The sequence below is a fragment of the Procambarus clarkii genome, chromosome 17 (genome assembly GCF_040958095.1).
Source record: "Procambarus clarkii isolate CNS0578487 chromosome 17, FALCON_Pclarkii_2.0, whole genome shotgun sequence".
In the NCBI taxonomy this organism is placed as follows: Eukaryota; Metazoa; Arthropoda; class Malacostraca; order Decapoda; family Cambaridae; genus Procambarus; species Procambarus clarkii.
The window spans coordinates 39,777,524-39,849,612 of NC_091166.1; the positions used below are offsets into that span (position 1 = coordinate 39,777,524).

Sequence of the window (72,089 nt, forward strand, 5' to 3'; positions counted from 1 at the left end):
CGCGAACCTCTATATCTTTCTAATCAGTTTTGCGTAAGGTACGGTATCAAACGCTATGCTGAAATCCAGTACTTCACCATCCTTTCCTCTACCAAAGACCTTGATAAAGTTAAGGGATATGATGTCACAATCTTTTCCACTATCAACTGATGGGAAAGAACAAATAATCTGATAAGGGAAGATATATCTAGGCCTAACGATGTTTGTGTTATGATGAATCATTCATATACATGTGTCTAAACTTCCCTCGAAGCAATCCCCAGTCTGAAGTTACCCGAGAGATTTTGTGATAAATAATTTCAGCGGTACGCATAGTTCTTCTGCCAGTTCCTTTGTGACTTTGCATTGGATTCCATCCACACCTTGGGCTTCTGAGTCCCTAAGATTTACGTGGGAATATTGTTGAATGAGGCAGTTAGTGAGATAGCGAAGAGAGCCAAGGAAAAAAAAAACTTTATCGATGTTGTATGTCAAAAACTTTGAAACAAATAAAGACAAGATGATCCAAGTGGATGAAGAAAAAGTTAAGAGAACGGTAGGTGGACAGCAGTAACACACTTAAGCATAACGCAATAATAAACTCAAATTCGTCCTTCAATTATGGTAGAGGAAAGTCTATTTGGAAGGAGTCAATTTACGTGAGATTAAGAGCAGGATACAAATATTTCTGGCAATACGGAAAAAAGATAGGAGGGTAAATTATGTAGCATTCCGCACGCCCACACTTTAGATCACTATGTATTAGAGTGTCAACTTCTTGATAACTATAGAAATAAAGACATCAGTAGTGTACCACATCAAATTGTTTGGATGTGTGATAATGAAATGATAGAGATGATTATTAGGAGGTACAAGCACTTTACCACAGGAGTGTAGCACTAAAATACAAGTTCAATTTCAAGTAAGTTTATTGAGATAATAAAATACATCTCAAAAGTATAGAGTAACCTAGGCTATTTCTACCCTCGTCTACTTAAGGTCCCTTAAGGGCTCACAAATTCACACTATATACAAATATTAATCATATTTTACATTTCACATTCCAGTAGTAATCACAGGGTATACCTTGAAATTGAAATTTAATAAGTTTATTGAGGTAAAATACACACAAAGGGATGAGGTAGCTCAAGCTATTCTCACCCCGTTCAGTACATCGTGTTAATACATACATATAAACACATCACAAACAATAAACATATTACCAAACATTCTGAGAGATAAACATCTACATTTCCTCCTTTACACAAGTAATATGGTATCAGACGTACACATATACTTTTATGACCTAGGTATACTCCCACCTTGAGATTTATTGAATATGCTGCACCCGTCATTTGTTGTTTTGGTAAAGGTAGACTAAAGTTGGAGAAGGTACAAAATGAAGCCATGAGAATAATCTTGGGATTGATTGATGAAGATTAAGACACCCAAGAGGTGCTTAGATCATGCCAGGGACTGAGATAATGAGGATGAAATTGAACTTACAGATTATTGGGGATAGAATTTCAGAGATAAATGTAAATCAGAGATAAATGTAAAATTGTCATCCACTTCCGTGGATATAAACATTCCATTCACATAGGCTCACGAGGCTAACCATAGCCCGTGCTTCTTGCCCCGCTCCTGTGCCAGGTAAGTTACCGGCTCACCGTAGCCCGTGCTACTTGGAACTTTTTGTTCCAAGTGCTATATAGTCGTAATGGCTTGGTGCTTTCCCCTGACAAGTTCCCCAGAGTGTAGTTCCCCCAGAGGCCGAGTAGCAGCGGCGTACTCTATAATGCAAACGGAATCGATTTCACCAGACGATCCCCAGGTCCTGATATGTTAGTGTTGTAGTGTGAGTTGTGGCGCGGCAAGTGACCATATTTACCTCATACGGTACATCTGGTTAATATCCAGGTGTTATCGCTGTGACGATTGTAAGGAGTGTCATGTAGGTGTGTGTGTATGTGTGAGTGTGTGTGTGTGTGTGTGTGTGTGTGTGTGTGTGTGTGTGTGTGTGTGTGTGTGTGTGTGTGTGTGTGTGTGTGTGTGTGTGTGTGTGTATGTGTATGTGTGTGTGTGTGTGTGTATGTGTATGTGTATGTGTATGTGTGTGTGTGTGTGTATGTGTGTGGGTGTGTGTTAGAGAGAAATATATATACTAGACATAATAGAGGAAAACAAAAAAATTGGTTAGAAAGGCGGGGTCCAAGTCTGCAGATACAAATAGTAAATACACAGGAGTGTGAGCCAATCCATTACTCCTGTCAACATACTCACTGGTAATGAGCAACACATTAAACTACCGTGGCAAAAAAACAAAGGAGGAGCGTGTGTGTAGTGACGTGTAGGGAATAAATATCAGTTATGACGTCACACCTTGGTGACACCCCCCCCCCAATCCCCGGTGTGTAGTACCACCTAGTGTACTCTTCTATGTTTGTAAGGCGGTTGAATTCCATCTCTTGGGCTCCATCTCGGGTTTTAACCTGTTTATAGTTGAACTCCTGTATATTGTTTCCTTTCATTTCTTCTTCCTTGAATGGTGATTCTAAATTGAGCTCTCGAGTGAGTTTCCAAATTTTTGAGTGACCACCTGTGTTGGAGCCCCATCGTCATTACACCACCACCATCACTATACTACACCACCATCACTATACTACACCACCACTATATAACCACCACTATGTAAGGACGTACTTGAAGGACATAAATCAAAGAGTTACAGTCAGAGAAGAGGCTTCAAGGTGGAGGAATGTAACAAGTGGGGTCCCACAAGGCTCTGTCCTGGGACCACTGCTGTTTCTAATGTATGAGAACGACCTGCCCGAGGGAATGAGCTCAAACATGTTTGCTGGTGATGCAAAGCTGACGAGGAATTAGAATCAGAGAAGTACTGCAGGAAGTTACACTAGGACCTTGACAAACACTGGGAGTGGTCAAACCAATAGTTGCTGGAATTCAGTCCCAACAAGTGTAAGGTAATGAAGCTGGGAAAGAGGGAGAAGTCATCTACACCATACGGGGAAGATAGCTACAGAGCTCAGAAAGAAAGATTTGGGAGTGGATATAATTTTTAGTCAACTGTTGTGGTTTGCGGGGGATAGGTCTCCTACCTGTCCCCCGACAAATTGAATAAATATTATTATTATAGCACTAACACTAGAGGCACACATAAACAGGATAACATCGGCAGTATATTAAACGCTGGCAAATATAAGGACATCGTTTTGAAACCTAAATTCACACCTTAGGAAGCATACAATAACAATTTAAAAAATAAAAATATTTAAGGCAAGGTGCTAACCATCAGTGCTTAAGGGTTAAGCTACGAGGATAGCCTAGTGGACCTAAATTTCACAACACAAAAGGATAGAAGAAACATAGAAGATATAATCACTATGTATAAGGTTCTGATGGAGACAAGGATCACAAGGTACTGATGAGGATAAGTATAAGGTGGACAAGGTTAGCCTCTTCAAACTGAGAGACAGTAGGACAAAAAAGACAGGCGGAAGTTGGAAGCACAAATGAGCCGAAAGAATGTAAGAAAATACTCGTACCCAGTAAGGGTAGTCAAGACGTGGAATGCACGAAGGAAGAAGTTGTGGAAGCCATCTCCATCCACAACCTTAAGGACAGATTCGATACAGAATTTGAACGTCATAATAGTTGAACGGTAATGCAACAGGTACAGCAGGGCTAGTAGGCGGAAAATTAAATCCTTAGCCTGACCCGTTCCAAGTGCTATATAGTCATAATAACTTGGCCCTTTCCCCTCATAATTCCCTTCCCTTCCACCCCCCCGCCTCGTAGACACTGATAGGTAAGCACTGTAAGGTAAGTGCTACACCACTTAAAATAACACCTTTTAACCCTCATCTTCAACATCTTACAAACTGAAAAGTGTATTAGATAAGAATATATCATTTAACAAAACATAAAAATGTACTGTATGATTATACCGCATTGTTGTTATAAATATAATCCTATTGGTCAGTTGGAGACCTCACAGCTGATCAGCCACGCCAGAGATCAATAAACAAGAGTAACTTTTATAATTATAAAGAAACTAACACAGGAACGCAGAAATTCCCGTCATTAGCCCCGCCCATTTCTTGACCGCGGTTTGTGATTGGTTAATAAATGGACTTGACCGTGTTTTCTGATTGGTTAGTGCACAGTCGAGATCTGCTATTGGCTGGGGGGTAGAGAGCCTAGCGAGGGGAGGTCGGCGGAGCGACACACACTCACAAGTCAATGGTGTGCTCAACCATCAACAAGTGCACACCAGCAACTAGTTCCTGAATTTTGACCGTAGTTTTAAAATAGGAGACGCGTTTCTTGGTGGATATTTCGTGGTTGGTGAAGCTTACAAGGAAAACCCTCCACCAGCAAGATGGTCAGCGGAGGCGTAAGTAAAACGGGTTGAGGCATCGTAGTGTTATGATACACATCACTAGGCAACCGCACTCGAGGCGGAAACCTGTACTAATAATAAGGAGAAATGTTCTAATTGCTCATAAATATATATATATATATGTGTGTTTATGAACAATTGAAAGTATGGTATCATTTCAGTCGTAACAGGAGTCAAAAAATTTATCAGCGAGTTTCAAAAGTCGACGATCTTCCGGTTGCAATAATATTTAGGTCAGTTGAAGACGCCCAGCTTGAAGAATTACTCCAGTAAATGGCTAGGCTCAGATGGGAGTGGGGGGGGTGAGTGCCCATCCAATGTTATGTATGGGTCTGGCCAAGAACTGGTTGGGTGACCGGATGAACAGCTAACAGTACTTTGAATATTGTCATTCACTGTTGAACACACCTGGTGGTGTTGTCGGTGTATATCCACCGAGAAGCGAGGTACACCACTCAGTGTACATATCCAGGAGAGGACGGTAAACTCAGTAAACGCCTCCAAGCCCGGTTCAGTCTGCAGGCTATGATAGGTAGTTTTTAAGCATTTTAAGCAGCAATAAGCCAGCTATACTCTTCTATAACTCTCCCAAGTAACCCGTTCCATCTTAAAATATGATTAACGTCACCTTTGTCGAAGACAAGTGTTGCTTTGAATGTCTTTGATTTGGGCGTGCTGGCCCGAAGGCACTCTTTACACAGCAACATAATTACGAAGCACCGGGGCTGTTGACCCAGATTAGGTGGGTATAGTTTAAATTCACCCCCTCTATTGGCCTCTACTAGGTGGGTCCTGTTTATATCCACTCCTTCCCTCTCACTGCTGGCTCCCCTCCTCCTAATAGAGCGTCGCATTGGACGTATTCTCTACCTAAGGCCGAAAATGGTAACGGCTCGCGAAATTCACATATTGTCCCGTTTTCTGTTTTGGGTCCTCTGGTAGGTTAGGATAAGGGCACTTTATGACGCTTTCTTGACGTTGGGAAGCCTTAGGAGGACGGGCTGGACACTAGGTGGGTCCTGTATCAGGACCCACCTAGTTTGGGTACACAGGACCCAAACCTGTTAAAATTTGTCTCGGTGACTATCTAATATTTGTGCTATAATTTAAATTCCAGCTTTAAATAAATCCCTGGTCCCGCTCCTAGAACACTGACTTCAAGATCAGTCATCTCGAACACCGTCTTCAGTTAAGCAATGAGGAAGCAATAGATTAATGATCAATAGTTTAACTAGAGGTCAATATATTAATGAGATCAAATGATTATTCCATCAATTGATTAATGAGAGATCAGTTGATTCGTGAGGGATCAATAGATTAACACCGACGTCGACGAGAATGGCCTTGTGACCAACGACAAAGACAAAAGTACTCGCTATGCGTTCTTCATTCCGGTCAGCAAGTTCAATGACAATGTAAACACCAGACGACAACTGGCCCACAAACACAACAAGATAATCAGCCAGAACAAATACCCGCACCCCGTGTATGTCCACGCCAGCACCGTGTATGTCCACGCCAGCACCGTGTATGTCCACGCCAGCACCGTGTATGTCCACGCCAGCACCGTGTATGTCCACGCCAGCACCGTGTATGTCCACGGCAGCACCGTGTATGTCCACGGCAGCACCGTGTATGTCCACGCCAGCACCGTGTATGTCCACGCCAGCACCGTGTATGTCCACGCCAGCACCGTGTATGTCCACGCCAGCACCGTGTATGTCCACGCCAGCACCGTGTATGTCCACGCCAGCACCGTGTATGTCCACGCCAGCACCGTGTATGTCCACGCCAGCACCGTGTATGTCCACGCCAGCACCGTGTATGTCCACGCCAGCACCGTGTATTTCCACGCTAACGCTATGAACTCCTACACTGACCTCACCATACCGAAGAAAGAATACCGCGACTCAGAATTCCACCGCAAATTCCCAGACTGACAATGGCAATTCCTGGAAAAGGACGACGATCCTGATGGTCCCAAACTACCGATGAACGACCCCATCCATCCAGAGATCTCCAGTATCAGCTATTGGTACTGGTAATGGTCCCAAAGAGGTTCCACTTACGGACCATTCATGCCCGTGCCACCTTTAGGGTGGTTTAATCAATCACTCAGTAGATTAATGAATGGTCAATAGATTAATGAGGGATCTATAGATTAATAAGTAATCGATAGATTAATAAGTGATGGATAGATTAATAACGAGGATCATTATATAATGAGGGATCAAAACATTTATGAGGAATGATGGCTCAATAAATTAATGAGATCAATAGAATAATTAGGGATAAATAGATGAATGAGGGACCAATAGGGGTCAATAGAATAATAGCAGATCAATAGATTAATGAAATCAATAAATTAATTATAGATTAATGACCTGCTGATTAATGAGAAATCAAATAGATTAAACAGAGGTCAATACATTAATGATGGATTAATAGATTACTCTATCAATGCAGTGTTTTACTTGGTTAACTTATGTGGTAATAAAGGTATTATAGAGGCTAAAGTGCATGTCGATCATAATTGATCCAGCGAGGTCGCATAGTAACTACCAAATGATGCAAGCCTACAAGTGACTACAAGCCACGTGAACGAGCAACTAAAGTCGATTAGGTACATTTCTACTGGCATAATAAGCATTCAACATGTATCATTTCCATACTCTACTCAGATGATGAGTTTAATGTTCCAGAGTGTAAACTCTGTGATAAACCTTTAATGCATTCACTAGAACACTATATTGATGAATGTGAAACCGTAAAGGACTTTAGACCTCCTGGCCTATTGTACCACCAACTGTGTAACTATTTTATTGACTCAGGTGTTCTGGACGACATCCTAACAATTTACCCAAAATTTGCTTGTCCATTTTAAAGAATGAAGAACAATTTCTACTTATATTCTAAGCTGTATCACTTATGAACCCATCCCTGCCCTTGTGTGGCAGTGCACAATAGAAAGTTGTTTTCACATATCCACACATTAAAACATTGATTGTAACCGTGATATATATGTGCTTCAGCCTACAGTTTAGGCCTATTGTCTTATGTATGACCCTCTGTCCTGCGTGACAGTGAATACTAGCATTAACCTCAATTTAATAAGACTATCAAAATCCTCAGATTAGGCAATATTGTAATTAATTTTGTCAATAAAGATGTTAATAATAATAACAGAGAATAAAGCTTGGGATTCTAGTTACAACCGACCGGCTGGAGCATTGTTTACATCGTGCTGTCTTGACTACGGGCCCCTATGCATACCGCTGAGGGCTGACCCAAATATTTTCACTGTGTTTTTATGTTCACAATTTATGTCAGACTCTCGGTACTAATTTGTTCATTTTCTACGGATAATCTTATATATTATAAAATGAATGGATAATGAATACTCATAGGAAAAATATTATATTACATTTATTACATTGATTGGATATTATTAAGGCGTTACAGCGAGATGTACATTAACTCCACAAATGGTCGGAAAACGAGCAAATACTTGTTAATATAAAAAAAATATAAGACCCTGCATGTGGGGCATAACAATCCACGTCACAACTACCAAATCAACAACATTACCTTGCAGCACATTGATGAAGAAAAAGGACATTGGAGTCAGAATCCACCATTCACTGAAAGTTGACAAGTAGCAAAAAAAAAAAAAAAAAAAAAAAACTAACCAAACCCTCGGAATATTCAAATGACCTGGGAAAAGAAGATTGTTATTCAACTGTATAAATCTGTGGCGCGCCCCCAGTTGGATTATTGTGTCTCAGCATGGAGACCTCACCTTCAGAAAGACATAGCTGCTTTATTGAAAGTTCAACACCGGGCAACAAAAATTATTTCAAAAGTAAGTAGACTGTCATACCGGGTATGGTTGAGGGCCACAGAGCTAACAACATTGCAATCCAGGCATGACAGTGTTGATATGGAAATTTTTAAAATACTGAACGATTTGAAGGATATTGTTACAGACCTTCAAAAGGTCATATGTAACATAAACACGGAGCAATGGTTCGAAACCCAACAAGCCACAATATAGGACAGAAAACAGGAAATGCCTTTTCATCCATAGGGTTATACACCCGTGGAACCGCCTACCCACAGAACCCGCAAATCTCAATACTGCTGATTTTCAAAACCCAGCTCGATAAAATCATCAAGACAAATGGGGGAACCTTTGACAAGCCTCCGGCTTCCTGTCTTCGTCGTGGTCACTAGAGAGTTTGTGACCCCCTCAGGTAAATTCAGGTAAATAACTATGCACCCAAACATTCCATAAGTGGGCTATATGGTGATGGTATTATTGTTTGTACAGCGAGAATGCATCAGCATCCACGTGGGTCAGGCCGGGACCCAGATGGGCAACGCCTGCTGGGAGCTGTACTGCCTGGAACACGGCATCCAGACCGACGGCACTATGTTAGCGGACGAGTCTGTTGGGTACGAGGCCGACGACTCCTACAACACCTTCTTCAGCGAGACGAGGACGGGCAAGCACGTCCCGAGGGCCGTCTTCATAGATCTGGAACCCACCGTTATTGGTGAGTAGAACACCATAGTTTGGATCTAATGTTCCGTTTCTTAATTGTAATTTCTTTGTGATAGTGAGAATGGTGAAGTCTTAATGGTCATTGAGATACAGCTCCTGTCTCACACCTTACTGCACCAACTCACGTGTTTACCTAACCTACATATATTATGCAGCCCGGCAACTTATACATCTACGACCCTATTTGTAACCATAATTTTCTAAATATTTTCTGAAAATAAAGTTATATATATGTACACGCCTAGTAAGAGCCCTCCAGTTAAAAAAAAAAGAAAATAAGGAATTTTAATCTCTGAGGGTATGAGCTTGTATGAGCTGAGGGTATACCTTGGGTATAAGCTGTGACCTTGGGTATGTTCTGTGACCTCGGGTATGAGCTGTGACCTCGGGTATATGGGTACAGATTATGAAACGTGACCATATATAGTATTGTTTAGTTTGTGGTACACAAACTAGAGCTGCACTTTCTCAGTAGAGTTATCCGTAGTGATGAAGGTAATCTGTCGTCTCATAAATTATTACTGTTATTCTTTATTTACCTATCAGTACTTACCTATCGGCGTCTACGGGGGCGCTCTTTATACCCCGTCTACTAGCCTTGTACCTGGGAGAGAGGGAAGGGCTGGGAGAGAGGAGGGGCTGGGAGAGAGGGAGGGGCTGGGAGAGAGGGAGGGGCTGGGAGAGAGGGAGGGGCTGGGAGAGAAGGAGGGGCTGGGAGAGAAGGAGGGGCTGGGAGAGAAGGAGGGGCTGGGAGAGAAGGAGGGGCTGGGAGAGAGGGAGGGGCTGGGAGAGAGGGAGGGGCTGGGAGAGAGGGAGGGGCTGGGAGAGAAGGAGGGGCTGGGAGAGAAGGAGGGGCTGGGAGAGGAGAGAAGGAGGGGCTGGGAGAGAAGGAGGGGCTGGGAGAGAAGGAGGGGCTGGGAGAGAAGGAGGGGCTGGGAGAGAAGGAGGGGCTGGGAGAGAAGGAGGGGCTGGGAGAGAAGGAGGGGCTGGGAGAGAGGGAGGGGCTGGGAGGGAGGGCTGGGACGAGGGCTGGGGAAGCAATAGATGGCCATGATCGAGGAGAAAATCACTGCTCATGTATGTAGTGAAGAGGTGAATTTTATGGTTATTGATTGGCTCAAGTTCACTCCTGTTCAGACTTCCTCGTGGGGCGCGAGCCCGTGCGTGTATTTTACCTTTTGTATTTGCTATTTGGGACTGTCGGGTCGAGCTATTAGCTCTTGGTCCCTGTCTTTCTAACCGTCGTTTGTCTAATGTACTGACTCCCAACCTATTTTTCTTCTATCTTATATGCTAGATATTTATTACATGAAGAAATTGTTGCGCATATTTTCTTTCACCTAATACCCCTTTTCACCTAGCAGTAAATTGTACCCAGAAGTTAGTCAACTGTTGTGGAATTGCATCCTAGGGAGGGTTAGTAGTTCGACTTGGGGGGGGGGGGGGGGAAACCAGTGTATATATATTCACCAGGGTCACTGGTGTAGTGAATGTACCCTGGTGAATGAAGCAATAGGTCACAGAGGGAGGACAAATAAAACATTGATAACATATATATATAATATATACATAATATATATAAATATATATATATATATATATATATATATAAATATATATATATATATATATATATATATATATATATATATATATATATATATATATATATATATATATATATATATATATATATATATAAGCCTATACTTGCATAAACCACAAGTGAAGAATAACAATCTTTGGACAACACCCACCAGTGGGACTCGAACCCAGAAAGCACAACTACCTTCCAGTAGCTGGCATAACTAGTATGCTTTAACCCACTACGCCATCAGACCTTACAAAAGAAGCAGATAGTTCGAGATATATATCTCAAACATCTCCACCTCCCGAAGGCACCAGATGAGTGAGGGGTCAGTCTGCATTTTTCGTCAAGCCACTGTCAATGTGAGAGAATATATATATATATATATATATATATATATATATATATATATATATATATATATATATATATATATATATATATATATATATATATGTACAGGTTCCTGAGCCCAGTAGGCTCAGGAACCTGTACACCTGTTGATTGACGGTTGAGAGGCGGGACCAAAGAGCCAGAGCTCAACCCCCGCAAGCACAATTAGGTGAGTACATAGCGCTGGGTTCTTCTCTTGCTACCTTGGCCTAATATATATATATATATATATATATATATATATATATATATATATATATATCAGGCTGCCTGTCCCCGACAAAATAAATTAAAAAATTATTTTATATAAATCATATAAATTATTACATCAGGATTTCTCTGAAAACTGTCAACACACAAAAATATACACTTATAGCGTAGCGTCTGGAGACAGTATGAAATAAATGGGTCACTGGTGTAGTGAATGTACCCTGGTGAATGAAGCAATAGGTCACAGAGGAAGGACAAATAAAACATTGATAAACAAGAGCTGCTGTTCGACCGACCGCAGGTCTCCTTCGGGCCGTGTGTCCGAGCATGTTTCTGTTTGCCATGTGTGAGGCGTTAATATTACATGGCCACAAAAAGTATCAATGTGGATTCTAAAGACGGGATAGTGGATTGTTAAAGATGAGGCGACAAGACAGGTTATAAAACTTACTGGAGTGAAGAGGTGATTGATTCTAGCATAGTGTGGTGATCAGGCAGTCGAATCATAGCCTAGCTTCAGAATTCTTAGCTAGGCTATTTTGGGTACACCTTCTCTTGAGTACCCATACATGTATGGTACCACACAATACCCACACAAGGTGCACACGCACTAGGGGACACAGGTAGAAACTGAGTGCCCAAATGAGCCACAGAGATATTAGAAAGAACTTTTTTAGTGTCAGAGTAGTTGACAAATGGAATGCATTAGGAAGTGATGTGGTAGAGGCTGACTCTATACACAATTTCAAGTGTAGATATGATAGAGTCCAGTAGGCTCAGGAACCTGTACACCTGTTGATTGACGGTTGAGAGGCGGGACCAAAGAGCCAGAGCTCAACCCCCGCAAGCACAATTAGGTGAGTACATAGCGCTGGGTTCTTCTCTTGCTACCTGGGCCTAATCAAGAAACCCCAAGTATAATTTAAGAGCCCATAGACTATCCTACTAGTCACCAGAGTTTATTCCAGAAAATTTATGCCTAGTCCATAACCTCAGCCTATATCTCCAAAGAATACCTGATCACCCAGACTGTGATTCATGCGCTCGCCGCCTCCAACAGCCTGGTTGACCAGATGACCGGGCGACGGGGCTGTTGATCCCCGGAAGCTCCACAAGGTAGGTGGGTAGATCTCCTTTACTTCAGAAATCCACTAACATTTTATCCAGGTGACCATAGCTATGTTGACTGAGAAAACCTACTCTAAGCAACTCAGAAACTCTGTCCTAATCAAGGTAACGTCGATTAAACCTTTCTCTAATCCTGGTGACCTTGAATCAACTCAGGAAACCCCTTAATATCTTTCAAAACTAACCCGAAATCCTCGTAAATCACTTTGAGTAGCTAAAAGATGGATTCTGAGAACATTCATGACCAAGCTTTTCTTGGAAGCAGGCGAGTCAGGCTAGTTACTCTTGCAGCAGGTAGCAGGATCCGGTAGCAGTTCCTAGTAGCTGTGGCGGGGAGACTAGCAAGGGCGTGGAATGTTAGTCAGTGCTCTGGTCGATAACTGAATGCCAAGCTTTTCTATTACTGGACCGTGCGGAAGATAACTTTATATAACATTAGACAGGTGGATAATCTAATGTTGATGGCATTTTGATTGGGTATTTTCTATGAAAGGAATTGGTTGACGTTTTTGGGAGGTATCTTGGAATGATTTCACGGGAATTTAGGACGGTGTCTGGCATTATTCCTAGAATTACCGAATCAATACTGGAATTATTCAGGGATAGAATCTGGAATTCTGGAGAGTGCCTGGAATTCAGGAGTGGTGCTGGGAAATCTGAGATGGGTTCTATGACTTCGGATTATTTTTAGAAACATCTGACAATTAGAAGGCGGTCATCATACATTTAAGGAATTATAATTATAATTGAAAAATTTGAATTATTTCCAGGATTTTGTGATAACATCTGGGATACGGGACAGTGCTTGGAATATCTGTAGACTAGGCAAAGTTGGAGTATTTGCTAGCTCATATAAATACAAAATAAAACAAGAGCCAAATTCTAATGTTTATCTGTTATTTAAACCACACACGCACACACAGGGCGCCGGTGGCTGTGTGGATAGCACGTTGGACACGTAATCCTGTGGCCCGGGTTCGATTCCTGGCACCGGCGAGAAACAAAAATGGGCAGAGTTTCTTTCACTCTGATGCCCGTGTTACCTAGCAGTAAATAGGTACCTGGAAGTTAGCCCAGCTGTTACGGGCTGCTTCCTTGGGGGGGGGGGGTGAAAAAAGTTAGTAGTTAGTAACAGTTGATTGATTGACAGTTGAGAGGCGGGACCAAAGAGGCAGAGCTCAACCCCCGCAAGCACAACTAGGTGAGTACACCAGACGAGGGGTCATAGATGGATATTAGAAACACATATGAATTATGTAGAAAACAGAAAGAATTTTTCATTGTTGGAGCTGTCATTAACGAAATAAGTTAGACTTAGTAGTCGTTAAAGCTAAATCGATTCAAAATGTTATTTATTTATTTTATATACAAGCGTTCTTGTAAAGCCACAAACACGCACAGCGTTTCGGGCAGGTCCTCAATCTTAATTTTCCCTGGAATACGACCCGCCAAATTGTTTAAATACCCATTCACTTTTGGGTGAACAGAGGCGTACAGTTAAGGACTGGCGCCTAGTCAATCCTTCCCGGCCGTGAATACAAACCCAGGCCAAATCGCTCGCGAAGCGCGAGGAGTGTCTTACCACTGCACCACGCTGATAAAAACGTGAGAAATGAATCATTGCAATAATGTAAGAACGTTCGTAGGGCGGGGCTATGAGCCTAGCACGACCCTGCAAGCACATCTAGGTGAGTACACGCACAGGCCTGAGTGGACAGCGCTCGGGGTCGTAGTCCTAAGGGCCCGGGTTCAATTCCCGGTCGTGGCAAAAACAAATGGGCAGTTTCTTTCATCTGATGCACTGTTCACTTAGTAGTAAACAGTTATGTAAGAATTAGACAGCTGTTGTGAGCTGCATCCTGGAGATGGGCAGTATAATTGGCCTAGTAATTAGATACATAAACATGTCACCGCACATATGATACACACACACACACACACACACACACACGTCACCGCACACATGATACACACGCTAGAATAGAGGAGAGAGAGACAAGGAGACATCATACTGACATGAAAAATGGCTAAAAAAAATAGAAATATTCACAGTATATATAAATTGAAGAGGGCAAGTGTGGAAGCTATCTAGACATTCACTGATGAGAGGGGGGATTTAAGGGAGTTGATGATGAATTTATGGAGCTAAGGATGATTTAAAGGAGTTACGTGTAGAGTGATTTAAGGGTTAAAGGACTTGTGGGTAGAGGGTGACAATATATGGGTGGGTGTATTAAGCAAGTCCTTGATCCTATGTTCCCCGGAATACGACCCGCCAGATTGTGGGCGTTAATTGTGGGTATATAGAGATCAATATAAGGGAGCTGAGGTTGACTAAAACAAATTTAGGATAATTTAAGGGAGGTAATATGGTGTTAAGGGGAGAAGAGTGCAACAAGGTTGAATAATTAAGGAAAGTGGATAGTAGTTCACCAAGGGAACATTGATTACTGAGCTGGTTGGCAAGGGGGGGGGGGCGTGTGTGTGTGTATTCACCTAGTTGTTTTCACTTAGTTGTGCTTGCGGGGGTTGAGCTCTGCTCTTTCGGCCCGCCTCTCAACTGTCTATCAATCAACTGTTACTATCTACTGTGTTTTTTACACACACACAGGAAGCAGCCCAAAAAGTTGTCTAACTCCCATGTGCCTATATACTGCTAGGCAACAGGGGCATCAGAGTGGAAGAAACTCTGCCCATTGTTTCTCGCCGGCGCCGGGAATCGAACCCGGACCACAGGATTACGTGTCCAGTGTGCTGAAAACTCAGCCATCGGCCCGTGTGTGTGTGTGTGTACTCACCTAGTTGTGCTTGCGGGGGTTGAGCTCTGGCTCTTTGGTCCCGCCTCTCAACCTTCAATCAACTGATGTACAGGTTCCTGAGCCTACTGGGCTCTATCATATCTACATTTGAAACTGTGTATAGAGTCAGCCTCCACCACATCACTGCGTGTGTGTGTGCACACGTGTGACGTGTACAGACACGTGTGCACACGTTCAAGCGGCGGACGGCCGCCCCTTTAGCCTAAGGGGAGTTTGACTATGGCGACCTATTTTCAGTTTGCGCTGAATAATGTCGATTTTTTACATATAATTAAGTTTATTAAATTTGGATACACAATGTAATGTTAGTATTTATAATAATGTACCTACATTTTGTTATATTTTTATGCATACAATTTATAAGATGCTTTGATGTTATTTTGTTAAAATGTATAGCCTGTGCAATTGGTGTTGCCCTTTGGTGGTCAATATTTTTGTCGACACGCTAAGGATGTACTCACTTAGTGTATGTTTATATAGTTGTTGGTTTAGTGGCTCCTTCTGTGCACTATGTGCTCCGGGGTCCCCTTGAAGGGTAAATCACAAAGCCGTATGGTTAAATGAACGTCGCTCGTCGGCGGAAACGAATGTGCCATACGGTGATAAACACTAATGGGCGGATGATTGGGGAGCTCCAGGAGTCCCTCTTCATGCAAACTGCACCTACTATAAAAAAGGGAGTCCCTCGGAGGCTGGCACCGGGCCCCAACCCACACAGTGGGTTGGGGAAAGAGAGCGAAAATATGGCCCCTCCTAAACTCTTACCCATATGGGTTAAAATGCAAATATTCTAGTTCCCCCTGGCAGAGCAGAAGCCAATCACCTACCACACCCTGAGGGTATACCAGGAGCCCACCAAGACCTGCCAACTCCTGGCACCTCTGGCCGGTGCTGGACACCATCTACCCGCTCGAAAAACTAGCCAGAAAACGTTCAAAATCTATCGCCTTTCCCATGACCCAAGGCAATTTGTGCACCATGCACGCAACAATTCGGACCATCGAGTAAGAATGCCAGACGGCAATATCAAAACCCTTTGGGTAAAATCGTGTAACAGAACATGAGCTAGCAGCCCTCGGGCAGAGCAGGTGTCTAGACATCTTCGTCTTGTCAAGGTTGAACCAGGAGTCCAAGTATGTGTTTATTTGTTGCTAAGGTGATGGGTGTGTTTGCCTATTTGTTTCTCTCACCCTGCATTCATCTCTCCCTGCTTTCACCTCACACCTCGTATCCAATTTCACACAATGCATGAAAAATAACCAAAAAATACACCATCACCCAAGAATTTGGATTGAAATGGGAAAACATGATGTTCTTCAATATACTATGGAACCATTAAAAAGACCTGGAAAAACTTGGAAACACTCCAGGCATAAAAACTGAAAAATAGATTTAACAATAACCAGACTAGGGCTGAGACACCACACCAGCAGCACACAACTTTAAATACATGACAGAAATAAATGGACTCCTACTGCCATGTTTGAGACAATTGAGCATTATCTCCTTCACTGTTTCAGACATGATAGTGCCAGAATTAATTTAAAATAAATACTTATCTCCCTCAAAGGGCTTTTTAATATTTAGTATATAATTCACAGTGTCGGGGGACAGGAAACTAAAGTGTATTCATACACATTAGGCTTTTATCAAAATCCCCCACCTCCCCTCCCTGGGTCAAATTACTGACCCTGCCTAGGATGCAACCCCCACAAGTAGGGGGGGTTGCATCCTAGGTACTCAGGAGTTAGCTGACTAACTCCTGAGTACCTACTTGCTGCTAGGTGAACAGAGGGATTAGACGAGAGAAAATGTACAAAACCATTTCTGTCCCGCCCAGGATTTGAACCCTGAATTCTCGATTGTGCTTCGAGAATGAACCTGACTGTACTACTGGATGTATTAAGGAGGAGGTGAACATATGACAAATAGCCAAACATTGGCTAAATATCTCTAGTCAAACAAAAAAATTATGCCACACTGCCATTCATAAAATATTCATAAAATTCATAAAACAACTGGGGCAATCATAGGTAGAAAATACATAGAAAGCATAACCCTAACAATAAAGAACAACAATGATCAGCTGATTCCATAAACAACATCCAGCCGTCAGTGCAAAGTGCTTCAGGTACAACTCTAAAACCTGTCTGCTTTTTTTGTCACCCTTCCATCAACTGGCAACAAAAAAAACTACATCATATCATCTTGACACAGCCCTCACTTTGCTTTGGATTGAGCACACCTGTCTGGCTGCACATCTCCATCTTCAGTTGGTGGATTCGCATTACTGCTAGTGATGTCCAAACCAGGAGGATATTGTGGAACATCTACGTCTACACTGTCCATTGTTACAAAGTGCTCTCTCTAGGTTGCATATTCCTTGTCTCACAATTAAAGCAGGCATTGGGAAGATTAGGATGTTTGTTATGACATCCTTTGGCAAAACTTTCCCTTTATTGGACACATCTGTTGACTGAAGAGGCTGTAGGAATCCCATCCCTCTTTGCAATTTCCTAGTATTGGGCAGCCGGGGTGCTTCCGATCACTCGATTGTTATCACCCCTAAATCGACAGCAACAACACCAATAACAAACTACAACTACTTTCAATCCTTGCCAATTAAATTTTGACATGGCACTGTGATGCATCTTACAACATTACCACTCGTGCAGCCATCGGGATGAGAGAACCTTCATGCAAACTGCATATACTGTACCATCAAGAAGAAAAAGTCTTCTCACCCTGATGTCATCTCATCCAGCCTTTCCCCCTCGCCAACCCTTTTTCCTCGCTCTGCCATCCTTTCACCCTACACCCTCTCGCTCTGTCTTTTTTTCCCTGCCCTGCCTTCCCCATAATCTACCTTTCTCTCACCTTGCCTTCTCTGTCAGAATATTAGATGTTAAATAATCCATCCACTGTCCAGCTGAAATACTGTACTGTGCTTTCTCTTGTATATTGAATAGTATTATATGTGACTTTAATTACCAATGTGATTATTTAATGTTGTCTACAGATGAGATTAAGACAGGCACCTACAAGGCACTATTCTCACCAAACACACTCCACACTGGTAAAGAAGATGCTGCTAACAACTATGCCCGTGGCCACTACACTGTTGGTAAATATTGTATATACTGTATTTGATTACGTTTATGCAAACTGAGCTCTAGCTTCTAGATCAACCAAAATGTGAAGTTCAGTATCTAGTGCTTCATTTAATTTTAACACTTGAATGCTATTAAAATTTAAAGAAAAATATCTGGATAAGAATCTTTGAGAGAACAAGGGACAAAATATATTGATTACTAGATTAAATGCCTCTAAATATCACATGTTATCTAGCACTAAAAATGTAATGGCTCGGTATTAGGTAATTAAAATAATTATACATTATAAAATTTCTGTAGGTAAGGAGCAGCTGGATGTTGTTCGGGAAAGTATTAGAAAACAAGCCGACATGTGCTCAGGGCTTCAGGGCTTTCTTGTCTTCCATTCTTTTGGCGGAGGCACTGGCTCGGGCTTTGGCTCCCTCCTGATGGAATACTTGTCCCTTGAATATGGGAAAAAGTCAAAACTCTGCTTTTCCATCTACCCTGCACCACAGGTATTCCAAACTATACTTGCCTCACAAGTATTATGTTGTCAAATTGTATACCTTGCCTCTTGTGTACACCTTCAGTATCTAAAATTTTACTGCATCAGTGAGTGGCTATTTATAAATGCATGTTAAGATTACAGGCTCTTAAAGCCACTTTCCTCAATTATGCAGTTCTAATGTAATGATATATTGTTAATGGTCGATAATATAGGACATAATGTGGGTATCGATAAAATAATATAGATTTTATATTGATGTTTAATGATGTTAAAAAATTATATTGAGCCAACCAAATAGTGTACAAGTATTACTTCTGCATTGTCACAAATCTGGGTGGTCTCTATCAACCACTGACTTCTTTACTGTATTCTTCCAGGTTTTCAAGCCTGTCTTCTCTGCTTTTGTTTACCATTTTGCACTTACTCATAATAAGATACTTGTTTAGCTTTCACTATCAATTGTGATTATTTTTCTGATGGATAACAGGTGAAGATGTTCATTAGAGTAAACATACATTAATAGTCAGTACTCCCATGTAAGCAAATAGACATTCCTTACATGTTATTGAAAAGACAAATATTGGTTTAAGTATTAATAGGATAATTGTCTGCTGAAAATCTACCATTACTAAAAGACACCAGCTCTCTATTATAAACATGAATAGAAGTACAGTTCTGAAATACAGAAGTGGCTCTTCAAATTTTACAGGTCTCAACTGCAGTGGTTGAACCGTACAATTCCATCTTGTTCACCCACACAACGCTGGAACATGCTGACGTGACATTCATGGTTGATAATGAAGCCATCTATGACCTTTGTCAGAAAGAGCTGCACATCACCCGACCCACTTACACTAACCTTAACCGCATGATTGGCCAAGTCGTCTCCAGGTAGGGCAAAGAAATTCTTGCTGTAGCAAATTAGTGTTCTTGGTATGTTAACTTAATTCCTAAGTGTGACTTCCAGATAGTTTTCCCATATACAGTAACACCCAGTTTATCACCAGATATGATAACTAGCTGAACTCTTAAATGGCAATGTGAAAATCTCGAGTACCGCAACTTTATGAATAGTATGGTGTACAAGGTTGTTTTTAGTATAGCAACTAGATATGATGTTTCTAGTTTTTTGCACATCATACAAAATTATCACATTTAAAAATTGTGCCTTTTTTCCATTAAAATGAGAATGCAGTCACATGATTGAAAGATTTGGTAGCAGTATTTTAATAATTTGGCATTATGGCATATTGAATTAGACAATCATATTTTTGTCTTGTTTTGGGTTAAAGTTACAGAAATACCCATGTAAGCTTATACAAAGCTTATACAGGACTGTACATGGATATTTGAAAACTTTGAAAATAATGAGACAACTATGATATTAGTATTAACACATGCAAAAATACTGTACATGTTTGACAGAGTACTAATACAGTGCTGTATAATTAAAAGCTGAGAATTTTGAGTGTTTCATGTATCGCTTAGGAAATAAAGCACTTGTAGCCTTGTTCTTACCAGTCAATGTTTATATGACTTAATGAAGTACATTTTTATTTTTCAGCATTACCGCTTCACTGAGGTTTGATGGCGCATTAAATGTTGATTTGACCGAATTCCAAACAAACTTAGTGCCATACCCTAGGATACATTTTCCACTGGTATGTCTCAATCTTGCCACTATCTTGTGCATGAAAAGACTTCAGTAGGTGAGACAATGAATGTGGTAGTTAATGACACTGAAATTTTGCATACATTTAGAAAGAGTAGAACATAAGGGTTATTTGTCCCATACTACCTTGCATGGCAAGTCAGGCTTACAAGAGACTTCTATAAGAAGTTAAAGTACTGTTCTTATGAGAGCTAAAATACATATCAATGGAAATTTAAAATACAGCTTTGAATAGTGATTCCATGCTTACAACATTTATTATAAATCTGTAATATAATACAAATTTGTATTGTTGCAAGCAAATGTACAAGTAGACCTGTATAAGTCTAATAGGAGGCAAGGTCTAGTAGCTTAATCATTTAACACACAACTACATGAGAGCAGTTAGGTTAGCAGTTAGATAGCACAAGGCACAAGTAGATGAGTACATTTTTGAATTTCCCAATTTTATTTATAACTAAACCTATAATATTTAAATTTTTGTATTTTCTTTTGTTAATTACATTTAATTAGATATTTTGTATAATGTTTTAATTATTGATTTAACTTAATGTAAGCATCTTTATTTTTACAATCCTTGTTTTTTTATATGCTATACATGTCCAATTAATCATTACTAAAAGTACTGTCATATACTGTTCTTTATTTGATGAATGTTATATATGTCACTTCTTAAAGACTCAAATTGCTGTCATTGAAACTGAAATTACCTGTCATTTCTCCAGGCTACATATGCACCAGTAGTATCAGCTGAAAATGCCTTCCATGAAAATTTTGATGTTCGATCCATAACTGCCAAGTGCTTTGATACATCCCATCAAATGGTAAGAAGTTAACCCAGTGATTTTTCATGTTTACTTACAGTTCCTCTATTGGCCTCATGCTTGTAGTCTGACCTGATGTATAGTAATTAATTCTTGGCAACTGCACATTCTAGGGTACACTTCTATTGTAGGATCATTGGCAAATGTACCTTATTGGATGATTTATTCAAAACTTTTCTAGACTTCGTTTAAAAAAGTACCGTATTTTCTGGTGGATAAGACGCATGTTTTTGGTCCATCAACATCTGAATGTACGTTGTATTTATTTGTGCAACGTCATGTTTTCCCTACAAAACCACCTGAAGATCATTTTATGTAAATATATTTATGATGAAAGATACTAAAATTGCTTTTCTACAAAATATCCTAGTAAATTAGATAGTAAATTTATATTGTATGTACATGTCACTGGTATGGGTTAGAGACCAATGCCAGCAGAGCTTGCTCCAGGCAGGGTCTCCCATGCTGGAGTTCTTAAGAGGGTACTGACCAAATAGTACCTAGTTAATGGTACTTGCTAAAATTGTCAATAATATAGATGCACATTGGAACACATCTATTGTAGAGCTTAGTTCACCTCCCATGCTTAATTGTCATCAAGTGACTAGAGGAACACTGTCTTTGAGATCACGGGATCAGCATCCACCCCTGTTTATGGTTCCTAGAGACACCAAAATGGAAGGCATTACTGACTTAGAGGTCAGTTCAAAGTCATGTGCTTGGGTCAGGTCCCTACCCGTGGTTCATAGAACATTCTGGATCATACCTACAACAGCTAGTTTGTTACAGCACTATACAAACATTATCTTTGAGGGACACATTTAGGGTGTATTGCGGTGAAAGTAAGCCACTCTATGAACTTGAAATTCAGTTCAGCACACCCAATTATTAGCAGGGTAATTTTTCTTTTCATTACTTGTTTGCCTATTAGAGTTAAATCTCTTTCCTGATACATAAACTACATATTTTTGATCATTTGTATTCACTGGCAAAATTACCCGTGCACTGTTTGGATATAAGATACTGTATCCAGTACTGAAGATTTCTTTTATTACAGGTAAAGTGTGACCCCAAAAAAGGAAAATACATGGCATGTTGTCTCTTGTTCCGTGGTGATGTTGTTCCCAAGGACGTAAGTGCAGCCATTGCAGAGACACGCACTAAGAAGAGCATCACTTTTGTTGACTGGTGCCCAACTGGCTTTAAGGTACATCATCAAAATGCATTATATTATATTATATATTATATTATATTTAATTATAATATATTAATATATACTAATATTTTAAATATATTTAAATATAATTAAATATAATATATTTAAATATTAAATATAATTAAATATAATATATTTAATTATATTTAATTATATTATATTAATATATATTATATATTAATGTATATTATAATTAAATATATTATATTTAATTATATTATCATTATATATAATATAATTAAATATAATACATTAATATATATTTATATTATATTCAAATAATATAATTAAATATATTATATTTATAATATATTTATATATATTTATAATATTTATAATATTTATATATTAAATATAATATAATTAATTATATTTAATATAATTAAATATAATTAATTATATTATATTTAATGTATAAATATATTATAAATTTAATATATTTAATTATATTATTTAATTACAGTGGCATCTCGACATACGATTGCCCCTACTTACGATAATTTCGAGTTACGATGTAAATTTCATCGAAAAATGCGACTCAACATCCGATGGTGTCTTCGACTTCCTATATTTGTTGGTACACGTTCGGGTCGACCGAGCGCGTGGTCCCCGGTCACGCGGCCGACCTGCCTCAGTTTACTACAGCTGCCCGCTTAGTGACGATCGCGCCTATAAGAAATTCCGCTTTTGTGGTGATTTTTGCAATTTGAACATTAAAGTAATTATTATATGTCACGCCATGAGTCCCAGGAAAGTCAGTGGTAAGGCTCAACATATGAAAACCCGTGTAAGGATGACCATAGTGCAGAAACAAGAGTACAGAATGTGTCTTCCTCAACAATTAAGAAAATGTGTGCAGCATAGGAAGAATTACAAACCTTTGCTGAAACGACTTGCCCAAATCAAGCTGCAGTAGGTCGTTGCCTTAACCTATTCAATGACACTGTGATGCATCATTACAGACAAATGTTAAAACGAAGGGAAAAACAAATGTCTCTTGACAATTTTTGTAGTGAGACAAACAAGCACTGAACCACACCCAGGTCCTAGTGGTATTCAGGCAAAACGTAGGAGAAAGAGCACCCCAGAGAAAACATCACTGCCTGATGTGATAATGGAAGGGGACTCCCAAACAGTAACAACTCTCCTCCTCCCCCCCTCATCACCATCTTCCATATGCCATCAAGAGCCCTCCATAAAGGTAAGAGAAACTTTGGTACTGTATTGTAGTTAGAAAAAAACATTGTATTCAGTATAAAATGTATTTGTATGTTAGTTAATATTTTGGAGGGTGGGGAACAGATTAATTCAATTCCCTTTATTTCTTATGGGAAAAATCACTTCGACTTACGATATTTCGACTTACGATCCGTCTCTGGGAACGGATTAGCATCGTAAGTCGAGGCCTCATTGTATATTATATTTGAATATACAGTAATATAAATATATATTAATATACAGTAATATATTATATTTAATTATATTATATTTAATTATAATATATATTAATATAATATAATTAATATATATTATATTTATATTAATATATATTAATTATATTATAATTAAATATAAAAATTAAATTAAATGTGTATATATAAATAAATAAAAAAAAAGTGTTCAGAGACCTCGTCCAGCATTTTGGAGGTTGGGTGTATGCCCAAGATACAGCACGCATTTTCCCTCTGGATCACGACACTGAGGTGCTGGAACAGGAAACTGGCCGCTCTTGTGTCTTTAGTTTTCCTAATGAGGTCTTAACCCACCTCCACCATATTGAAGCTAGCTGGAAAAACTGGGAGAGTACTGGACTGGGTATAGGAGTACCTTACTGGAAATAAAAGGGTCATAATATATACTATATACAAAAAGGAATACCTTTAATCAATTGTATAGACACAGCAGTTGCACCATAATACCTGCAGTAGTACCATAATGAAAAATTTATATTATCAGAACATAAATAATGTGATTTTATGTACTTCAGGTGGGAATCAACTACCAGCCACCAACTGTAGTGCCTGGTGCTGACTTGGCCAAAGTTGACAGAGCTGTTTGTGCCCTTTCAAACACAACTGCAATCAAAGATGCATGGGAACGCCTAGACCATAAGTTTGACTTAATGTACTCTAAGAGAGCCTTTGTACATTGGTATGTTGGAGAAGGCATGGAAGAGGGTAAGTCTTGAGAGCACCCGCTATACAATTGTCTTGCTGTAAGGAGTTTGCCCAGAGTCTAATTACTGTATAAGAGAAGTATTTCACTCTTAAAAAATTATAAAGTAAGCTCTTTAGAGTAAAAGTTGATCTTTTAAATGGAGAATATGTGATAGCAAAACTGAAGAGTAAGGTAAATGTAAATGTCGAGACCATACGTAGTTAAGCTTGGCATCTAGTGTAGCCATTAGAGGTAAACGGCTATGGAGTGAAACTGTTACACACAAAATGTAGTTTGTCGAGATCGTCATTATGACTACAAGTAAGTGCTGCAATGGAAAGTAGGTGGTTAAACTTAAGTAAATTAGCAAGGTTGAAGAGGAGTACAGTATATACTGTAATAAGTTTGATGGCAAAGTGTAAGGTTGGTGGCATGCCATAATTTAAACAGTCATTTGGAATGTGAATGGACTCTAGTTAAATATAAATGAATTGGAAACTTAAAACCATAATGAAGTTTATACTGTACGTATATATTTCGTTACGTCAATTAAGGTACTGTACTGTACTGCAGTTATACCCAGCTCATAGACTGCTCAATACAACATAAAAAACAAAATTCCACATTTAAGTTAGTGATTATGGATAAACAGGATTAAAGTAGAAAACCCAAAATTAAAACAAATGTTAATTTAATTAAACAAATGCAAAACTTTAACACCTGCAATACATATGTCTTGCACATGTAAAATAGTAATGACAAGAAATAAAACATGAACTCACCTAACTCATTGAATCGGACAAAAAAATAATAAAGTAAATATCCAACTAAGTTACATTACCAACCCACAAATATTATGAAACTGCCAGAGCAGTTCATTAGAACCAGTGGAGTTTCACCCTGTAGTGTGTGGAGACTAAACCTTACCTGACCCCTGACCCACCTACCAACACCAACAAACTGAAAATCCAGCACATTCAAAACAAAGCGCTCTGCTTTACTGTGAATCTTTCTCTGGCTGACAGAGTAAGAACCAACCAGATTCACAATCCTGAAAATGATGCCAATGAACATCAGACTCGGTTACTTGCTAAGAAAACAACCGTACCGTATGAAGCATCTCTTCATCTTGGATTGTGAGAAGCCCCAAGAAACTGTCAACAGCCAGCAATTACGAGCTCCAAGAGCCTCCACATAGTACCAGAAGAATCACACTCCAGCATAAAGTGATCAGGTACATCCACGACTAGGACTTCCAGAGACAACACAGATCCTGAGCGACCTGCCAGAAGACCCCCGGACCTAATACTGTATACATACAAAAAACTAATACAACAAATCAAAACAAAAAATCTTTTCTTGCAAGCAACGCAGAAAGCCTAGTGTTGTTAAGAATCGCCTCATTCAGCCACTGATGCGGACTCGAGGCAACCCATTGTGCTGACACCCCAACACCACACTCACATACTCGCATAATTGCATATTTGCATATCACTGGTGTGTTTCTCATTCTCCTTCACCACTGGATCCTTTCTCATATTTTTTATATATACAGCATATATATATATATATATTATATATATATATATATATATATATATATATATATTATATATATATAATATATATATATTATATATAATATATATAATATATATATTATTTATTTATTTATTCATAATTAATTAGTTTGAGTGTCATTTCCATTCACAAATGGAAATGGCATCCTTTCTGACAGTCTATATATTACTGGTTTGGGTGTCATTCCTATTCACCACTACATAATTCTACTGTGATAATGATTCTTGTCATCTTTCTCTACATGTCTTTCATTATTCATCATCAAATTCCAGTCATGCAATGGTCCTGTTTCTGTGCACTTTTTTGTGTGGTTTTTCTTCTTTGTTGTTTTTCACTTGATTAGTGTATATCCCATTAACGTCTTTGTACTTGCATATTTTCTGGGAGAGCTCCTTGTGATTCCCTGAAGCCATCTTGTTGAGATGGCTCCCAACTACTGTAAGAAGTCACATCTGCTCTGAACTTCCATTAGGCCTACCAAGGACCAGAGCCAGAATCTTCATGCCACAGATTCTGCCTCAATGGAAGCTTTGTGGGTTGATCCTTCTTCCTTACTTTCCATTAAGGCTCGTGTTTCTCAGGTCGTCCAGAGTGTCATAAAGCTCAGCCAACCTGCAGCCTTCCCTAATGCTTGTGATGTTCGTAATTCTTCTTCTCTCGTAGCAGTCTTTGCTAACGTGTCCTGAGCAATTTTGGTTGCGGGGGTTTTGGTGGTCTAACAGGGTCTTGGCAGCCCCGTATTTAGTCATTGTTCCCAGGGCCTCATCATGCCTGTGTTGTCTTTGGATATCTCTCTTGACCTTATCTTTTCTTCGTCTCCATTACCTGCAGTCTCTCCTTCCTGGTAGATCCCCTGTCTTTCTTCTCCATGGGTAGTTAGCTTCAGGGAGCCACAAGGGGCTTCCTTAGAAAACCAGCATTGAATATAATGACACTCTTATTTCTGGATGAGCCCCAGTGGCTCCCTGATTTTCCCTCTCCCTTCCAGGTTTGTCATTTGGTGTTTGTGCTTTTCATGTCTGCTCCTGAACTGGCTTAGAAGGCTGGGGGAGACTTGGAGCTCTAAGTCCCCCGTTATTGGCAGTGGGTTAATGATGAGCTTGTGCTCTGGGTTCCCCCTTATTCGCAGGGGTTAGGGCTAACGAGCTCGCATTATTTTCAAGAGATTCAGTTTTTTGTTTACATTGCTTGGGGAATTTGCTTGGCATTTCCAAGGCTTCGGTTCTTTTGAACCAAGTAGTGATCAGTATTGTTTGCCGACTTTCTGAATGCTTTCCGGGTAGGGTGGCAGTGTGTCACCTGCTTTCAGTACTGTACCTCTGTGAGAGGTAGTCAGGTTCTGGCTCTGGTCCTTGGTAGGCAAGACAGAACTTTGCCACTAATGTGACCTTGTAGTTGGAAGTCATTTCAGCAAGGGAACCAGGGCTCACCCAGAAAGAAGCATTTCATTACATTTAATGCTGGACTTGTATCTTGTATTTATATATACAGTATATATATATATATTTTTATCATTATCTATGCAAGTTATAGTTGATGCTTCTATTTTTCATGGTGTTTCACTTTGCATATTTTCATTAATTGTATAATTTTAAAATTAATTCTGTTCACCACTGATGGAATGCTTCACCTATTCTCTCTTCCTGTTGTTCCTTGTCCTTCATTTTCTTGGTGCCACTGTATGCTTCCCATTTCCCTCTAGGAGAATTTGCAGAAGCCAGGGAGGACACTGCTGCCTTAGAAATGGACTACCATGAGGTGGAAGAAGCCTCAGGAGATGATATTTGATGAGGTCCATATATAGATATATGCAGATAAGCTGTAGTTATTATTTATCTCCTGCGTCCCTTCAAACTCAGTAGAGGCATGATTCAAATGCGATTCAGGCTTGTAGCTTATTCCTCCCTACCCGCATTGTAGACTTCTTGTTCCTTTAAATGTATGCAGCTGAACATCCACAAGTCCACCTGTAATGTATCCTCACATACGGCTGTTTATCACATTGTTGTTAATGCAGTGATCAGGAAGGATTATTTGTCCAATATCCACAAAAGTTTAGAGAATAAGAAGTCGCCAAGTATGAGCCATTGTAAAAATATAACGGGCCACCTGGGAAATAGCAAATTTTTCCTCAAACTGTGGTGAAATAGGTACAAACATGGCTATACCTATTAATCACATCTGCAGTCCTGTAGCTTTGATATAGATTTCAATGTTTTAAATATATTGATAACTTATTAATCAAACAGTATAATGATGTACAAGCTTTGGAGGTACAGTAGTTAATTATTGTAAGTACTGTACTCTATTTTCGGTATTTGCACTTTGTGAGATCTTGAGCATGGAGCATGTCTTTTCTCATCACTTAATGTTCTCCATTGTTTTTCACAGAGGCATTTTGACCATAATACAGTACAGTATATCAAATTATCTTCACATGATCATTCATATTTTCTTACAGGCAACCATGCCATTTATCCAGATTAAAAAAGTTTTCCATTTGTGACCTATCGAATAAAGTTGACTGGGTAAGTGAGAGAGTGGAGATGCAGTTGTGAGTGAGAATGCAGCCAGATACGAAAGAAGTGAGAGACTTAGTTTGCCTGCTGGCCACTCGGTGCAACATGTGTGCCTCTCATACACTCAATCTGTATATGTGCATTGGCACACCGACCCAGTATTTTTGTGTGGGCAAGGGCAGTCCAGCATTTATTTCCCTTGTTTCCCAACTGTCTCTCGTGGTCACCTGACCCTCGATAGTATCCTTGGTGAATCAGATACCTTTGATGTTGTTCGCCTTGTGCGCTTTTGTTCTTGTATTGGCATCCTCAGTGATATTTAGCGCCTTTTGAATATCCCACACTTTTGACGGTGCTACATAGCCTCCCCGGCTTGGTGCCTTCTTTTGATAACTACTTTCTTATTTCCCTTGTATACCTGGATTTGTGTGTCTTACAGTATGTAATCTAATTTCAATGAGCTTTTTCATTCTGTTTGTCTTGTACATATTGTGATACTAAAACCAGAATTCGAGAATAGGCTGTCACATAAAAATCTTTTTCTAGCCTTAATGCTTATGAGTGGCACTTTTGTTGTTTGTTGGGAATTGATTCTAAAAATGAAATGACAATGAAAATTTTCTTACTGAGAAGGACTCCTTGGTTGCTACTTAAGGCAGTATCCTTATCCTTCTGGTTTCACCGCTAGAATTCATGCTCAATCAAGGCAGATTGTTGACATTTCACACTGACTTGCCATGATATTTTCTAATTTTCTTGCTGGGTGACTCATGCTAGGGAGACACTGTAGAAAGTTCAGTTCAGTTTGATGTCTGGAAGGTTCATGCACATATATTCTAAGCTTTTCAAAGTGTTACTTGATATTGCATTAACCACCAAGCAGCTTTGGTTCATAGCATAATCTGCTAGCACACTTAATGAGGAAATAGCTGAACAGATCGTGGAAAAAACAACAAACATCTGCGTCCATAGACACTGTTCTTGAGAATCTTGAATGATGTGGTATAAACTTAGAGAACAAATGGACTTCTGTATATCACTAACACTGAACTAAGAGAAGAAAGCTAGGGCAATTTAGGATGAAAATATATCATGTGTAACTGAAAATTTGTCTGACAACCAATTATCACGATACAGTGAGGGAGACTAAGAGATTGTCTGGCTCTAGGAACACTGAGGTGTGTGTGATGCTGCCACCTGGTGGTGGTCAGCAAGGGTGGCCAGTTTAAACAAGTAGTTAGTGAGCCTTCATTTGGCAGTCACTTATGATTCTAAATGTGAGGATTTGATACGGCTTTGAAGTCTTATAAATGTGACCCTGATGTACATTCTGGGCTGGATTGTGCTTTTCTCTAATGGCCCCAAAGTACCTTTAATGACCCTCAAAGAATTTTTAAGAAAATCCCTTTGGCACTGGTATTATTTTCCATATCAGCAGTTCAGCGCAACATTTTCTTTGCAGTAATGTTTTATTTGATTTATGTTTATATAGATTGGTTTAGATTTTATTTATTTGATTATCTGACTTGTGCATTTATTAATTAAATTGGTTAAGGTTAAGTTAGGTTTAGTTTTCTATTTCGCTATGAATGTGTGTGTAATAAAAGGCAGATGGCACTATATGTAGGCAAGCATGACCCTCATAACTGAAATGTGTAGGTCTGTATATTAAGTACAGTATGTTATTTTTGCCTTGAAGTTATTTTTTTGTCCACAGGAGAGTTTGCAGAAGCCCGAGAGGACTTGCAGGCACTCGAGCAGGATTACCAGGAAGTTGAAGAGGTCTCGCCAGACGATGATGCTCTTGAAGAATACTAGATCTGAGCATACCTGAGGCAGGCCATTTTGAGGTGTTTTGGTCACCATTCTAAAGCATTAAGTGACATTTATAAAAATCTAGCAAGGAAATTGGATGTTGGTATTAAAAACAAAAACTTTCTGAACAACCTTAATGAAGGAAATATAGATTTTGTTCTTCAAGCACCTATTAGGTGGACAGTTTTATGTATAAACAGGAAACCAGCTTTGAATGTAATGAAAGGCTTCTTTCTGGTAGCGCCCAAGTGGCTCCCTAAAGCTATCTCGCAAAGATGGCTCTCCACTACTGGGTCACATCAGTTGCAGGAAGCCACTTGGCCTATTGGAAACAAAAGCAAGAACATAGCCCCCTCACAGAGGTGTGGAGAGCAAAGAACTTTTTTTCTTTTTTTTTTGTATCCCCACCCCAATCAAGAAAGCATCTAGAAAGTCGGAGGAGCTTTACAGATAACTGCAAGGTTCATTGAAAATGCAGTATTGAAACAGTCAATTGACTTGGCAAACTCTCCTGGGGAAACAAATGAGTCACTCAAAACTAGTACTGATAGCCCCCACCAGGTGGCCCGGAGCCCTGACCCACACTCGCCCGATCATCTAGTTTGGAGCTGATGGACAACGAATTAACAAACCTGGTAGCAAGGGAGGGAGTCAGGGAGCCACTGGGGCTCTTCCAGAAAAAGGCATTTAATTTTAATCAAAGTTGGTTTTCTGGAAGGAGCCCATTAATGGCTCTCTCAAACTAACTTACCACAGCTTTACGTGGTGAAGCATGAGACTTACCAGGGAGGAAGAGAAATAGTTGGTACTACTCAAAAGAGATTACATGCCAGACATCCAGTCCAGAATCACAAAAGACCAACAAAGAACATCATCATGGGCCAAACAATGGGCTGTCAAGATCCTGTTAGAAATCTAACCCCGAGCCCAAAAACCAGCCCACGACATGGAGAAAATCTCGGCCAGTGTCGCATACTTAGACACCAAGGGCCCAATGGTAGACCATAGGATGACCAGCTATAATGACACTGTGGACAACCAAAGGAAAACAAGCCTCAGAACAGGGACCAAGGAAAAAAGGGTCAACCAACAAGGCATCCACTGAGGAAGAACTGGTGACAGGTTGGCAGTGGTGAAGCACTGTTACCTGGTACATCAAAGGATACATTTGGAAATATGATCAGGAAAGGAAGCCATCAAAACTCAAGAAAACAAAAATGCACTATAGATCCACCAAGTCCCATGTAGGGACCGGGCACAATTGGGCCACCCACTGAAAAGATAAGGACAGCAGGAGATACCCAAGGCCATGCATGGTACTTTAGCATCCTAATATCCACCAGACAAGGGTTAAGCAAATGCGTCACTGATTATCACACACATTCTATAACTGTACAAACCTGAGGAGGAAGCAAGAGAGAGCCTGGTCTCATGCTTATCTGCTTGTAGCCCCTCTCGCTGGTCGGCTGTCTCTCTGCAATTTTCCCTGATCTCTGCCATAGGGAAGAGATCAGGATGTTTGTAGGAGGTACTAAAGTCACTACAGAATAAAGATCGAGTGTAGAGGAGGGCCCAACTCCTGACCCAACAGCACTAGACCAGTAGAGAGGAGAGAAACCCACAGCACCGACGGTCAAGTGAGATGACCAAAGGCCTACAAACCATGGGACTAGGAGCAGGCAAAAATGGGTCTAGTGCCTCCTCCCCAACCCTCACAGGGCCAACAAAGGGTAAAAATGAAAGGCTTGCGCAAGGAAGAAGTGCAATGGCCCAAGAATCTGACTCGGCTAAGGACCTACCCTGACCAACAATAGCAAGGCTTTAACCATACCAGAATGCCTCTGAAAAAAATACAGGATCAGAGCTCCAAAAACACAACATTCATCAAGAATATGATAGACAATAACATCCCAGATAACTTGTGCGACAACACCCGCAGGAAAGTGGGAAAAGCAAAAATGGGAGGCTCATCAAGCCTTCCAGGGTTAGTGGTTGGGGTTGGTCCATTGGGTAAACAGTGCGTGTGTGAGTAGTGCATGTGCGAGTTTGTGGCTGTGTGGAGAATAAAACACTGAGAATCCAGAAGCCAAGGAGCCTCTGGGCTCCATTCTCTGGTTCCATTCTGACTTCTCCCTCTGGTTCATTCAGAAGGTTTCTTCAATTCTACTCTTTGGAACTGGATCCTTTGTGTGGCTTCGCTTCTGGATTCTTGGTATTTTGTTCTCCACGTGGTTTATGTGCAGTATGTGTTCAACATTCTCATGGATAGGTTATCTCTCTTCTGTCCCATTTCCATTGAGGGGACCATCACTTTCATGTCCTTCTATTGGGTTTGCAAAACATTCGGTCATCCCAAGGTGGACCTTTTTGCATTGGCAAGGAACTGGCATTGCCCCTCCTACAAGGTTCTATTCCCCTAATTGCAAAGCTCTCATGGTGGATGCCTTTTAGCTGAATTGGATTGGAAGAGCTCCTAAGCTCTTCTTTCAGTTCAGGGGTGCATCATACCTATGGGTTTCCAAAACTTGCTTTTGAATCAATAAATTTATGGAACCACTTACCCACTGAAGCTGCCGAGTCAAAGATGGTGCTACAATTCAAAATCCACCTGACAAAGCTCATCAGGAAGAATGAGAGGGAACCTTCACAATCCTTGGGCTGATTCTCTCTACTATGGTCACTTAGAGACAGTGGTTAAAATATGAATTTTAAGAATGATATGTGACAGCATATTGTATGTAGTTACCATGGTCTTGCAATGAGAATATAAATGTGTGAAAAGAAGATTTGAATCGGCTTGAATTTGTATGAAGGAAAAGGATAAAGTTTGGCTTATATTAAATACACAAAGGAAAAAAGTGAGGATAAATAAAAGCATCATACAGCTAGAAGGTGCTTATGCCATACTGTAATGGCAAATACAATTTATTGAAAGGAAATTGTAGTATCAAGGAAAGCATTATTGATCACAGAATGGTGTTAGTTTAAAACTGGTAGACTTGTGCATATTGCATTCACAAATACTGTTGTCTGCATGCTGGAAAACTGTTAACAATGGTCAATTATACAAAAGGAAATTGCATAGTAAAAATTTAAAACTAAAAGTAAAGAAATTTTTGAAGAATGATCATTTTGGTGTCATGTAAGACTGTATTTTGGATGACCATTTGCTTGTCCTTCACTGTAACTAGTCATTTACATGAAAGAATCACTAATAGACCACCTTGCACTTTGCCTATTATTGTAACTATTTAACAACTGTTGCCAGCTTGGGAGCATAAGCTTGGTGCATGACACCAGGTTGCTATGTAATGAAAGATATTATTCTTAAATTATAAGGTCATTTTTATTTTTTCACTTTTTTGGTCATTTCCCTTACTATATCTGGTCTTACTTGTTAATATTATATCACTTCTGCTGTATTGTGCAACATGTACTTCTATATAGTTTCTAGTTACCTGAGCAGCTTTTGCAGCATTTACACTGTAAATGGACAAATGTATTGTTGGATAATATGTTGTCCCTAGATTGGACTGGCATTTGTCGTGTCTATATGTTTGCCTTTGTCTGTTTGTCTGTTGCCTCTCCATTATTAGCCTTGTATAATTAGACCTTTATATATTTAGGAACATTTGATAAAAGTAATAATCAAATCAAATTAGGTGATTGTTGATAGACTTACTCATTATTTCCTTGGCTATTCCAGCCAGAAAAATATCTCATATTTCAGGTGAATTTTGGGTATTACAGTATTTTAATCCTTGTTCTGTTTTTTAGCATTTATAATGGTTAACAGTATAAACTTAATGGTTTTTATTTTTTGTCAATTTGATTATTTCCAAAATATCCCTTAATATCTCTTGATACTTTTTGTTTCACAACTCTGATGAACTTTGCCATATTTCAGGCGAGTTTGCAGAGGCTCGGGAAGACTTGGCAGCACTGGAAATGGACTACCAGGAGGTGGAGCAGAACCCACCAGATGAGGATGGCGACGACTACCAATAGCTCTTCACTCCTGTACATTCTGAGAATAACTCCAACTAGTTCTTCACTCTACATGATAGTCATCTACAACTAGTTCCTCATGCCTCTATATCTTGGGAACAGTTATACCTAGCTCCTTACGTCTTTACATTCTTAGTGATGATCCACTCGATGATTGCTTTCTGCTAGCTTTAATGTTTTTTATATTTTTAATACTTATTGTACACAGTTTTTAATTTAACTATTTTAGATTGTATCACATGTTTTTATGACATATTTAGTATATATCATGTCAGGGTAACTTTTTGTACTTTACTCTAGTTAGGCTCAGGGCTCCAGCTGCACCACATTTCAATGTTGATGGAATGTGTTTAAATAAGTACAGTAGATATATTTTGATAGGTCAGTTTTGTTTGATAAACAGGTAGAATTTGGTTGATAGATATACAGTAATGTGATTGGCAATCAGATTGGAGCTGGCAGACAAACATATACAAGGGGTTTATTAATAGACAGGATTTGATAGGCAAAATGATGCTTAACTTAAATAATAGGCAGTATTGCATTTGAAACCAATATTAAAGGGAACAAAATAGGTAAAGTATACAGTACATTGAAAATGTTCAGTGATTAGAAAGTTAATAAAAGTAAAATTTATATTAAATAAGTATATTACTTAAAACTAGTGGATGCATTATATGTATAATTAACATGCTGGTGGATACAAATGTTAAAATGTTGACTATTTCTATACAGTATAACACTAGTGCTGTATGGTACTAGGGAAAGGTCATCATAATGAACAATTATATTAGTTTAGATAGTATAAGATGAATTACTAGCACAAGGTTATAAGGTATTATTATGTTTTATTTTTATTTATATTTACTTACTTATACAAGAGTTCTTACATTCGTGTAAAGCCACTAGCATAACGTTTCAGGAAGGTGTTGTTACTATGTACATACTATTTAATATTGTAGCTTGCATAATGAGGAGAATAAGAGTAGAGTGGGGTTCCACTGTGAGGCAGTTGGAAGCTTCTTTGTTACTTTTGTTAATACTAGTACTGTATATATACATTTTGTAGTTTTTTATCTCATTAGGAAAGGAGTTCCATACTTTTAGGTTCCTTTATTTGCTTGGCATTTTTGCAAATATAGAGTGGGATTTAGGGCATGTCAATAAGTTAGAGTACAGAACAGTACTTGTTCGATGTTCATGAATTAAGTTAAATCCCCCTAGAGAGAGTGAGTTTAAAGTCTGACTTAACATTGGAGTTGATCAGAATACTGTATTACTAATTAAAAACTTTTACTGTAGTTAAATGTGGATTACAGTTCTCTTACATCATTAAATTACTTTCATTTATATACAATAATATTGTAATCCAGGTTAATTTTTATGGTAAACAATTGTGTTAAGTTTATTGGCACATTCATTATAGAAATGTGTGTCCACTTTATATAGTGTGCAAGTTACTCGGTATGTGTTATATTTGTTGTGCTCGCCAAGAAGTTTAATTTAAAAAAAAATAAAGTGCCTTGCTTATCAACTAGAAGCACTGGTCTAAATGAACCTAAGTGGTGTCTTTTCTCATCACCTAAGAAATCAATGTAAAATTAGAAGCTTGTTATTCACTGTAGTATAAATGCAAGTATAAATAAGCTTAAGAAGCATTTCAAGAGAATTCTGTTAGTTTCAGAGCACATTTTAATGGAGATAGATTTTTCTTCCAAAATGTTGAAGAGCGATTTATAATATTCAGTACAGTATATCCCTTCAGGAATACATGATGTAAAATGGGAAAGAAAATTTTTTACTCTTAACAAAATTAAATATAATAGTGACAAATATGTCTATTAAATTCATGTATGGTAGTCTTCCAGCACAGGCAAGAACAATCTACAGTACGGAGAAAGCAAAGTTCCAGGCTAGGTTTTAGTTCCCTGGAGGTAGGCTGCTTGGTCAAGGGATCTTTTATGAAGACTTGTCCCCAGAATACTGAGTGTAACAGATAAAACCAAACTGTCACTTTGGTTTGGCTAAAATATTTACAAAAGAGCATATTTTAGAAAGATAAATATTTCTTTCCTTTGCTGCTTGTACATTTATGCTAGACTTCTCAAGAAAATAAGATAAATTAAATAGCCTTTTACTTAAATGGCTAATGCTTTATCCTGAGATGATAACCACATTTACTAGATGTATTTTATTCCAACATTGCTCATGTCCTCCATTGCAGAGGAGCAGCCCACATGTGTTAACTCCTGAGCTGCCTGTAACCATACCATATATTTGATAATTATATAACTGGGAATTCACATGCAGTACAATACAGCACCTCAAATGGTGTTAAAATGAATTGAATTACTATACAGACAGGCAGGCTGCAATCTGTGTGTGTAATGTTTTTTCACTATTCTCAGAATATACGTAATGCCTAACAGGATATTATTACTAAATACTGTAGCCACAAATGCAGTACAATATATGATACACAGTATGTGTACAGTAAATGCAGTACAGTACGGCATTTACATACATGTACATACATGATGTGTGATAGATGCCATGAATGTAGTTTAGAAATTGCGTAAAACATGAGCTACATAGTCAGAGCATGGTATTGCAGTATTGTGCACCAATACAATGTCTTGGCTACACAAATTTTGTTTGCCATTTCACATATGGGAGAACCCACCTTAACTAAGCTCAAAACTAAATTGTGCAGGTTGAAATTCATGTTACTTAAACTCGGGCAGAGTACAGTACATGTATAAGGCATATAAAGGTGGCTACCTATACAGATACTAAGAGTTATATAGTATCTATATACAGTAAATTATGGATTATTATATAGGTCATCTAAACACTTCTGTATTGTGGAATTAACCCAGCAGATTTAAATTTGTAACTAAAGCCTTAAGGGCTGAGGATTTCTTTTTACTATTTGAACAAGAACACCTTCAGCAACCACTCATTCCTTTTGTTTTATAAGCATAACAATGAGAATTTCTTGTTCACACATACACTTGTACCTTGCATTGTATAGCACATTATTGTGATATTTGTATTTGTTGAAGGTGACTTGTTATACCTATCCTCAGTGTCTGTGATATTGTCTAGTCATGAATTGCTCAATAAAGTTACAAAATGTATATTTATATATAAACTATCCTTATAATTTTTTACATATCCATATACTTATAAACTGTAATGAGGTTATCTTTTAATATTGAGCAGGTGTTGTGTAGTCTTCATACTATACTGTTTAACATCCCTTAGGTGTATAGTGATGAGAAGCTTTTGTATAAAAAGGATGGACATCCCTCCACATTTTCATCACTGTCAGGGCCAACCATTAAGCTAATTTTCCAGGTCGGTGGATAAGACAAAGAGAAAGAGTTAAGTACCACAATATTTGCATGATTTAATCTCATTGGACATGTACCTGTGGGGTAAGCTAAAGTATATAGTGTACAGTAGGAACCAGCTATACTTCAGAAGAGCTTTGACTTCATGGAAAGGAAAGTGGTTATTCAGCTGTTCAAATCCCAGATACAATCCCCATTTGGACTACTGTATCTGGGCATGGAGAATTCACCCCAAAAAATCATCCCAGGACTAAACTGATTCTCATACCTGGAGAGGTAGGGGGCCTCTTTCTTCTAATATAATTAGAAGCCAGACCACTTGTTTAAAAAATTCATTGCAGCTTATACAAGTAGTAAGCTCATTAAGCCACAGTGTAGGATAAAACAAGTGATGCTTTATCACCCATAGGCTAATAAATCCATAGAATTGCCTGCTCACAAAAAGCTGTAAATGCAAAGACTACTCCATAGTCCACATAGTGAGGACTGACGATTTAAATGCGAGCACAGCACACAGTACTGAACAGTATATCCTGTTACGACCAAAGATTACATTCACTCCAAAAAAATCTTACCACTTACGGGCTATTCATGCCCGTGCCACCTTTTGGATGCCTTAATCTTCATCAATCAATCAAATTGAATAATCTTCAGTCTAATTTCAAAAGTGGTTCAGTACAGACACTTGAGATATACCGCACATCTTCAATATTCACCAGTAAGAACATAACACTCGAAGTGTTCAGATTCAACCGACTCCAAGACGCTTCAGCTTCGAGCAGACAGAGCAGAGCAGACAGCCAGACTCAGGCTGCATCGAGTTTCCACGCTCTCGTCCCACACCCAGCTCCTTGACTCCACCCGCATTCAGAGGGGCACGCTCTACGACTCACCCCACATGCGAGCTCTCTACCTCCGGCCTCACTCAGCTCTTTGCCCTGCTACAGGCTTCGTCTCAACTCCTAAGACACTTCAATACATTGCTAACAAACTGACTGCTGTAACCAAGACTACTAAATAAATATAAAAAAACACTAAACTCTGTGTATCTAATCAACCAAACATATTACACATAAACATACATTACAATTTGTTGTATTGGGTTGATCTTGAATGAATTTGTCTTAATTACATGATGTTTTCCAATATGGAAATTTAAGGAAATTTTGTTTTTGTATACAAATCCTGGTACTTTGCAAGATTTTACATATTTCTAGCTATTATGGCCTAATAAACTTATAATCTTATGTATAACAAAGTTTTACTTGGAAATAAGCTAATGGTATAACTAGATAAGCCTGAAACTGGTGATGAGTGAAATGAGGATAATAGTTAAACTTATAGGTAGCCCTTCACATTAACACTGTAATCTTTCATATTAAACGGCATTAGCACACTGCTGTGTACCTAAACGTATCTAAGAGAAAATGCCTGTCTGTCCTAGGTTGGAGGTCAGATGCTTGGGGTTAGTGTCACCCAACTTTGCAGGGGAAATGATCTGGCATACAGGATGGATATAGCCTGGCTGGGCTCAGTTCTGTTATCTCTATTAAGAAGAGGGAAGGCAAAATAGTAACCCCCCCCCCCCCAACACACACACACACACAAAACCAGTGAAAGATGGCTGGGGAAATCTCTTGATTTTTCACTTTAAAGTGATGAAGGTGAGTTCAGTATTAGATGGAAAGGGGGTAGAAATAGCCTAAGTTACTCTGTCCTGGGATGTATTTTCTATCTCAATAAACATACCTGAGCTTGAATGAAACTGTTTCTGTTCAAGGTTAGAGCCCAGATGGGAAAGAGAGGAAAAGGAGATGGGGAGGAAGAGGGAGAAAAAGTGGGGTGGGATGGGGGTGGGGTGGGAAGAGAAGAGAGGGGAGGGAATGGTTTGGAAAAAGGGGCAGGGGAGGGAGAGAGAAGAGGGTGGAATAGGGGTGAGAGAGAGGCTATCCCATCCACCACTGGGTACCCCTTTTAGTAAGTAATTAAAAAAAAGTAGAACACGACCCTTTTTCTTGCTAACCGCTTGTTTAACTGCCGGTCGATGGTTACCTACAAGATTCGCGCCATTTCTGACGGCCTGGCCCATATATAAGTGACTCACGGTCACTCACCAGCGTCCTGTGCCAGGACGGGGGAGACATCTCCCGTCATGCAGGGTGCAGTCGCACCTCCACAGATCTCCAGTATCAGCTCTTGATACTGGTAATGACTAAATAGGGCCACCACTTACGGGCTATTCATGCCCGTGCCACCTTTTGGGTGGCTTAATCTTTATCAATCAATCAATCCTGTGCCAGGTAAGTCCACTACGGGCTCACCATAGCCCGTGCTACTTGGCCCGCTCCTGTGCCGGGTAAGTTACGGGCTCACCATAGCCCGTGCTACTTGGAACTTGTCCCGAGTAGCTGAATCTATAACAACACAACGTCCAGTGATCAGAGCACACTTCTGCTCTCAGCTGCAATATCTACTCTTGGTCTCCCAGGTGTTGGTAGACTCGTACAGCTTTTGTATAATGTATTAATTGCACCTTTGGCTCTCGCATAGTAGAGGACATAGGCAGTCTTATTTACTTTATTTTACTTTTTTTCATTAATGTGTGATTGTCACAACACCAGCCAGAATAGCCACTACTCTTATTACAGATTCTCGCCACAGGAGCAAAATTATATAATCAATTAAATAAATTATAAAAATGTTACCAATAAATTATATCATTTGATTTAACGAAAACGCATTTAGTTACTAAAATAAATAATTTATGAATATAAACGTTCATTTACAGATGATAATTATATTTATGTTAATAATTAGTCTTATTTTGTGATGGAATAAAGATGGTATTGTAAGATATTTCCCCCAGAGTGTTGTGGCATGAGTGAGGAGTCAGCTGGGCCGGCCGGCGGAGGTAAACACAGGAGGGTGACCGCATGAGCCTTCACAATGGGCACCGTCCACGCAAAAGTGAGTAGTTTGACCTGCTCAATACACCTTGTGTTCACCTCAGCCTCCCCTGTGCACTCCTCAGGTGAGATAGGAGACGTATCTCCTCGCTTTGAAGTGTTCTCTAAAGTGACGCTGGAATGTGGAGCAAGAATTATCCATGTTTAGTGGAGGCCTTGGAGAGGGATTTTTCACAATAATGTTTTGATTATAATGAGGGATGCGATTGCCAGCTGGTTCCAGCAAGGTCACCACCTGAGGACAGCTGTAGTGGACACACAGCTGGGCTCTTAGTTTGTTTGAATTTAATTTTCTTATTAGTAGATAAATGTACACACTTTACTGAAACTTGTGACAATTAGATACATCAGTGACGACTGAACAAACAAATGGGTTGTATACTACTGAGGTAATGGTACAATAGCTTGGTAGTTATTATACATGGTGTGCCAAACGTATTTCTTTTATTCCAGCAGCTAAAGTATTCTGTTAGATTAGTAGGGAGGGAATTATTGGGGGAAAGTGACAAGGCATTACAACTATATAGCACTTGGAAGGGATCAGGATAAGAATTTGGGATGGGACAGTGGTTAGGAATAGTGGGGAACTGGTCGAATCGTGTATAACCATTTTAGATACCATCGGTTTGGTAAACAAAAAAAAAAAATCCTTTCCTTCCTTCATGGTCTGACACTGTCACATTGTGATGAATGTTCATCACATGTTAATTTCTTTGTGATTTACATACACATTCAGTGTAGTGGATATTCAATAGTTTAGTTTAGATAATTTATTATGCACCCCATAACAATTTTGTGGATGGTAGTGGTATGTATATATGTGATACATGTATTATATATATATGTGCTAACGTAATTCCCTATTTGATTTTTCCTTTGTGGTTATAAATTGTTATATGTACATTATATATTTTCAGATTACAATAATTAAAATGTAAGTATCTTCGAGTGAAAGTGTTTATTCATATACAGGTATTGTTATACTAGGGTCAAATAGATCTCATAATATCTCATAATTTTCAGAGTCCAGAGACAGATGAAAGTGAGGGCAGCAGAATGGATCTTCAGGCTCTGAAGGTAAGATGATATATCCATAATTTTTGTTTTCTACCCAGTGGGGCCAGAAGTGTTCAATTTACTCCATTCTTAGGTCTGGAGAAGCTGCCACAAATTGGATAAGATTGGAAGATAAATTTCTGTCAATTGGCAAGATATTTGTGATTCATTTGGAGTTTTAAAAGAAGCTGGTGGGAATACAGTACTGTAATTTCCAAGGAGCAAGTTAATACAGTAAATTAAAAACTAACACTGGTTCATCGGGAAGATTTCGGCTTGGGCCTATTGATTTACAGTATATTACTGCTTTAAGTATCATGGAGAGTGGTTGTCAGTTGGGTTCTTTCATCAACCCTATCCTCCTGTTTAGATAGTATTTTTGGTAACTGTGTAGACCATCGTACATATGTAGACATAATGGACAATGGTACTATTCACTTTATAGTCTGAAAAAAAAGGTACATGTTAATATTATCCTTCAGTGAGAGAAATATACTGTACTGTATGCAATATCTTGTTAACATTTAATCTAATGAATATGACATTTAAAGAGTTTTGAGATGATACAGTAAATGTGTTGTTTTTCAGCTAAAAACTGAAGTGAAAGAGAGGGAAAGAAAGCTTATAAAGATTAGAGATAAACTAGCCAAGTTAAAGGCTCATGGTATGCAAATGAAGATGAAGTTTCTTAAGGTGGGATTTCAAGGATTTGCTGTGCATGGGTTTTGTTCTTCCCTTTTTCCTTGTGTGAACACCTTTTATTGGAATGTGAAATATATACTGGTTAATTAAATTTGTTAATATTTCGGTAGTAGAAGAATAATCATTGGAAGTACAGTACTGTATAGTGTTTTGCATTTAATACCATACTCTAGTGGCTTATCTTCAGTATCTTATTTCCAGTGATGAAGTTTCATATTTAATTTTTGTCAAATGTTCATTTATTAATGTAGAATAATATATTAAAAATGAGATGAGTTTTCTTTATTTGTTGTGTGATAAATATCTTTAAACAGAATGTATGAGTCAAGAACTTATTAAAATTCAATCATCTGTGCTACAGTATTATGTTATGAATGTGTAACTAGGAGTTGATATGAATGATAGTAACTAGAAGCTGATTTCAATGTATAACTAGGAGCTAATATGGATGTGTGTAACTAGGCGCCAATATAAACATGTATAACTACATGCCAATATGAACGTGTGTAACTAGGCGCCGGTGTGAACGTGTGTAACTAGGCGCCGGTGTGAACGCGTGTAACTAGGCGCCGGTGTGAACGCGTGTAACTAGGCGCCGGTGTGAACGCGTGTAACTAGGCGCCGGTGTGAACGCGTGTAACTAGGCGCCGGTGTGAACGTGTGTAACTAGGCGCCGGTGTGAACGCGTGTAACTAGGCGCCGGTGTGAACGTGTGTAACTAGGCGCCGGTGTGAACGCGTGTAACTAGGCGCCGGTGTGAACGCGTGTAACTAGGCGCCGGTGTGAACGCGTGTAACTAGGCGCCGGTGTGAAAGTCACAACTGCTGTCCTTCAGGCGTGTCTAATTATTGAGGATGTTCAATTGTGTGTACAGTATTTAATACTAATTGGTGTTTTACATTTCTAATATGCATTTCAAGTACTGTATAGAAAATAATCTGAAAATGATTGCTACTTGTTTCAGGCTCACGTCCAGCGTGTGCATGTTGATGGGTTAGCACGCACTAAAGACGACATAGTCATCAACACAGTGCGTGATGTCTTTAGTGCTCAAGACTTCCAGTCTGTAAGTATGAGGTAATTTTTCAATACAGATAGTTAATTTCAGTTTCAGAATTTTTTCAAATGCATTATGGATTGAAAATGCCTTGAAGCTCATTTTGACACTGCATATTCTTATTTAGTTCACACTTAATAAAATAGATGGAGTAAATAAGAACATTGTTTTATAGTGGCACAAGAAGCACTTGATGCTTTGCAGATTTATTCATAGAATAAACATCCAATATACATATCTAATACAAATAAAGCTTTCAGATCGACCATAGTGATGTTTTCCTCCATCACCACCAAATGGCTGCAGGTTCCAGGCCCAAGCTGCAGTACTGCACAACCATTTGGCGATGTTGAAATATATTGCTTCAATTCAATTTTTTAAACTCTCTTACCATATTAAATGATTATTATTTTTTTGTTTCACAAAGCAAGCATTCTCATTTATTGCAATGAAATAGTTGAAAAATTCACAGCCCTTTCGGTATGGAAATTTGACCTGCTCTGAATTTAGCCGATACTAACCATTGGTCAGCAGGATCTTGCGGTAGGGAACAACCAAGTAGAATAGCTCAAAATATGACTGTATATTGCATTAGTGTTTTGTGGTACAGTATATTACAGAAACTACAGTACTGTAAAATATTTATAGTTATATGCTTTCATATGGTCATTTTATTATTGAAAGTTCATTTCAGATTTAGGTAAAAATTATGTTAAAGCTAGAAGGTCTAAAGTTTTACATCTTTTGCAGGTGATTTTGAAAATACATGAAGCCAGAACTAGATTGTCCAACTTAGGGTGTTTTAAGGATGTTGGAGTTTACATTGACACTTATGATGGACCAGACGCTCTTGAGGATGGGATCGAGGTAGGGAAATTGATTTGTAACCTTCACAATAAGTTCTACAGTGTAGTGGTCAGTGCAGTTGGTCTGCAACATTAAAGTTCCAAGTTTGTTTGTAGCACAATAGGAGAGAGTCATTTGGGCATTTTTCCTTTCACCTAGCTGATGCCTCTGTTCACCTAGCATTAAATAGTTTCCCAATAATTGTCAATGGCACACAAGGCAACGTTTCATTTTGTGCACTAGGTACATACTGTACTGATTTTTGCTTTTTCTGTCTTCTTTGTGAGTACTTGGAGACAACACACTCAGGGTATACCTTTTGAAAGTCTTCTACCTGGTATGTAACAAGGCTTGTGTACTGCAAAGCCTATCTAGTATTTGCCCGATTTTACCAAATGCACATTGCAACAATTACATCCACAAGATGGAAAAAAACTATTTCCTGGTCCACTTTGCATTTTCATACACATTACAGTGCCTACCATTATGTCAGATTTGTACACCAATCTCATACTTATTGTAGTCATGTGTGACAATTGTGCCACAGACTCCATGTGTTATTTTAAAGTGGAAACCTAGTGTCCTCCATGTTCAGCAGTGGTTCCATGAGCATCTTTACCACACTTCCTGAAAATCCATGAGGATTGTGACTGGGTATGTCTACATTGGTACTGGAATGTAATACAGTATATGTCACCATTCTGGTTTTACAATCACAAGAGTATAAAGATTTTCAGTCCAAATCTGTGGCATTTTGATGGTATATGTTGCTTGAAAGTAAAACGTCTCTTGAAAACAATTAATCGCTACTTTTTGGCTTGATGCAAGGAAATCTCAGGAGAATTCCTCTCAGGTTATAGTACTGAGCACGTTCCTCATTTTCCACAGTGTATCATTTATTTACTAACAATTTGTAGGTTTGTAACAGCAAGGGGGTTGGAGACGGTTTTTGTTTTAGATTCGGCTACTCGGAACAAAAAGTTCCAAGTAGAACGGACTATGGTGAGCCCGTAGTGGACTTACCTGGCACAGGAGTGGGGTTATAACTATGTCTGTAAAGAGCTTTAACTACATCTAGTATAGTTCCCATGCCCTATCTTTAGAATCTCGTTTTCCAAGGATAAAGTACTCATATTAATGAATGAAAACTGGGAAATCTCAAAATTACAGTGAACCATAGAATTTCGTTTTAAATATGTTCAATTGCTTTCCCAAAGGCATTGTAATATTGTGCCTCTTTATGAAAGTCACTATAAACGAGATTGGAGTCATATTAAGAGTTACCATAAAAATTCATTTTAAAACTGTATGAAAAGGTGTGTTTTGATATTTCGATGTTTCAGTTTGGTTTGGACCCATTTGGTTTGGACAATACAGAACATGTATATTTATTATGATGTACAGAATTTTTTTATACCTTTTATAGGTATTACTCTATCAATTGTACACGTGGCACTTAGTATCTGATCACCAGTCTCTAGAATTTGATGCTATTTGGCATGCATCTGTTGGTCCCTTCACTCTTCTAACCTGTTCAGTCAGCAAATATGTTCGTACTCTTAATGCTGGCTAAGTCCATAGGAGACTGCAGTCCACCATAAGGAATGATTTGTCTACTACTGAACTCCTAAATCTTGTCCCTTGTCTCAGAAACATCAGTACCCCTAAAGAATGGTGGAGACTTAACACCACAGAAATTTTATGAAGAGTTTTTAATGCTTATTAATATCTGTTCAGGTGACATTTGAGGTGCGGGAATTGAAGTCTTGGGGAGCCAAGGCAAATACCAGCATAGGGAACAATGAAGGCTCAGTTTCAACAGGTGGCATGTTAAAGAACATATTTGGCCGTGGTGAAGAGCTGAGCTGCGAATACTCCCATGGCACAAAGAAGTCATCCTCCTTTTTCATTACATTTACTAAACCTTTCCATAATGAGGCTAGCACTGTGTAAGTTTGACCATTTTTTTATTGTTTTTATACAAATATTTGCAGTTAAAATTATATTCATTAATCATGGGAGATAATTTGCATTAAAATCTGAAATTTTCATTAACGAAGTAATGAGTCTGGATTATATCTTGCCTTTCAGTTAGGCTTAGCTTTAATAAACATGCTCCTTATATTGTATGATCATAGTTTGTTAAAAGTGTACTCTTGTAATAATTATTATACAGCTGTCATTAGGAATCGGTACACATTATTTATATATAATGCTTTCATGTTTATTGTGAGTGGGTGCCTTGCTGCACCATGAAAACAGATGTGGTATGATGATTACATGTTGATGATCATTGTAAGTAGACCAGTTCTAGCTTCTAACAAAGATTCAACTTCTTTACTGACATACATAGTTTAGTTTTAATAAAATCTACTTATTTATGCCTTGGAAGACTTTTGTGGATACAAACCTATAATACATACATATTTGTGAAAGTTTTGGAGCTGTTTTAGGTAACCGTTACATATTGACTGTGATATAAATCTTATTACTATCTTGTCCATTCATATGGACATGTTAATGGGGGTGTTTAACACCCCAATTAACATCATAAAGCTAAAGATCCTGATGGATTCCTCGTGAATGATATCGTCAGCTGTAACAATATAACCGATAGAAACCTAGCAAACTTTGAAAGATAAAAATGTTGACGGTAAACTCATGCACTCGGACCTGGGCTGTAACTCTTGGAACTCCGTATTTATGAAGAAATGCAAGTTATCAGTAAGAGTATTTATTGTTATATGAAGAAAAACCTTGCATACTGGTGAGATATCAAAAGTATTTCAATTTCCGGATAAAAGCTCCTCTCCAGAAGAGAGGTAGCAAACTGTTGCCATAACAACACACACATCATTAAAGAGTGATTAGGAATAAAATCTTCTGTTTTATGGAGAACAAGTATCTACACAACTCAGGTCAACATTTATATTTTCCTGGAAAATCCTGCCTTTTACAATTACTCAACCACTATTACAAAATCATGGAACAATAGAAGAAAATCAAAATGCAAATGTTATATAAAGCATTTAACATAGTTTTCTAAAAGCCTATGTTAAATGTGATCATGGAATGATAGTCCATAAAATAAAGTTCAAATAATTAAAAGGTAAAGTGGGGGTTATGGATACTTGATTTCCCGATAAAAGAACACAGAGTAACAGTAAATAAAACAAAATCAAGCTAAAGTATTGTAAAAAGGTCAAGGAAAAGGTACCCCTCTGGCCACCCATCTTCCTGACTTATTCTTCTTAGGCAGCCCTTTCATACCAAAGCCACTTTCCTTCCCTGACGTAATCTTGTTTCAGCCGCTCGCGTAGAAATTCCTCTTGTTTATTACTGAACCAATGTATTGAGACTGACATTTCAACTTCTCAGGGAAACATTTTAATCCATAGTGAGACTGTTAGAATTTTTTAATATTGTTGGTCATAATTTTTTCATCAGTTTTACAAGCAGCGTGTACCAACAAGGAGCTGAAGCACCTTGGTCAGGTTACAAGGAACTTGACCGTGGTCTCTTGCTCACACTAGCCTTCAACTCAGCAGCCAGTGTACGTACAGTTTTCATATTTGTACAATATTGTAAACTTTTGGTTACATGGTCATAATCTATTCAGACTGAATTCATGTGGCAAATGCTTTATATTAAAGCTATTTTTTAGGTTTGGTATGATTAATATTTGAATCTATATCAGTGTGGAGGGAAGTGGCAAGCAGAGTTCCTCATGGTTTATTCTTAGATGACTACTGTTCTTGAGGTGCAACTCCAGGACCCTTCCTCTTAATTATAAAGCCATCCATTATAGTATATTCCTGGCCCCATGGGTCGTCACAAAACATTTGAACTTGTGGTTGGAGTTTACCTCCAATAATTCCTCTATTTCACCCATCCATTACCCTCTCATTAGCAAAAATTCTGCTTGAAATTAGGAGCTTATGTAGGATATTTCATGAGTGTTCCTTCCAGATATTTAGTTACTGAAATTTGCATGCATGTAGCTCATAGTAACTTGAAACTTAAAAATAAAATCTAGATTACTAACCAAATGTTTAGCACACAAGACTGGAACACTTCCTAAACCCTCATGGTAATACCACTTACACTCTAATTTCAATATAGTACATACATATAGCTTGTTATGAGTACAATAAATGTTCATGTGTATAAATATATGCCTACATAAATTTATAATTTAGGGTGCATCAGTTATATGGACTGATTAACAAGTAACTAAAATCCACAACAGGTTCAGCAAAAACTGGTTCTTGATGGAGCCTGGCGGCACATCACTTGTCTGTCTCGCTCCACTGCATTTGCTGTTCGTGAACAAGCTGGGCACTCGCTGAAATCTGCTCTTCGACATGAGCTTTTTGTCGATAGAAGAGATGATTTAGTGTTCCCAACAGATGGTGTTGCTTTCACCATTAAGGTATAGTATAATAAAAAAAATTAGCAAATTTTTCCCTTTTTTTTTTTTGTTTCTGGTTCATATTCCTTTTCTGGGCTGTTACATTTTGTTGCTTCCTAAGGTTTCAGCCTGTGTTTTTTTTTTTTTTTTTTTTTTTTTTTTTTTTAGATATAATGAACAATCAAGTAGGATAACTCTTAGGCACTGGCAGGGTTATATAAGGTGCTAGAGTAACCACGAGAGGAAAGGTCTCTACAGCCAGGAATAGTTGTCGTGTTAAAGAGGTGTTCCTCTGAGCTTGCGCCTATTTTAGCTTGCTTATTTTAATGTTCATGCTTTCTTAAACTTTCCCCTCCTCTTGCAAACATTCTAGGTCAATCTGTCCAGAAGAAGTGTGTGTGTGTGTGTGTGTGTTTTAACCCCTTTTAAATCATTCCTTTGCTATTGCTTTTGCCATCTTGAGTGTTTGAATCACTCCTTAGTGAAAATCTTCTTAAACACCTAGAGTTGTAATCTCTGATCCACAAGCATGTTTTCTGTAAGGTCTGTTTTTACTTGGTTTCCCAAGTTTCTTCCATATATATGACTGATTTCACTTTATGAATACAGGAATGGTGAATATTTTGCCATAGCCTTAGATACAGTATTTCCTAAGCCTTTGAGAAAATGTGGCTCAACTCATTCTCAATTGTTGCATCCTTTAGTTTTCCACCTTCTTTTTGCATTTATTTCTAGCTTCTCTGATATGTTTTGCTTCTCTTGGTAATGGTTATCCATCTACCTCTTCTTCTTTTTTCCATCAACTGTGGTGTTAAAACAAGGTCCTGTTTTGTTTCTTACTCTTATCCTATTGTTCATCAATGATCTTCACAAGAAATCTAATGTAGTCTCTTATGTTGCTGATGACTCCACTTTGCACTGTTATTTGGTTCAGTGACAAGTGAGCAATTTAAAACTATTGGCATCATCCACCATTTTCTGTAGATGGCTGTGAGTATGGAGCCAGTCTGCCATATCCACCACCACATGCCTCAGCCTTGGATATTTCCAAAGCCTTTGACAGAGTATTGCACCATTTGCCTATAAACATTGTTTATGTTTAATATTTGAAGGACTTCTATAACCAACTTAGCCAAGATAAAAATGTAAGAGATATAATTTACCAGAGGAAAGTCAGTGGGTTCAGAAAAGCTAGTCATCCAAGTTAGAAGTGGCAAAAATGTTGGCTTTGTCAGAGGAAAAATTGATTGAGGTGAATGCTTTCAAAGTACCTTACTGTACTGTAATATTAAAATTTCATTTTATACATTCTTATATTTTTGTTTCAGAATGAACTAGCTGGCTTGGGAGGTGATATTGGTTTCTTAAAGAATGAGTTAGATCTGCAAGTAAATGTCCCTCTGCCAAAAGAATTGGTGAGTTATTCTTCATTTATAAAAAAGTATGAAAAAGAGAATTCTGAAATCAAAATGTTTATAATCTTTTTTAGGATTTTCTGATTATAATATATTGTCATTTATTTGTAATTTATCCACAAAAATGTTCACAAGTGATTAATCTATCATGTCATAAGAAGAAGGAAAAGATTGAATAATAATTTATTACCACAATGCTATGGTTAACATGAGCATTTAATTTTGTGTGCCTAAACATTTGTTCACCATATACAATAGAATTGATTAGATAAGTTATTTCTAGCCTTAGAACAAATCCCACTCCACTTGCCTATGAGACAAGTTCACAAATAAAAGCGGCTTATATAAAACTGCCTTGACTTAGTCTGCCTTGTGTATACAAAAAAAAAATAAGTGTATCAATACTATATAAGTTTTAAAATTTATGACATAATTACTGTAATAATATTTAAGATATGTGGGGATCAAAGCATTGTTAGTTATACAAAAGCTGATTTTGTGTATTCTTTTGGTAAAAAAATGAGCTCAATATTCAGTAATCATCACCTTGTTTCTTACTTTAATTGAATAGATAACTAAAGAGGACGTTAAAAATGTTCACAGTTACACACATTCATTCATAATACTTACCATGTTTAGCAGGATCATAGAGGACAAGCACCACCACACAAGTAAATGCAGCCCATTCTTGTGATTCGATAAATGCTTACCTATTAGTGACTATGGGGAAGTGAGATATAGCTCTTTATTCCCTGCCTCCTAGCCATTTATACCTGGCTTACTAATTACCTCTCAACATTAAGCCTTTCACTGAGACCAGGCCTTCACTGCCATGCTGCTGGAAACATGCTAAAGAGATGGGAGCAGGCCAGCAGCAGCTTTGTTAAAGGAAACACTAATGCAGTGTTGATCAGCATATTATTCCTGTTAAAAAGACAATATTTTGTACATTTGAAGGATTGAAAGTTCATATATACACTTCAGAGTTGAAAGTAATATACACATTTGAAAAGCTAAAAGTAATAATACATATGAAGAGCTGAAAGCAATGTATACAAATGACATTTGCAAGGAGCAAAAAAAGATGAAAGGGATTAAGAAAATTGCTTAAGTAATAATTATTTACAGGTGATCCAGGGATCTCTCCAGGCAGGCCACCTATTACCACTCCGCAACAACAAGACACATTGCATCACTGACCGTTTTGTATTAGGTGGACCCATGAATGTTCGTGGTTTTGAAATGGCTGGCATTGGGCCTCATAGTGATGGTTGTTCACTAGGTGCAGAGGTAAACTGTTCTTTTATTGTGGTTTATAAAGGTATCTTTCATATATTTTAATCAATGTTATTACAGTATTTGGATCTTTGATAATGAAGAGTTAGTATAAAATGTTAGAATAGGCAAATGCAAAGATAAAATTTTTCAAGATAAGCTTCACAGATAATTCTTGAAAGGTAAAAAACTAAGGTGTCAGTGAAAACACTGAGTGATAGTCTATCCCTCAAGATAGCTGTATAATGAGATAAAGACAATAGCTGTGAGAAGCAGCTTCATTGCAAGACTTGCATGATCCATTTTATTAAATGCAATTTGCAAGTTCCTGAAGGCTGGTAGTACCAATAAAATAGGGAAGGAGAAGCAATTTTGTGACAGCAAGCCTGTGATTCAAGCTTATATGCGAGGTCAAGTGATCAGATGAACAGCTTTCTTGTGAATTACATCATGAATTTTGTTAGGGAGGAGTTATTCCAGGAAAAATAACAATACAACATTTTAGATTAGAACATACATACAGGGGTCAGTCATAGTGAAATTAATTTTTAAAGGATGGAATAACAAAATTTGTGGACAATTGTTATGTATCTCATGTGTGTGTGTGTGTAGGTTTTGGATTCCTCGTTCAGAATTCAATTCGAGGATTCAGAATAATCATTTTGGATTCAAAGCTCTGAGGATTTTGGGGGTTGGGTCAGGGTTCATCTTGGGATGAGACTTTGTCTCCACCAGGGGGTAGTCCCATCCACATCATTGGCGAAGGCGGTCGAACCTTCTGGTCATTCTGGGGTTTGGGGGCATTTTTCTTCAACTATCCACTTGTTCTAAGCCTTCTCCTTGAGAGGACACCTTCCTGTCTCAGGTGTTGGATGAGGGCTCAATGGAGTCGTGCCAAGTGAAGCAAAAAAAAAAAGTAGAATCCAGAACTTGTCGATATTATATATGGGGTGTATGTAAGTATGGGGGATATCAGGAAGAACATATGGAACATGCAAATACAATCGCCCTGTATTTCACCAAAAGCTGCAAATTTTCACACCAGAACTTTGTTAGAGCTCATTAAATAGAAAAGAATGTTTCAACAGACACACTCCAGCTTTTCATTTTTTTTTAAATGCTATTCATGCATTTTGCAAAAAAATATGCATGCAACTCAAACAAAGTCCACATTATTACTGGCCTCCTAAATGAGGCAAATGCAGTGGTTTGCAGCCCAAACTGAAACCCCCACACGAACATTACTATGATAGTGAAATATGGATACTGGAGTACATCTCTTTAGATATAACAGGAAATGCAGCTTACAGGGTGGGGTCAGCTTGTACATCACACACACTCATCTATACTGAGCTGCTAAATACTACAGATGATATGGTTGAAGTGCAGGTAATCAAGAGATTCTAAATATGGTTATTGTTCTTATATATGTCACCAGAGGCAATCCTCAGCAGTTTAAAGACAAACTAATGAAAACAGAATACTACTTAGAAAACCTTACAAACCCAGCTCCAAACATCAGCTTGCTTAGTTCATGGTGGGGGTTGTTCATCAGCTCCAGAACTTAAGATGGGAAGCCAGCTGAGGGCTGGGGCTGGGCTGCCTAGTAGTGGTAGTTGGTGCTAACAAGTTTCAAGGAGTTTTAATGATATCCTTGTTGTGTGTGAATCGTCTGCAGAGTTGCTTGGCAGTTTTGAGGCTTCATTTTCTGTGAACCCTACAGTTGTCTGTAAAGCTTTGCTGACTTTCTGGAGGTTTTTCCAGTGGGGTGGCAAATTGTTACTTGCTCCCTGCTCCTTTATGAGTGGGGCCAAGTGCTGACTCTGGCCCATACTAGGCCAAACAGGACTGTGACTGATGTGACCTTTTAGTATGGAGGAATCTCGGCAAGATAAGCTTCAGGGAGCCACCAGGGCACCAGGAAGAGGCATTTCATTACTTTCAATGCTGGGTTTATGGATGTAGGTGTGTTTGTGTTTTTTGTGTAATGGTTGAGAGAATGGTAAGGAACTGTTTGCTTATTTATAGCTAAACAATATATTATAATAACTTGCAATATTTTTTGGATTGAAAAGTCACATGTTTGATAATAATACAAAATTTTAATTGCATCTTTCACTGAAATGCAAGTACTCTTCCTTCACAGATGTTTTGGGCTGCCGCTATACATGCATACAGTCCATTGCCACTTCTGAATCGAGGCTCCATCAGCGACAAATTCAGATTACATGCCTTCGTTAATACTGGCAATATTGGTGACTTTGTTTTGAGTAAGTAAAAAAAAAAAAATAATAATGAAGAGCATGGAAGCCAACTAAAGGCTACATATTATTTGTCAGAAAGTCTACGTTGTCATTATTAGTGCATGGTTCCTTCTTATTCCTTACACGTGATCTACAAGTACAGCAGACTAAATTTTATGGATCTCGCATAATCAGACTACCTGTAATTTTTTTTAGTTACATTTTACAACTTTCTCCTGAATGAATGTGTGTGTTATCTGACACCATATAAATTTGTACTACTAAGATTTAGTGAAGGATTTTATGGGATACTTTTCAAGACTAAGAATATTGTTACATATTAAATTGAAAAAAAATCAATGAACATTGTCCATTGATATAACACACTAATGTGATTTCTGTGTGTATTAAGGAGGTACAGGTATGTAGAATTACTGATGACAGAGCCCTGAGTGCATGGGGGGGGGATAATGTATGAAATCCCAGTTAGGGTTCAGTGGAAGCCTTGGGTTCCTTGTGGGCACAGTACTGTAGTACTCCAGGTTGCAATTCTTTTTACCACATCATGGTGCAGTCGACTTGAGCGCACCTGGAAACACCCAGCGCATAGGTTTGAACCCTCAACAAGGCTCCTATTGGATTTGTTCAATAATAATAATGTTTGTATGTACTTTTGCCTAAATAATTAAAATGAGTTACAAACACTATGTTGGATTTCTAGATAGAGCTAGTATGTATATTATGCCTAAAGCCATTAATATTGTGTTTCGGGCAACCATGTTTCGTTTTCGCTTGGACTTGCTCATACCATTGTAATAGGCAATAGGAAACAGCTTTGACTAAGTTGTATATCGGTCACACTTGCTTAACTCATGGTCACTTAATGGAACAAAATCCTACTTACTCACTTTTGTCCAAATTGCATTGTCCTACTTAGTCATGCACCTCCTTGTAGAATGCCCCAATTTTTGGAATATTATGTCTTTCCTACCGTCCCTAGGGATCATTTATCCCTCAATGAAATCCTTGGTGAATCTGATAGCTTTGATATTGCTCACATAACAAGTTCCCGAATAGGGTGGTATACTGTACTTACATGTTTCTCGCATATAAACTCACATTATTGAGGAAATATACATTAGTTGAAATTTTAGCAGATTTAGCAGCTTTCTATTATAAAATAGTCTAGGATTGCCAGGCTTTAAAAACAGTGGAATGGAAGTACTCATAGTAGTTGCATAATAAGGTAAGAAATGGTTTGTTATTTAGACATACTCCCTCTGTGTATAATCTTCAGATGTCTTAAAAGATTACAGGAAAGTAAATGTATGTTTACTAATTTATAAAGCCTTCATAATTAATGTGCTACTAAATTTGATATTTAAATGAAAAAATTAATGGATAGCTCGCTTGTAAATCATCTTGGCAAGCAAAGAGAAGCAGCACATTATATGAGCCTTGATGAAGCCTAATTCTCTAATTCTACTAAATGTGATATAAAGATAATTTTTTAGCTTTACCATAAGGCTTTATAAATCTATTCCATTATATTTATTTGTTTGGAAATTTAGTATGGATGGACTGATTAATGGTTTGGTGGAAAGATAGACTGATAGTTGATTTTGTTAACCTTTTCTTTTTGTTTCCAGCTGATGACTACAAAAGGAATCTCCAGGTGCTTGTCCGTGACATGCGTTTGTCTTATGGTGCTGGATTAGCAATGAGTCTAGGTGGTTTTGCAAGAGTCGAGCTTAACTATTGCATCCCACTCCTCCTCCAACGGGGTGACAGACCCAATCAGGGACTCCAGTTTGGTGTAGCAGTTTCTTATTTGTAATATTTTACCAAGATTGGCTCTTATATTAAATCAAATATTTCCAAGTCAACTTTATATTTATAAACTGAATCTTATTTTGGGTATTAAACCAATGAATTATAAAATAGTTATGCAGATCATCATTGTTAAAGTATTAACTGTACAATGCAGCTATGGTTCATCGGAGAGGGACACTAACAGCGACTTAATGCATTTTTATTTTGGTACACACTCGGTGATCTTCCTTAAGTCTATGTTGTTTAACATAACTTTTGCATATAAAATAGATTATTATGCAGCACTTATTGTACAGTGTAAAAATAAAATTGTGTTCTTATAAAGTTAAATATTTTACCTACAATGTTTTTTATAATTTTTATCCTATTTCCAATATTCTTGGAAACTAAGATACATAGCCTTCCCGGTTTGGTGCCTTCTTTTGATAATTACTTACTTACTTGGAAACTAGGAGGCATCAGAGAAACAGAGATGGGAGCAGTACAATATAAAGAAGTTTTAACCTTTTACTGCCGCTTTCCTGTATCAGCACCATGGCCTGCCACTTCATACAAGATGTGAAGTGCTGGCAGGAATAGGACTTCATTAAGGACAAGCATGTATTATTTGTGCAATGCTCGACAAAACTATTTGTAAAGTATACTGTATTAGTAAAGTGTAAAAAATGTGAAAAAAAGAAAATAGTTGCTTTAGCCACACTAACCTAATTAATTTATAAACATATTCAAGAATTAGGAAATTTTGACACAAGAATGACAAAATTGTTTAAAAAAAATCTGATGAGATAACAATGTAACCAAAAGCAATGGTACGAAATATACAACTTATTTCCTTTGAACTTAATCTTCAATAAAGAGTCCAAGCACTTTGCATAAGGCTTGAATTGGAACCTTCTGTATAGTATTTTAATCATGCTAATCCATGCAAAACTAGCCGATGTCTGCCGCTTTCACAAAATGTTCATGGCTGAAGTGCCTCATTTTCAGGATTAGAAATTATGCTTCATAACAATAATTTATGATAGTTGTTAAGCGATTGCAGAACAAATCGAACCTTTTTCATTAAGATGACCTGATGTCTTTGTTCTCATACAGACATCTTGAGAAGTATTTAAAAACTACTGAACTTTTTATTGTTGCTCATTGAAGTGCTGTACTTTAAGTCAAACTGGCTTAGTGATTTCTTGATAATTTCAGTGTGTGTCAACTGCACATGCGCACTTACGAAATGTACATTTAATACTTTGATTGTCATGATTTAAGGACTGGTCATATGTCATCAAATGTGTGTGTGTGGTATAATTGAGTTAAAGTTTTGGGTATTTAAAGCTGCATTCTTAATGCAGCAATGGGACCACATTAGCATCCCTTCAGGCAGCAGGGGCAGATTTGGCAGGATAACCAATGATCCAAGAAAATATGTAAGGACAGAAAACATAACATGAACTTACTGTTCAGGTGTATAAGTCTAGTTTAGCTTAATTATTGGGTTTATAATAATTTTGTTGAATCTCTTACCATTGATGTATACAGTATATAATTTTGGGAGTAATAACCCAATTAAATTATTTTTTAATTTCTGAACAATTGACACGGCATTGAAAGTGGAGATCTTCACAGCCTGCATTGTTGGGAATGGACCCTGACAGCCTGCAGCTTGGGGGTAGATTCTGGCAGCCTGCAGTGTGGAGCTTAGCATTATGGTGAATGGAGATCCTGATAGCATGAGGAATCAACATTCAGGCATCCTGCAGCATGGAGAATGGACATTCTGGCAATCTGGGGTCAGATTCACGAAGCAGTTACGCAAGTACTGTACTTATGAACCAGTTCATCTTTTCTCAATCTTTGGTGGCTTTGTTTACAATTATTAAACAGTTAATGAGCTCCGAAGCACCAGGAGGCTGTTTATAACAATAACAACAGGTGATTGGGAAGTTTTCATGCTTGTAAACTGTTTAATAAACGTAATCAAAGCCGTCAAAGATTGAGGAAAGATATACACGTTCGTAAGTACTTGCATAACTGCTTCGTGAATCTGGCCTCTGCAGCATAGGGAATAGAGAATCTAGCAGCCTGCAGAACAGATTGGAGATCATGGCTGCATTCAGCATGGGGAATGGAGATCCTGGTAGCTAGCAGCATGGGGAGTAAAGATCCTGGTAGCTAGCAGCATGGGGAGTAAAGATCCTGGTAGCTTGCAGCATGGGGAGTGAAGATCCTGGTAGCTTGCAGCATGGGGAGTAAAGATCCTGGTAGCTTGCAGCATGGGGAGTAAAGATCCTGGTAGCTAGCAGCATGGGGAGTCAAAATCCTGGTAGCTTGCAGCATGGGGAGTAAAGATCCTGGTAGCTAGCAGCATGGGGAGTAAAGATCCTGGTAGCTAGCAGCATGGGGAGTCAAAATCCTGGTAGCTTGCAGCATGGGGAGTAAAGATCCTGGTAGCTAGCAGCATGGGGAGTAAAGATCTTGGTAGTTAGCAGCATGGGGAGTAAAGATCCTGGTAGGTAGCTAGCAGAATGGGGAGTAAAGATCCTGGTAGCTAACAGCATGGGGAGTAAAGATCCTGGTAGCTAGCAGCATGGGGGGGAGTAAAGATCCTGGTAGCTTGCAGCATGGAGAGTAAAGATCCTGGTAGGTAGCAGCATAGGGAGTAAAGATCCTGGTAGGTAGCAGCATGGGGAGTAAAGTTCCTGGTTGCTAGCAGCATGGGGAGTAAAGATCCTGGTAGGTAGCTAGCAAAATGGGGAGTAAAGATCCTGGTAGCTTGCATCATGGGGAGTAGAGTTCCTAGCAATTTGTAGCATGGGGCGGGGGGGGGGGGAATAAAGATCCTGGCATCCTACAAGATGACGAGTGGAGATCCTGTTTCTCAAATTAAAGTTAATATTATTACATGCTAGAATGTGCTGAATAGGCTATTAGGATATGGGTATTTGCAGCGCGTAGATGAAGTATTTAGACGTGCGATTTGAGCAGAGGACATGAACCAAGCACGGTTCGAGATTTTGTTGTTATTAACACATTTAGGTCATCACAACTATGATGACATACGTCATCAGTTGTGAGTCGTGTGTAAAGTGTTTTTATTTAATAATCGGGGTTTGGCAGGTAGATTAACGAACATTTGCCTTGGTTGATGAGGATTGGTTCCATATCTAATTAACTGCTGATAGTTATTCAGAACACGTAACCAGCCAATCAGATGGGCCCGAGATGTAAGTAATGTGTTAATAAGCAATCAGAAGCGCCTGAGGAGTAAAGAGTGTTTCCAGCCAATCAGAGGCGTTCAAGGAGCAACTCCAGTCTCTGAGAGTCAGTTTGGGTCACGCCGTGATCCTGTGATGACGTGGTCAGTGTGAACTCCTGTGTTATATCCTCTAAACTCCTATTAACGACGTTTAATCATAATTGTGCTCATCTGTGGTGACTTCAAAAGAAAAACAAAATCATTACATAGGCCTACACTGAAATTAGCGACGTTTGGAAGGTGTATAACTTAAGTTTTAAGGATTAATCTTGTAAATGACACAAAACTACCGGAACGTAACTGTTTTGCTTTTCAAATCGGCCGGAAACCTGCTGCGTCAACCTGCAAGATCTCAGGAGCACTCCGAGGAGTCAGGTAAGATCATACATTTCTCAGGAGCACTCCCGAGCGATCAGGTAAGATCATACACCTGTCAGAAGCACTCCCGAGGAATCAGGTAAGATCATACACCTCTCAGGAGCACTCCCGAGGGATCAGGCAAGATCATACACCTCTCAGGAGCACTCCCGATGGATCAGGTAAGATCATACACCTCTCAGGAGCACTCCCGAGGGATCAGGTAAGATCATACACCTCTCAGGAGCACTCCAAGGGTTCAGGTAAGATCATACACCTCTCAGGAGCACTCCAAGGGTTCAGGTAAGATCATACACCCCTTTCGCCGATCAGTACATTATAATTAACCACTGTTCTCTCGTATGAATTTTTATAACCAGAAAACAGCCATTATATCAATTATAACACTGCTAATATTTAAGTTGCGATGGGGGAAGATGGCGTTTTGATTTGCAATTTTAGTAAGGCAAGATATAGGTTGAGATGGGTGGTAGTTTTTTCCACTTCAAAAATCGTAAAATGAATATATGAAAGGTAAAATGATAGAGTGCTGGTACTCCATTTAGTAAACATACGAACGAGCGGCGTGGCGGGGCTTAAGAGTAGATACTCGACCCCTGCAAGCACAATGAAGTTACTGCAACATGGTGAATACGTTCGCCTTTCCGATCAACACATGGCAAAATATTTTAAAATTTACGTTTTCTGTGGTTGGGTTTGTTTACAAACGATTTTGAAATACTTAACAAGAATATTTTTTGTTTGTTTTTGTGAGGTCAATAAGAATTGGGGTTTATAAAATAAAACACAGTAGCAAGTTATGCATAAATTTATGATAAAATATACAAATTGTACTACAGTTTCTCTATACATGAATGAGATACGCCACACAGAAACATACATCCTGGCCATTAAGTATATCTTCAGGGGGCACATACGAGAACTCACAACATTCATTTCTCTACCAGTCTGCTATTTAGGGGTATATATACAAGTGAGTAGGCATACATCTGGGATCAAGGTCAGTATATAAATATACTAGCATACTTTTAAAATAGGTTTACATTATAAAATGTATCAATAACTTTAATAAATATGAATTAATTAACTGTAGCCTGATTTCAGGAGGGGCTTAACATTTTGTTATCCATCATACAGTCCAAGTGAGAGAGACATTTCGGGTTAATTTCGCCCGAAAATCATTGAGATCTCAAAATGTTTCTAGAATCCTCCGGCTAATGGTTTGGATAGAAACTGCAAGCCCAGACTACAATTTATGTACAAACCAACTCAAAAGTGATATTACATGTAGCGACTGCGAATTGCATATGTACCTTTTGTACTATTATAATTCTATAGGGTATTCAAAAAATGCGACACTCTAATATAACATTTAGGCCTAATGTAAGCGATCGTAGGTCTAATATTCGCAATAGTATAAGTAGTGTATTACATTTATTATACTAGGTCTAGGAGAGGTTAGGTTACTTTCTTATTTGTTTTTCTGGCCCAGGAATACACAAGGTAGAATTTGTTTAGCGACCCGGGTTCACATTTTGTATACTCCACAGTCGCTATATGTACTCTCATTTTGGAGGATTTTTAGATAAAGAAACACGAAAGAACACTGTATCACTGGTAACCACTTTTATTATCAACATATTCATCTCATTGTAAATCATCATAGTTACTTCCCTGTAAACATTGAGTAAGGATAAGAAGATTTGAACAAATCTTATTTGGCTGGCTTGGCCACTGAAGTTAATTATATTTTTATTTTCCCCAAGATTCAATTAATATCTAGAGTATTCCTCGTAAAATGCTTCATTTACCCACTTCTACTCATTTGAACACATATGCGCGTATATATATAAATATATATAATAGAAGGCGCTACTTGGCCAAATATGCAAGGCCCGATATGCCTAACAAGCCGAGTTTTTCTGAAATTATATATATTTTTAATTTGTTTATGGAATGATAAAAGCTTACTATTGAATTACGTATGATTTATTATTTTTTTATTTTAGTTAAAACTAACGCAGGAATATAACTAAAACTAACGTACCTAGGTTATCTTGAAATGATTTCGGGGTTTAGCGTCCCCCGCGGAGGACACTAACCTAGCCTAAATTAACCTAACCTAACCTAAATTTTCCTAACCTCACCAAACTTAACTATGCCAGTAACTCATGTTCTTAATATAATATAACAATATCCATTCAAATACAGGTAATCCAATTAGAAAACAAATTTTGAAAATAACGAAAATCACTCTGCCTGTTAGGCAAATCGGGCCTTGCATACCAAGTCAAGTAGTGCGTTCTGGCTATTAGGTAAGATATATATAACCGCAATGAAAAAAAATCACACATTCATATTTGTTATTACATTAACAAATAGCTGCCTCATCTTAGACTTTGAAATGTATAGTCCCAAAGAAATAATGATGTAATTCCTAACTTAAAACTATAGGGATCACTAGTGCATATTCTTATAAATTTAAAAAAAATTACTAATATGTTTTTCCTATAAATACATTTTCTTTAAAATGCGAAAAAATTTGATTTTTTTTAAATATCTCTCAAAATGGCTATATTTCAGTGTAATTCCTCAGTATAGCCTAATGTGAGGACTGGTATTCCGGTAAAAATCAATGATTGATGGATTCTGTATTTGTTTGGTCCACAAGAGGATGCAAAGTTATTGCTATCCCAATTTTCAGATGGGTTCATTACCTTATATCAAAAGTAAGTTTGTATAGAAGTTGTACTGCCAATAACGAACGTTCAGTGAAAATACAAAAGCGCACTGCAGTCAACAATACTGTCTTTAAAGATATTATATGCTTCTAAACTGATGTAACTTGATTCTTAAATATTGCATATGATTTACCATTGTCTGGGAGAGGAAGCCCGTTTTGGTTAGCTTATCAAGATCCCTCTAAGGACTCTAGGCCGACCATTAACTTTCCCCACGATGCAAGCCATAAGAGTCGCCTAACTCCCAGGAACTATTTACTGCTAGGTGAACAGCTACATCAGGTGTAAGGAACGAACTCTAACTCAGACCAGGAATCTGACCAAAAACTGATTCTTTAAAACTGTTCTGCTTTATCCTTGTAGCTTGTTTAACCAGTTGATACATGAATGTTTCCAGGATGAGGTATACGATTCTGCAGGTCCAAAAGTCCTCTATTTCTAGTTTCGTGTGCCTCCCAGTGTATGGATTTCAAGTTGAAGTCCCCGACTACCAACAGTCGTGATCTATCTTTATCCGCTCTTGCTATAATTTCTCTCATTATTGATATGAGGCCCTCTCGTTTATAATCCTGTAATATAGTCAGTTGATATAATATAGAGCTGTAGTAATATAGCTCGTGTTCCTGAGGATATCCTCATACTGCATCAAAAGTTCGCAAGCGCAAGCTACTGATCACATGCGCCTGTATGACTAACCATCCTGAGAGATGGAAATTTCTTAGCAGTTCGTAGCTAGCTCTTAATATTATATTGCATTTATGCAGAGGAACTGCTTAAATGCATATGTACCTAATTATAATAAACAGTCTGATGGAGTGCATCGTAGGCGTTGAATATGAAGATGGTGTGTATTGTTGTCTGATGATGGAGTGTATTGTAATCTGATGATGATGGAGTGTTTTGAATCTTGCGATTATAATGATGGAGTGTTTTGAATCTTGCGATTATAATGATGATGGAGTGTATTGTATGCTCTGATTATAATGATGATGGAATACTCACCTAGTTGTGTTTGCGGGGGTTGAGCTCTGGCTCTTTGGTCCCGCCTCTCAACTGTCAATCAACTGGTGTACAGATTCCTGAGCCTATTGGGCTCTATAGGAGTGGAGTGTATTGTATGCTTTGATTATAATGAGTGTGTATGTTGTAGGCTCTGGTGATGAGTGTGTGTATTGTAGGCTTTAATGATGATGGAGCGTATATATTGTAGGCTCTGATGATGATGACGCGTGTGTATTGTAGGTTCTAATGATATTGATGGAGTACAGTATGTGAATTGTAGGCTTTAATAATGACGAGATGTATATACTGAAATTTCAATACATTGTGGTTTGCTGGATGTTTGTGAAAGGTTGTGGTTTGCTGGATGTTTGTGAAAGGTTGTGGTTTGCTGGATGTTTGTGAAAGGTTGTGGTTTGCTGGATGTTTGTGAAAGGTTGTGGTTTGCTGGATGTTTGTGAAAGGTTGTGGTTTGCTGGATGTTTGTGAAAGGTTGTGGTTTGCTGGATGTTTGTGAAAGGTTGTGGTTTGCTGGATGTTTGTGAAAGGTTGTGGTTTGCTGGATGTTTGTAAAATATTGTAGTGATGTTTATAAATGTTTGTGGTTTGCTTGAGATTTGTAAAAGATTGTGCTTTGATGTATGTTAAAATTTGTGGTTCACTGGATGTCTGTAAAAGAGTATGGAAATAGTTGACTGTTCAATCTCTGAAATTCAGTACTTACTGTTTAATTATTTTGATTGTACGTCTATCTCGGTTTCGTTATGATAAGTTAATATACTTCATCGTTATTGTTGCATGTTTTCCAGTTGGTAATACACGATGTGGTGTTAAAGTGCAGGAAATATCTTAATTCAGCTAGTTTACCATCAAGCTTTTGTATAATTCAATTTCATGTAAATTCTCGAATACAAGACAATTTTTGTTTATTAAGATACAACCCATAAACAATAATAATTTGTTGTATTTGGAGAGCCTACACGAAACTGCATGTTTCAAGAAATAATGATTATTATTATTTCAAGATCATTGCAACAACAACAAATGTATAAGTTAAACTTTACTGCTTGAAATGCGTTTGGGGGATTTGCATATATGGGCAGGAGCGTCACAAGCTGATGAATATTTCATACAGATGTGATTAACTATCTGCGTTAGACATTTCAGGTGTGATTAAAATACTCTCCTAATGCTACCATTGTTCTTTTGTAATATAATAAGAATAGTTCAAAGAAATTTCACAATGAAGATTAATTAACAATTCTACATAAAAATAATTTTAGGACATTTTGGAAGCATAATTTGATCCATTGAACAATTTTAAAAGGAATGAATCACAACAGAGAGAACATAGGGAATAGTTACAATATTCTGAAAGGAATGAATGGATTAGAGAAACGTGGGAAAATTGCCAAAACATATTCTGATGTTTTGAGTTTGGTAATTCAGAGGGAATGTGTTACATATACTGTAATTAAGTTCTTTAAACCTAAAACAAATCAGTTTCGAAGAAAGTGCATTCTTAATATGTTGGCGAAATATGGGGATAACTGATAACTATCAGATAACTGCACGTTATGAAACAACAATTTAACAGAGAGGAACTAAATAATGGGGCATTCAATTATGATTAAAACTTTTTTAAGTGTTTTTAAAGCAAGCAAAAATATAGGTTGCCTTTGTAAATCAGCCAATTTTCAAACATTTCGGAACAACAAGTTCAGTTCTTTATATTCCAGATGACCTTGCTTATATATACATCCCATTAGCTTACCAGTGTTCAAAATATGTTTTAAGGATTTCTTTTCCATCTTCAGTTTCCTGTCCATCACAGCACTCTGGAAATGGCTACTACGATCACACTGAAAGCTTTATAAAATATCCATATGCTAATATCATAACTACAGTCTGGATTCAGTTGACGGCATTTACAAATTGCAAAACGCGCCCCACTTGCAGTGACCTCAGGTGTCCAGGTTAGAGAGGACAAGCGGTAACAGCATCAACAGCAGCACGATAGATGAACAGTCAGCACCTGTAACAGTTGCAACTGGCAGCGATCAGGATGCACACTCAGAACATGGATAGCCTAAACTGAGTAAATTAATATATTGAAGCTAGATAATTCACGTGCTCAATAATCACGCTCCTTTATGCAGACGAGGAGTCACAATAACGTGGGTGAAATATGTTGACCAAACCACACACTAGAAAGTGAATGGACGACGATGTTTCGGTCTGTCCTGGACCATTCTCAAGTCGATTGTGGATGATTCTCAATCGACTTGAGAATGGTCCAGGACGGACCGAAACGTCGTCGGCCCTTCATTTTCTAGTGTGTGGTTTGGTCAGCACGCTCCTTTAGAAATCATGTTGCAGTGTATGCAACAATAATAAATGTAGATGTAGTAAATAAATCTGTTAGGAATATTAAAGTTTAAGAAATATAAGTTCTACATAAATCTGATTTAGAGAAATCAAATTTTAGAGAAATCAATTTATATGGAATTAAAATGTTTGAGAAATCACGTCTTATTTAAATAAATATTTCGGGAATCCAGTTTTAGAGGAGGAAGGGAGGGAATTATGAAGGGAAATTCTTCTGGAAATAAAGTTCCAGAAGAACTAAAATTCCACGGGAAATCAAGTTTATGTGAATATCATATTGAGGTTAATATCCATTCCTGGCTAAATCGAGTTCGAGAGCAAGGTTTACTAATCATTATGGTATGAGGTGTCCAGTCGGGATCCAACTGCCGGTAGTGTTTTCCGAGCCTGTAATGCAGTTTTTAGATTGTAGTCTTTAATACGCACATTTTTAATAGTGTAAGGAAGAGAATTAGCAGGGGAAAGCGTCAAGCCATTACAACTATATAGCACTTGTAAGGGGTCAGGATAAGGATTTGAGATTTGAGAAGTCGATTTCTAGTGGAAGTCAATTTTTAATAATTTATAATTTTACTAAACTTTATTTTGTACAAGTTTTAGTGCATATTAAGTTCAGGGTCATGAGTTTGGAGAGATGAGTGAGAGTTGAACCATTAATTCAACTAATGGTTGTCACTGATGTTTGTCAGAAACTAGTTTTTTTTATTATTATTTTCTACCGCAGATGTGGCCACACATTTACAATGCTAACGAGCATATATACATTTTCTTCTGTCCTCCATGGACAGGGTGAGAGATTTGTCAAACACAGTTCAGGGATTTATGCCACGCACTAGTATTGTCACTGATGTTTCAAAAATGACTAGTGTCGGGTGCTAGTATTGTCTCTAATGTATCTCAAAATAACTAGTGCGACACTTTAGTGTTATCATTGATGTCTGTTTTTTTATTAACACATTAGGTACATCTTAATTTATACAGCTACCCCTAGACTATGATGGGGTAGTATATAGTGTATCTGTACTGTATAAAAAGCTTGCTACGTGATGCTAAAAGATCCATATCATACAGGATGGTTAGTCATACAGGGTCATATGATCAGTAGTCTGCACCAGCAAACTTTGCATGCATTATAAGAATATAAGAATGTAAACAATAACATCCGAGCGAATAAAGTAGCAGTGATACTGAAAGTCTTCATCGTCCAGGATGGTTAGTTGTACTAATGTACTAGTTAGGGGTATGTGATCAGTCAGCCCATTCTCCCGAGCGTTCCCAACGTTACTAATCAGTTGTGCTAAATTGCTTGAACCTAGCCTACCCGACGACCCACGAACAGAAAAGGGACATCACCTCAATTTCGCAAGCCGCTATCATTTTTAGTACATCAGATTTAGGCCCTAGGGAAATTATACGTCAAAATACGATGTACTATTCAAGTGCCATATGTACAACACGTGCTACCTGCCTCACTCCTGCAGTTACCTACACGCAAGTTATTTTTTTCATAAATAGATTATTCGACATTTCGTGTGGTACATTGTTTATTAATTTAAAAACGTTAGTTATGAAGTTCGCTATTGTTTGGGTTTTCCTGTGTATTTCCAGGGTAAACTTACCTCAGTTTGGAAACAACCGGTCTTGACAAAATCAAGTGTCAGATAAATTTAAGTTTCAATTAAATAAAGCAAGTTTCCATGGAAATCTATCAGAAGAAATTTTCAAAGGAAGTCGATTTCTAGTGGAAGTCAAGTTTCAAAGGAAATAAAGAATTAGAAAATTTAGTTTCAAACTGAATCAAGTTCCAAAGGAAATCAAGTTTTTGTGGAAGTTAATTTCCTCAGAATATATGTTTCCCGATGAAATCATGTTCCAGGGAAAAGTTGACGTTATGTATACATAAAAAGATGTCAAGAATATATTTAAGGTACAAAACACAGAACTTAAGTTGTATAAAACATTTTATCCAGGAATTACACTTAATGCAAGATTTCTATAATTTGATGAGGGACATAGCCTAGCTGAAGGAAACATTACTAATGTTAAGAACACTGAATTTTAAATTTGACTTCAGTATTAAATAACATTAGCGTCTAACTGTAATTCACATCTGTTTGATTGTAAGTTTTATTAACATATAATTTGCTATAGCAATGGTAGTTATTTTTGTTTACATGTTTTCTTAATAACTGACCACCAGTGGAGGCACCTTCCCTCGGAGAACTTTCTATATAGCTTGAATCAGTGATCATGACCTCTGTAGAGAGCCTGTAGACGTGGAGGATGGAGGCTGTGCACCGCAGGATGAGAACACCCTGCTGAAAGTGTTCGTTCTGAAGCATCATCTGCAGACCAGACCAGGAAGCCTCACAGCCATCACTGTCGGTTTCTCCTGGGTAAACCACCACCGTCTCTCGTGATGCCTGTGTGACGGAGGGCATGAGGGTCTCAGAGCTACTCAGACGCGCGCACACGCACGCACACACACACACACACACGCACACGCACACGCACACGCACACGCACACGCACACGCACACGCACACACACACACACACACACACACACACACACACACACACAAGATTGCAGAGGTGGTCAGAGAAATGGCTACTGGAGTTCAACACGAGCAAGTGTAAAGTTATGGAAATGGGATTAGGTGACAGGAGACCAAAGGGACAGTACACAATGAAGAGGAACTGCCTACCTGTGACGACTCGAGAAAGAGACCTGGGCGTGGACGTAACACCTAATCTAACTTCTGAGGCACATATAAGTTTTCCTTTAGGGTGAGAGTAGTGGAAAAATGGAATGCACTTAAGGAGTACGTTGTGGAAGCAAGCTCGATCCTGCAGGCACAAATAGGTGAGTATATATACACACATGCTGGTTCTCGGGAACGCCAAAACACGCTTGTTAATGCTGAACTTTAATGTAAAGTTATTTATTAGTAATGTCCCTTAACAAAATACTGTAGTGACATTAGCATTATTAACATTTCTTAACATTAAGACACGTGTTAGTGATGTCCCTTCCCTTACAGACACCGGTTATAATTATCCTTAACGTGAAAGCATCTATTTTGTTCACTATTATCAATGATGAATTTCTGAACGACCTACACATGTCTGAATGCCTGTGGAGAGAGAAACGAGAAAGATAAGGAAGAGGAGGGGAAGAGATGAAAAAGCAAGATATGGAGGAAAAGATAAGAAGTCAGAGAAGGAGGTGAAGTCAGGGAAATGAGGAACTGCACAAGAAATTGATAATATTGAGGGTGTGTTAAGATGGCGATTATTGTCCTCGGCTTAGTTTGGTTCGGGCATGTTAGTACGTCATTTTTGTGACGTGATAGCTCGAAAGGACGAGCAAGAATATGAAGATGATGTCGGATTTACCATCGCGATTTCCAGACTGTTTAGATAAACACAGCAGTCAGTGTTTATTGTTTAGTGTAGCTTTGGAAGCGAAATAGTAAGCGCAATCTAACCACAGATGAAAGTTCCGCGCCAGGAGCGCGTTTCATTTCACCTGATGGTTCCGTTCACCTTGCAGTCAATAGGTACCCGGGAGTTAGATAACTGTTGTGGGGTGCATCCTGGAGAAGGTCAAAAGATGGCCTAGAGGGACCTCGATAAGCCTAACGGGCTTTCGATTCTGTTCCGACTGCGGGAAACCATTCGTAGAAGTTGTGCATACCACCGTCACACAGAAATATACATTGCCAGGCATATAAACCTAAGTACGTGGCTTTAGTGAAACACTGATATAGTAAAGTTAACGAATATTAACCAGGTGACCGAGAGAGTAAACGAACGTTCACAGTGAGTGAGCGAACGTTAACCCGGTGACCGAGAGTGAACGAGTAATAACCTGGTGACCAAGAGAGTGAATGAACATTACCCTGTGACCGAGAAAGTGAACAATCACTAACCAGGTGACCGTGAGTGAACGAACATTAACCCGGTGACAAGGAAAGTGACTAACATTAACCAGGTGACCGAGAGAATGAATGATCACTAACGAAGTGACCAAGAGTGAACGAACCTTAACCCGGTGACTGAGAGAGTGAAGGAACGTTAACTCGGTGACCGAGAGTGAATTAACATTTATTGGGTGATCGAAAGGGTAAACAATCACTAATCCGGTGACCGAGTGAGATAACGGTCACTACCCCAGTAACTGAAAGAGTGAATGATCCCTAACCTGGTGACTGAGAGAGTGAACGATAATTAATCCGATGAGAGATTGAGTGAATGATCACTAACCCGGCGAGTGCTATAATAATCATATTGGCTTAGCACATTGTCTTCATAATTACCTTATCGTCGTAACCAAGTGACTAGTGTTGAGAGTGAACAAACTACTAACCATGTGACCATTGATGTGCCAGGTGAGGGTGGTGGGAGGGTAGGAGTAAGGGGATGAGCAGTTCAACAACAGCAAGTCCCCAACTTGATAATTCTCGCGTCGCCCTGTGATGGTGGGGCCCCGCGCAGGGATATCTGGAACACATAAAATTAGCTAAATGTATTATATCAATTAGTGATGTAACCTAATACTGTACTGTCCAGCGCCAGGGTAGGGATTCTGTTAATGTTTAAATAAACTCTCAAAATGGTTTATATGACCATTTGATTTGATTTTAAATCCAAGTTAAATTTTTGAATATATATGGAATTTATAGCAGTGTCAGTATCTGAAAAATTATAATTGTAAAATTATGAAAGCAAAGTTAAGTGTTTGAGTAAATTTATAATTTAGGGTTAAGGTAGTTTAAATATCTGTGTAATCTAATAGACACTAAATAAGTAAATAAATGACCTGTTTAACCTAACCAGAGCGTTGACAGTCAGTATGTCAGTATTTATTTTTTTTAATCCAAGTTGCTTTTTAATTACGGTTGACTGTTTAAATAAGTTGATTGTTATAACTGATGGAAGTAAATTACTTAACAAGTTTTTATTATCATAACTAAGTACATATATATTTATACAGCTACCCTAGATTATATGAAGGGTTACATGGTGTGTCAAGAGCTAGGCTAGAAAATATTAAGAAATTTCTATTTCCCAGAGTGGTTAGTCATACAGGGCCATGTGATCAGTAGCCTACCCTTGCAAACTTTGGATGCAGTATGAGAATATCCTTTAGAACACGACTGAGAGAATAAAGTAATTACAAAGCTCTAGGTGCCTAGTGACTGGATATTCAATAATGTAGTATGTGAAATCATCGAGTTTTTACTTATAGAGTTTACACATAGAATGCTCAGGGTTAGCCTATACGGTAGCCTATACGGCATGCATAGAAACTATAACACATCTAAATTATTCAGCCAAGGATCAGCCAAGTCTGATCCTTGCAATCAGTAAGTCGCATTGTCTGGTGAACGTTTTATGCTGCCTATGTATACAGGTTTGTGAAATGTCTTAATTTGTTCCATATTTATGATGGAGATGTTGCATGATTGATGCCTTGCAAAAACTGTTTCCAGTGCTGGTCATACACCTGCTGTTTTAGCTCTCGACATTTTCGGTTGGCCTTAAGAAATATATTAAGGGTATCAGCTGTCTTGTGTGTTTTTGCCAAACAAGCACTGCAAAACATTTAAATGTTGAAAATATCGATTTAATTACTTTGTGACTTCGGGAGATTTAAGCTTCTATAAATGTATTATTTTAATTCGTGAAAAATTCAATATAACACCAAAATACAAAAAAGTCAGTAGGCTAATCGAAATAGGATGCCAGCGGCCGTTCAGTCCTTACTAATAACATTAGGCTACATGTTTTTTTTCCGAGATTTGCTTCAATACTCATTGAATCAAAAGTATTAAATTGTTATTTTTTTATTAAGTATTTTCGTATCTGCAAATATGCCGTTGAAGTATAACACTAGTGTTAAATTATGTCATATAATTATGTTTTATTTAAAAATATGCCTTCTGAGATAAAGTAATTATTCATGTATTTTAGAATTTAATTTACCATGTAACATTAATACAATTTTTTAAAAGGATTTTATGGGTGTTTCCAACATTTTGATAGCCAACGTACTTTCAAATGTTAACTTTTGGCACAGTTAATACTATGTATATGGTAAATGAGACAAAAAGCGACATGTGTTGATCGAAAAAGAGAGAATTATGTGTTGAGAAAAAGTAAAGTAGAAGCGACATCTGTTGAGAAAAAAGTAAACTAGAAAGGACACATGAGAAAAAAATCAAGTGTTTCCCACCGTGGCCAGGTGTCTTGTCAGGCTGTCTCGACCAGAAAAACTCCTCTGCTGAAGCTTCTCTTAATTAATGTCTTTAACATACAAGTCTCCCTTAATTAAGTTCCGCGACATACATATGCATAACTAATAAAGTCTCCGACTAGGGAAAAAGGGAACTTTTCGCCGTGTAGATTTCTCAATTTACGTAGCAAGAGTCTGCCACAAGTTTGGGTGCAGTAAACTTGGCGAGCAAAGTTGAGAAGCGCAGATTGCGACTCGCTGTAAACATGACACTCGCACAGGTTTTTCTTCTTCTGCCTGTTTTGTTGTCTTCGAGCGATCTTATGCATTTAAAGGTTCGCATATTTTGTTCTTGAAGAACATTTTAGAATCTATATCGATTTGTTATAATTTATGAATGTGAGGCCATTTTGAAAACATAATACGTTTGCGAA

The 72,089-nt window shown here is 38.3% G+C and overlaps 3 protein-coding genes across 10 annotated transcripts in view; 2 read left to right on the forward strand and 1 right to left on the reverse strand.

Annotated features, from left to right (window-relative positions):
• Positions 1-4,251: 4,251 nt before the first annotated feature.
• LOC123772411 (tubulin alpha-1 chain) lies at positions 4,252-37,639 on the forward strand. 3 transcript variants are annotated; one of them, XM_069325861.1, is made up of 11 exons: positions 4,252-4,396; positions 8,733-8,958; positions 18,124-18,228; positions 18,518-18,714; positions 19,417-19,598; positions 20,272-20,368; positions 21,105-21,203; positions 22,261-22,410; positions 24,407-24,596; positions 30,394-30,511; positions 34,399-37,639. In XM_069325861.1, exons 1-10 carry the CDS (start codon positions 4,382-4,384, stop codon positions 30,492-30,494), a joined length of 1,362 nt encoding a protein of 453 aa, XP_069181962.1. In that variant the 5' UTR covers positions 4,252-4,381; the 3' UTR covers positions 30,495-30,511; positions 34,399-37,639. The 3 variants fall into 3 exon arrangements, with proteins under 3 accessions (XP_069181962.1, XP_045621490.1, XP_045621491.1); XM_045765534.2 differs by lacking the exon at positions 30,394-30,511; XM_045765535.2 differs by lacking the exons at positions 4,252-4,396; positions 8,733-8,958; positions 30,394-30,511 and adding an exon at positions 15,596-15,639.
• Positions 37,640-40,042: 2,403 nt separating this feature from the next.
• On the forward strand, positions 40,043-55,983 carry LOC123772413 (sorting and assembly machinery component 50 homolog A). Of its 6 annotated transcripts, XM_045765536.2 has the most exons (13): positions 40,043-40,060; positions 40,722-40,822; positions 41,845-41,898; positions 42,466-42,570; positions 43,544-43,645; positions 44,387-44,503; positions 46,220-46,431; positions 47,930-48,035; positions 48,732-48,914; positions 50,222-50,308; positions 51,437-51,598; positions 53,730-53,853; positions 55,476-55,983. In XM_045765536.2, exons 2-13 carry the CDS (start codon positions 40,802-40,804, stop codon positions 55,661-55,663), a joined length of 1,461 nt encoding a protein of 486 aa, XP_045621492.1. In that variant the 5' UTR covers positions 40,043-40,060; positions 40,722-40,801; the 3' UTR covers positions 55,664-55,983. The 6 variants fall into 6 exon arrangements, with proteins under 6 accessions (XP_045621492.1, XP_045621494.1, XP_045621497.1 ...); XM_045765538.2 differs by lacking the exon at positions 42,466-42,570 and having other exon boundaries at positions 40,045-40,060; XM_069325862.1 differs by lacking the exon at positions 40,043-40,060 and having other exon boundaries at positions 40,805-40,886.
• Positions 55,984-62,094: 6,111 nt separating this feature from the next.
• The window catches only part of LOC123772414 (uncharacterized), a 189,349-nt gene continuing 179,354 nt past the window's right edge, over positions 62,095-72,089 (reverse strand). The window contains exons 5-7 of the mRNA XM_045765542.2: positions 69,787-69,920; positions 67,610-67,838; positions 62,095-65,062 (exon numbers count right to left, since the gene is read on the reverse strand). Of these exons, the coding sequence (XP_045621498.1) occupies positions 64,992-65,062; positions 67,610-67,838; positions 69,787-69,920 (434 nt within the window). The 3' untranslated portion in view covers positions 62,095-64,991. The remainder of the gene's footprint in view (positions 65,063-67,609; positions 67,839-69,786; positions 69,921-72,089) is intronic.

Excerpts from the sequence above, each read along its gene's own strand:
- LOC123772411 (XM_069325861.1), top strand. Across the intron at positions 20,369-21,104 it reads CTAGGATACATTTTCCACTG|GCTACATATGCACCAGTAGT; the intron begins GTATGTCTCAAT and ends TCATTTCTCCAG. Across the intron at positions 22,411-24,406 it reads GGTGCCCAACTGGCTTTAAG|GTGGGAATCAACTACCAGCC; the intron begins GTACATCATCAA and ends TATGTACTTCAG.
- LOC123772413 (XM_045765536.2), top strand. The coding sequence starts at position 40,802 with ATGGGCACCGTCCACGCAAAA. Across the intron at positions 40,823-41,844 it reads TGGGCACCGTCCACGCAAAA|AGTCCAGAGACAGATGAAAG; the intron begins GTGAGTAGTTTG and ends CATAATTTTCAG. Across the intron at positions 51,599-53,729 it reads GTTGTTCACTAGGTGCAGAG|ATGTTTTGGGCTGCCGCTAT; the intron begins GTAAACTGTTCT and ends CTTCCTTCACAG.